General features: G+C 36.9%; 3 long non-coding RNA genes across 9 annotated transcripts; 1 reads left to right on the top strand and 2 right to left on the bottom strand.

Moving 5' to 3' along the window:
- Positions 1-22,212: 22,212 nt before the first annotated feature.
- LOC110798540 (uncharacterized) lies at positions 22,213-29,696 on the top strand. 7 transcript variants are annotated; one of them, XR_008923209.1, is made up of 7 exons: positions 22,213-22,745; positions 23,606-23,649; positions 25,186-25,264; positions 25,373-25,408; positions 26,382-26,571; positions 27,160-27,242; positions 29,469-29,696. It is a non-coding gene; the product is annotated as an uncharacterized lncRNA (long non-coding RNA). The 7 variants fall into 7 exon arrangements; XR_008923208.1 differs by lacking the exon at positions 23,606-23,649 and having other exon boundaries at positions 22,213-22,526; positions 22,659-22,745; XR_008923206.1 differs by lacking the exon at positions 23,606-23,649 and having other exon boundaries at positions 22,217-22,745.
- Positions 29,697-51,653: 21,957 nt separating this feature from the next.
- On the bottom strand, positions 51,654-52,432 carry LOC130464067 (uncharacterized). Its single transcript, XR_008924361.1, has 3 exons — positions 52,019-52,432; positions 51,878-51,926; positions 51,654-51,788 (listed from the first exon to the last, which is right to left on the bottom strand). It is a non-coding gene; the product is annotated as an uncharacterized lncRNA (long non-coding RNA).
- A 6,077-nt stretch (positions 52,433-58,509) lies between these two features.
- On the bottom strand, positions 58,510-59,856 carry LOC130463715 (uncharacterized). The gene is made up of 4 exons (XR_008923857.1): positions 59,385-59,856; positions 59,244-59,292; positions 59,040-59,154; positions 58,510-58,522 (listed from the first exon to the last, which is right to left on the bottom strand). It is a non-coding gene; the product is annotated as an uncharacterized lncRNA (long non-coding RNA).
- Between the last annotated feature and the right edge of the window lie 12,233 nt (positions 59,857-72,089).

Here is a 72,089-nt window from a genome sequence, read left to right on the forward strand (position 1 = left end):
GTACGCAGTTTTTCGGCAGTTTCTTCGTTACTCATCCAAATCGAGTGATTTTTGTGTCAATTCCGCATGTAAAAGGCATTCTAAAATTTTGACAAAAATAGTACTTTTCTGCCGAACCCAGAATTCTCAAATTCGAAGCCTAACTATGACTTTTCGAAGGTTTTAGTTTTTCGAATGCAAAATTTCGTAAATTTAAGATGTTAAATTAAATATTTGCGATTTTTGTTGATAAATCTTGAATTTTTGATTGACCTACTGCATATGTTTAACAAGTTTGAATGCCTAGTCTTGTTAATTATGCAATCTAATTTGTAATTATGATTAATTTGTTTAAAATTAGAATAATTTAGAATTAATTTGATTTTCATAATTAATTGTAATTTAATTAGAAACCTATGATTAAAAACCACCATAAAAATTGTAAATTTATGATAAATTTTAAATTTTTATGACCTAGACTTGAATCCATAACAATCGGAAATCAATTGGATAATAAATTTTCGATTTTTCGCCCTAAAATTATGAAATTAATAATATTTATTAATTTGTCATTAATTTTATAAATTTTAAATTTTTTATGCGATTCGTTCATATAACTTGCACGCACAAAGCAATGGACGCTTCGTGTTACCCTTAAGGGGTGTTGTATAATGCGGGCATGCGACGACGAGCAAGGGAGCTCGTCGCCCGTGCGGCACGAATGCAATGAGCAAGGGCGTAGTGCACGAGCACAAGGCAGCAGCCCTGCCTTGTGTCGTGCGCCACGAGCAATGGAAGAATGGGCATGGGCGAAGGGCGAGCCAAGGCAGTCGCGTGTGGGCAGCAAGCGAGCTGCGCCACAACGCGCACTGCCTCGCGCATGAGCGCGCAGCCTCGCGCGCAGCGAGCGCAAGCTCGCGTGCCACGAGCGCTGCGCCCAGCGTTGCTCGCGCGCACAGCGAGCGAAGGCTCGCGCGCACAGCGAGCGATGGCTCGCGCGCATAGCGAGCAATGTCGCGCGCCCAGCGAGCGATGTCGCGCGCCCAGCGAGCGATGGCTCGCGCGCACTGCGAGCGATGGCTCGCGTGCGACGAGCGCTGGCGCGCGCGCAGCATGCACCACAGCGTGCGATGGCTTGCGATGGAGTAGCAGCAGCTATGCGACGAGCGCATGGGCTGCGCGCACATGGCCAGCGATGGCTGTGTGCGTGCGGCCCATGGGCGTGCAATGCGTAGGGTGTTTGCGTTACGATTAGATCGTTTTGAATGTTTAATTTGAAAATTTCAGTTCACGTAATTTTAATTAATTTTAAAATTAATAATTTAAATTATTTTCTTGGATTTTAATTTTGAATATTGTAATTATAATAAATGTTATTTATATATATAATTATTTTACTAAAATAAAAATCATGAATTAATTTAAATAACGACTGAAATTAAATTAAACTTTTTGGATTCAATTATAAATTTATATGAGCTTTAAATTTTAATTAAATTTGTATGTTTCCGGTTAGACTAGAAATACATTTTTATGTTTAAAATTAGTAAAGCATATGAATTTATTGGTTTAAGTGGGAGCGTATTTTAGTCATAAACTCTTGATTAGGTCTACAAATCCTTAAGGTTAAAACAACTTGATTAGAATTAATAAGGACTGAATAATTGGTAGATTATTGGTGCCCTTGATTAATTGCTGCAAATATTTACGTGATGCATAATGTGTTTTACTAACCAGCTAAGTGGGCCATTCATGATAATGAATGGGTGAATGGTATATATTGTATATGTACTGTTTTGCAGGTTATGAAGTGACTAGTATGGCCCAAATAGGATAGAAAATATGGTCTGCGTACCATTAATTTGAATGTAATTGGTCTAAAGTACCAAAGTTATTTTTCAATTCAAATATGGTCTGCGTACCATCAAATAGTTGTAATTAGTTATAGCTTATCCTATTTGAAGAAAATGGTGCCTCCCGCGGAGATTTTCAAGACGGACTTTGAAGTTAAAGCTTCAAGATGAAGTCGGGCCATACTAGATCACAAATATCTTATGCATGTTTTAAGTTATTTATTGCTTTTAAATATGTCTTAAAATGCATGAGATCAAAAGCTTGATTATGTTGCATGATTAAGGATTTTAGTTCACTTAAAATCTAACCAACATAGTAAGAGCCTTAAGTTCCAAACTTAAAAATTGAGTTAAAAGGTGCCATGCCAAAATATACACTTGCTTGGATATCCTTTACATCAATCTAGTAATAGTTTTCGCTCAGCGAGGTGTTACTTATTGGTCCTAAAGGGGCAAGGTACACAAATAATTGTGAGTACATGTTAGTTTTGGTGAAACTCAACGATATAAGTAAGGAGTCCTTTTATGTCGTGGAAAATTCGATAGGTTTACCTAATAAGTTCTTAGACGTACCTATCAACCAAGAATAGTTTCTAGACTATTAGCAAAAGGCTTTTTCTTACCTAAGATGTTCTAGGATTAAGTCGACAAACTGTGCTTAGTTTTTCAATGATTTTAGGATCTTGGAATCATTTTATTCACACCTGCCGGAACACATAATTTGAATAAAATGCTTAATAAACATTGAATTATGCATGTATGCTAGAATTTAAGTTTATTAAGAGAAACTGTGAATGGTTATTTATTTGTTTATTCTTTTCAATTGTAGTTTTTAATATGGCAAACAACAATCAAAACATCATCATGGGTTCTGAGCTTATGGTCAAGCTGAACCTGACAAATTTTCTTGAATGGGAAGCTAAGCTAGTTGAAATAGTTAAACTCAATGGACTTGAGTATGTACTGTCACATCCCATGCCAAGCTACTATGCCAGAGACATGACCCCTGAGAGATTTTACGCCTGGGATGCGGATCTCAAAAAGGTTATGAGTCTCATGCTGAACAATATCCCTGATGATTGGGCTAAAAGGTTTGTAGCCAATGAACCTTTTACGCTCATCAAGAATCTGAGGGATATCTGTCGTGGAAGTACGGAGGACAGGGACCTGAACGTCCATGAGTTGATTGAATCAATGTCTGGTCTAAAGGTTAGTTCTCCCAACAGGTGTTATAGGATGGAGGTCCAAGAAACACATGTTCAGCTCCTTCGCACTAAACAGAGGGTAGGTGTCCCACTGAGGTTCCATGTGGATCTTATGTGTTCATACTTTGATCGCCTAAGTCTACTAGGAACACCAATAAGCGAAAGAATGGCAGTCTCTGTCTTGCTCAATTCACTACACAGTGGGTTTGGTCGCTTCAAGCAACTATACCTAAGTGAACCAAGAGAAGAAACAGTTGCAGAATTTGTTCACCTTGTCAGAAAGGCTGAAATAATACTGGACTGTGAAGCCAAAGATTTACTCAAGGCTAGAAAGAGACCGTTCAAGAAAGGTGGAAAGTCCAAGGGCAATGCTAAATCAAAGCAGGACAAGTCCACATCAAGCTGTCTTTATTGTGATGGAATAGGCCATTACAAAAGAGAATGTCCAAAGCTAAAGGAAGATCAGAAGAACGGAACAGTCGTTCCATCTTCAGGTATTTTCGTTATAGACTGTATACTTGCTAATTCAACTTCTTGGGTATTAGATACAGGTTGTGGCTCACACTTATGTTCCAATCCACAGGGACTAAGAAGAAGTAGAAAGTTAAGCAAGGGTGAAGTCGACCTACGAGTGGGAAATGGAGCACGGATTGCTGCATTAGCTGTAGGAACTTACTATTTGTCGTTGCCCTCCGGGCTAGTTTTGGAACTGGAAGAATGTTTCCATGTTCCAAGTCTTACTAAAAACATCATTTCAGTTTCTTGCTTAGATGCTAAGGGATTTTCCTTTTTAATAAAAGACAATAGTTGTTCGTTTTATTTTAAAGAGATGTTTTATGGATCTGCTAGATTAGTCAATGGACTTTATTTATTAGATCACGACAAACAAGTATATAACATAAATACCAAAAAGGCCAAAAAGAATGATTCAGATCTCACCTATCTATGGCATTGTCGATTAGGCCATATAAACTTGAAACGCTTAGAAAGACTTCAAAAGGAAGGAATTCTAGAACCATTTGACTTAGAGGATTATGGTAAATGCGAATCATGTTTACTTGGCAAAATGACAAAGCAACCTTTCTCTAAAGTTGGAGAAAGAGCAAATGAACTATTGGGTTTAATCCATACAGATGTATGTGGACCAATGAGTACAAATGCTAGAGGTGGTTTCAGCTACTTTATCACTTTCACTGATGACTTCAGTAGGTATGGTTATGTCTACCTAATGAAGCATAAGTCTGAATCCTTTGACAAATTCAAGGAATTTCAGAGTGAAGTAGAGAATCAATTAGGCAAGAAGATTAAGGCACTGCGGTCTGATAGAGGCGGTGAATATCTGAGCTATGAATTTGATGACCATCTGAAAGAATGTGGAATTCTATCAGAGTTGACTCCTCCTGGAACACCACAATGGAACGGTGTGTCGGAACGGAGGAACAGAACCTTGCTAGACATGGTCAGGTCAATGATGGGTCAGGTCGAACTTCCATTAGAATTTTGGGGACATGCACTAAATACAGCTGCACTCACTATAAATAGAGCTCCGTCTAAAGCTGTCGAAAAGACTCCATACGAATTATGGTTTGGAAAGCCTCCAAATGTGTCTTTTCTTAAGATTTGGGGATGTGAAGTATACGTCAAACGATTAATTTCAGACAAACTTCATCCAAAATCTGACAAATGTATCCTTGTGGGCTATCCAAAGGAAACAAAGGGGTATTACTTCTACAATACATCTGAGAACAAGGTGTTTGTTGCTCGAGATGGTGTCTTTTTGGAGAAGGATCACATTTCCAAAATGACAAGTGGGAGAAAAGTAGACCTCGAAGAAATTCGAGTCGGACAACAAACTCTAGAGAATGCTCAAGATGACATTCAAGATGAAACTCATAGATCTCTAGAAGAATCTGGTGAGAATCATGGTCAATCTAGAAATGTTACCCCGCGTAGATCGCAAAGATATAGATCTCAACCGGAAAGGTACTTAGGTATTTTGACGAACGAGAGCTATGACGTTCTATTACTTGAAAGTGATGAACCTGCGACTTACAAACAAGCTATGACGAGCCCTAGCTCCAAGCAATGGCAAGAAGCCATGCAATCTGAATTAGACTCCATGTCTGAAAACCAAGTATGGGATTTGGTCGATTTGCCAGATGGCTATCAAGCCATTGGAAGCAAATGGGTTTTCAAACTGAAAAAGGACAAGGATGGGAAACTTGAAGTTTTCAAAGCTAGATTGGTTGCAAAAGGTTACAGGCAAGTCCACGGTGTGGATTACGATGAAACCTTTTCACCAGTTGCAATGCTAAAGTCTATTCGGATAATGTTAGCAATCGCTGCATATTACGATTACGAAATATGGCAGATGGATGTCAAAACTGCTTTCTTAAACGGCGTTTTAACAGAAACTGTGTTTATGACACAGCCTGAAGGTTTTGAGGATCCAAAGAATGCTAAAAAGGTATGCAAGCTAAAGAAGTCAATCTATGGATTGAAGCAGGCATCCAGGAGCTGGAATATACGTTTTGATGAAGCAGTCAGTGACTTTGGTTTCATCAAGAACGCAGACGAATCTTGTGTATACAAGAAGGTCAGTGGGAGCAAAATTGCTTTCCTAGTATTATATGTCGACGACATATTGCTTATCGGAAATGACATTCCTATGTTGAACTCTGTCAAGATTTGGCTTGGGAAATGTTTTTCGATGAACGATCTAGGAGAAGCACAGTACATATTGGGCATCAAGATTTACAGAGATAGATCTAAAAGGATGATTGGACTTAGTCAAAGCACTTATATCAATAAGGTGCTTGATAGGTTCAAGATGGCGGACTCCAAGCGAGGCTACCTACCCATGTCTCATGGAATGACTCTAAGCAAGACTCAGTGCCCAAAAACACTTGATGAGCGTAGACGAATGAATGGGATTCCATATGCATCATTAATTGGTTCAATAATGTATGCTATGATATGTACACGCCCGGATGTTGCGTACGCACTCAGTGCTACGAGCAGATACCAGTCAGACCCAGGAGAGGCGCATTGGACTGCTGCCAAGAACATTCTGAAGTACCTGAAAAGGCACAAAGATGACTTCCTGGTCTATGGTGGAGATGATGAATTAATTGTTAAAGGCTATACGGACGCAAGTTTCCAAACCGACAAAGATGATTTCAGATCACAGTCTGGGTTTGTCTTCTGCCTCAACGGAGGAGCAGTAAGCTGGAAAAGTGCTAAGCAAAACACCATTGCGGATTCTACAACTGAAGCGGAGTACATTGCTGCACATGAAGCAGCAAAGGAAGCTATATGGCTAAGGAAGTTCATAGGTGAACTTGGTGTAGTCCCCTCCATTAAAGGACCAATAGCCCTGTATTGTGACAATAACGGAGCTATTGCACAGGCAAAAGAGCCTAGACACCACCAGAGAGTCAAGCATGTACTTCGTAGATTTCACCTTCTACGAGAGTTCGTTGAAAGAAAAGAAGTCGAGATAAGCAAAATTGGAACTGATGACAACATATCAGATCCATTAACTAAACCTCTGCCGCAGGCGAAGCACAACTCGCACACTGCAGCTATGGGAATCAAGCATATTGGAGAATGGCTTTGATGTCTCTGTTTAATGTTTTAAAGTTTTAGAGTTTAAATCTTTGTAAAACATTATTGGTTAATCATTCACAATAAATGAAAAGAATTCATTTTTCCATTTAATTTGTGGTTTATTAAATGATGAGTCCCTTCAATTTGACGATATATTCAAGATAGACTGTCAGGACCAGTCCTGTGACTAAGAAATGTCTATCAAGTGAACTTGAATGTCAAAGGTTGAAAATGGTCCCTAGTCGGAGTTTTCTATAAAATTGGACGCATAGAAAACGTTAGACGATTAGAATGCAAGATGACTAGTAGTTCTGTTTCTTGAACTATCTGGACATGGCAATGTTATAATCATTTGCATAGATACTTACTTTGGGAAGACTAGTATCGGACAAGACCTATGAAACTTTACTGTAAGAGATGAAAGTCTGTCATAAGTAAATTTCATTAAATTATTAGACACTAAATCCTCAATACCTGAGTGATTTGAGATTACTTGTTTGAGAACTGGTTGCTTTGACGTTGACCAACCGTCGCACCGTAAAAGGAGGCTATAAAAGCAACGCTCAGGTAATCACCTATGAAACGAAGTCTAATCTCAAGATCGCAAGATTGGGATTGTCCTCCCATAAATCGGGATGAGATGCTTAAAAGTTGTACAAGGCCACTCGGAGAGCTAGAAACTGTGAAATGCATGGCCGTGCTCGGATGAATCATAGGCTATGATTATCTGTTTATTTGATCAGTTGAACTCTGAAACCGAGGAACACCTCTGGACATAATAAGGATGACAACTCTTACCTTATGTTCAAGAGCAAGCATCGAGCGACAAAGGAATTAGGAAATGCACACTTGTCCCTAAGGACAAGTGGGAGACTGAAGGAAATAATGCCCTTGGTCCAAGTATGCATTCTATGATAAGTCTAATAAATGCGGTTCAGTATTAATTAACAAGTTAATAATTCAGTGAGATCAAGTGAGCTGAATGCCTAGCTAGAGGCCGCTTCAGTTCAAGTGGAATTAATGATATTAATCCACAGCTTACTCTTGACTGAACCCGTAGGGTCACACAAATAGTACGTAAACGGATCAAGTATTTAATGGCATTAAATACTCTATCTATGGATATTCGGAATCGACGGATCTTGGTTTCAGTGGGAGCTGAGATCGTCACAGGCAAGAAATGAATACTCCGGAAACGATGATATTGCCGGAAACGGAAATATGGATCGTATCGGAAATATAAATATTATCCAAGTCGTAGATGTTGCCGGAAACGGAAACATGGTACGTATCGGAAAATATTATCGGAAATGGAAATATTACCAGAATCGGAAATATTGCCGGAAACGGAAATATTGTCAGAATCGGAAATATTACCGGAATCGGAAAATAATTCCGGAAACGGAAATATTAAATATTTGTTCGAAACGGAAATTAATTCCGGAATCGGAAATGTTAAATATTGTTCGTATCGGAAATGAATTCCGGAATCGGAAATTTAATCGGAAGCGTATCGTACGAATAAGCATCGGACGAGGCCTGCCGGACGAGGGCCCAGCACGAAGCCAGGCCATCGCCCAGCAAGCCAAGCGCGCCACACAAACAGCCACGCCAGGCCCAGCGCAAGGCCAGGCCCAGCAGGCCGTGGCAGCGCGCACAGCGCGCGCAGCGCGCGCGGGTGCTTGCGTGGGCTTGTGGCTCGCGCAGGCCTCGCTGCGTGGGCTGCTGCTCGCACGCATGCATGGGCGGCCCATCGAGGCTGCCGTGTGTGTGTGCGTAAGTGTTTGTGTTCGTGCACGTTTCCTAAAACGTGCAGAGTTCGGTTAATGATTAAATTCCTAATTCTATTTGATAAATTAATTAAATTAGAGTTCTTGTAGGATTCTAGGTTTAATTAATTTGTATCTGAATAGGATTCCAATTCCCTTTCCATAACCCTATAAATATGTGGCCTGGGTTCACAATTTATAACGAGTTTCAAAGTATTCAAAGTGAGTTTTTGAGAGAAAAATTCAGCCACACATCTTGCTCAAAAGTGCCGAAAATTCTAGTACCTTAAGGGCGATTCTAGTTGGTCAATCTTAAGGCGGATCCGGACGTGCTGTGGACTATCTACGGAGGGACGACACTTGGAGTCCTAAAGACTTGTTCTTGCTCGGTTCGGGCGCAGCTAGGGAGGGCACGCAACAAAGAGTATGCATCTAAATTATGCTATATGATTATGTGTAAATAATATGTATTCCTGGGTTAATGGTTGTTTCCGCATGATTTATGTAATATCATATGTATCATAACCTAACAGGTTTGATTGAATTGTTGTGTGGTTTGATAATTTTTTCCTTTATCAACCGTTGAACAGCGCAAATAGAGCATTGCAAGACAAATGCTACGGCTCTGATGTTTTGTTTTTTGTGGCATGGGGTTCTTTTAAGCTTTTCAAGATCAGGGATCAACTTTTGCCTTCCACACTTATCTCTGTTGGACTTCACATTCAAGCTCTTTCCCTGTTTCTTACTCTCCTTGGCCACTTTCCAGACCCTTTGAATGGTATTTCTGGTGCAGCAATACTTGATGGCTAACTCTTTGACGGCTCCTGTACGCGTGTTACCATTTGGCTTCCGTTGGGTAAGTAAGTACTCTGAAATCTGTCTTTTCTCTTCTTCACTCAGATTTTGTTTCGTAAATGGACACATTATGCATGCCCAACTAAAAGCAACCAAAACAGAAGATTGAAGAGGCAACTTGTGCTTCTCTTTTCTGTTTTGATAGAGGCTAAGTTGTTGGTGAGCTAATCGGTCCAAAACCTCTGTGATGAAACTGTTCTGAGAGGTTTACTTTACACTAATCCTACCCGTCCCCCCCCCCATCCCGTTTATGTGTTCTTCCTTTTCTCTCTCTTGTGTTTGTGTTTTGGTTTTCTTTTTTCCAGGTGAGAGTAAGCTAATGAGGGGCAGCATTCAATTGAGGGATGCATTCACTTGAAGGCTTTTATATCAGAATTTTAAGATTGTATATTTTCAGAATTTTAGCAAGTTTTGAATATTGGTGAAAATTTTGGAGGGAGTTTTTTGGATTTGCTGTAATTTATGGAGGGAAACAAAATGTTTTGCTGAATTTTGTGGTTTGTAGTGGACCAGTTGTACTTTTAATTAGAAATAATAGCAGTTGTACTTGTATTTTGGACTGATGTGATAATTTGGAGGGAAACAAAAATAAAATGGGACGCCACATTCTAAGTTTCATTTTGGCAGGAAACAAACCCCCCCCCCCACCCCCACCCCCACTTGTTCAAAAGGACATGGTCCCAACAGTAATTACTCATTAAAATATCTACCCCAACCCCACTTCTTTTTATTTTTCTTAAGACCCGTGTCCACCCAAGTGTATCTCTTAAAAAAATACGGAGGGAGTATTATTTTAAAAAAAATATCATTGTTCCATTTTTTTTGTACTAATATTTCATTTTTTCGTATCCATAAAGGAAACATAAAAATACGGAGTACTATTTTTTAAAAAATAGTCGACATTTTTTGTCTTTTCCTATTTTATCTTTTTACTGTGATATGAATTTGCAAGCAAATACGCCGTATCAGATACACGAAGAGACTTCCTCTAATACTCCGTATTAGGGTGTGTTTATCCCTATTCTTAAGATGAGTCTCAAGATGAGTCTTAAGCTTAAGTCTTGGGATAATGTGGTAAAAGACTACCCCGAGTCTTGAAGTGAGTTTGAAAATCCAAAACTCACTCAAGACTCCACTTTTTTCTCCCTCCAATCAAATCATGTCACATCATCAAACTTAATTTATTTTATTTCACCCAAAAAAAAAGTTAATTATATTTTTAATTCATTTTTCTGCAACTTTAAACGGTTATGCAAACCGGGAACAATACTTTGCAAATCATATCCGAATTCGTAATCGTACTCAATGTCATCAACTTCAACATGACTTGATGGAACACGTTTGGTCACGTTTTGGAGGAGCGGCTAACTAAATTATTGATAATTTATGTATTATTTTGTTTCATTTGCCTTTAAATTTATATTCTAGATCTTTTTAATTTAATATGTTGTATTATTGTTTCTAATTAGTACGGAATATATGTCAATTTCGAAATTAACATTTTCTATTTTATTTTTTCATTTTTTTCTCGAATTATAAATTACTTTGTTTGTATATAAGAAAACATAATTTCAATATTATTTGGAAAATGTACCCAAAAAATATACATAAAATATTGTTTTAGGAGTTAGGTGAGTCTGAGGTGAGTCTGGGGATAATGTGTAAAAATAGGGTGAGTTTTGTGTAAGTCTAGATAATAAAAAAATTAGTGAAAAGCTGATGTGACAGGGTCTGAAGATTGAAGGTCTGGAAATAAACTCACCCTTAGTTTTCGGATACTCCGTATCATTATTGAGTTGGTTAGGAGTTTCAGTGACAACAAGAAGGAAACGTAGATGAATGGACATGATTGTAAGGGTAGTGGGACCATATAAGAGTAGAGACAGTAGTACAAGCAGGCAGGCATGTAAAAAAGTTGTGATGGATCTACCAAAAAAGCGTGATGGCCTTGTGAAAAGAGTGTGACCAGTGAGTACTGCAGTTATACAGCAAATATTTTCGAAGCCAATGGGCTCCAGGCATTAGCCAACGTTCTGTGAATGTCGGAAGACGGAAGTCTTTCACGTACTCTCTCCGTCTCTTAAAGTTCACCGATTCTTAAATGAACTCGGTCTATACTAAATTTATTATGGGCTATGTCTAAAAGAAGGTTAATACTTTCTTCTTAATTTATTTTAGCATGTTTATTATGATTATTATGAAAAATAAATATCAAATTCGTGTCGTTGTTAAATGTTGTGCTTGAATAATATGATTTTAAGTCACAATTAAATTTTAAAAACATAGGTTACTATTATACAAAAAATAGTTACTATATCTAAGAAATTTGGTGTTTAATTAATTAAAGTAACTATATGAATAATAAAGGTCACTATATATGTAAAAAGGGTGTTAGAAAAATTTATTGGTTATGAGTCCATACTAATATTATTGTGGATCAGGTCCACGCAAAAATAATCTCTTAAAGTTATCATATTTTATCTTAATTTTTCACTTTATTAATAATCCTATTGTATTAAATGGACATTGGACAGTTGGATAATCTTTTATGGACGACTTATGAAAATACAAAAACTTTTATGAAGTGGTGTTGTATATAAAACCAATCTCTTTGGAAAATAGTTACTCCGTGTAATATACTATTTTCGTTCTTGAAAGTTATTTACCTTGAAATATATATCCAATGTATGAAAATTTTGATCGTAAATTTTCAGTATTATATATACATTAAAGCGTAGTACGGAGTATCATGTAACATCTTGTTAGATTGGTCTCGTTATGTAATTTAAAAATACCAACTTTTTATAATTTTTTCATATACGGATTTGGATATTTTAGTGATTAAATGTTTATTTACGCATGTAAATAGAACTTTAAGGAACGGAGATACTCATAAATACTCATAAATTGTGATTTCATACCAATTGTCTGTTGGTTCAGTGGTGATTGGAGCTGAACTTGGTAGGGAGGACCCGTGTTCGATCCCCCGCAACAACAATTGGGAGGGGACTGGAACCTATCCGAATTAGCCCTAAGGGTGAACCGGGTGCTAACACCAAAAAAATAAATTGTGATTTCATTAAATAATTACATTCAACTAGTTATACTCTACGATCAAATAGTTATAGTTTCTAACCAAATTGTTATATTTTCTAATCAAATAATTACAATTTTTTTTTATTTTTTTTGTTACATAAGAGGGAGAAACCAAAAGAAAGCAAAAAGTTACAATATAGAAAAGCTAGCTACTGGAAATCAAAACTAATCTTAAGGAGAAATGAAGTTGAGAACCCCCTAATGTCCCCCAAATTTTTGGCTGCATAGGTATGCATACAATTATGCATGCATATGAGCCTCAACTGCTTCGTTTTAGAAATTTAGCCTTTCTTTTTTAGTGCATTATCCCGTTTCCTCTTTTTTTAATTTTATTTTAAAACTTTTATCACGCTTGTTTTCCAAAAAAAAAAATCTCGTTATTTGAGTTAGTTGCAAGCACACATAAGAAACAAACAAATGAACATTTAAAGTAATTTAATGAACATTCATGTTCAAAAAATGAACATGTCATTTATTTTCTATATGCTTCCTCTATTTTAGTTGTTGCCGCCTATTTTCTCTTTCTATATGCTTCTAATTTTTCTGCTTACTTTCTTTCTGCTTCAACTTTTTTCGCTACACCGTCTTTCTATTTGCTTCCTTATTTGCAGATTCTTTTCTTGTTGTTTATGCCTTCAATTCTTGTAACCTCTCTTAATACCACATCTTCCATTTTTAAATTGTTTTTTTCTTTTGTTGGCGCATTCATATTAACATTTTCATTCCTGCAGGAAAATCATAATGTTGTTAGTTGAACATTATTATGTATAAGTTGAACATAAGATTTGAGAAACTGAACATCACACAAAAATATTCTTATTTATGAACATATCATAGTTTAAGTTGAATCTAGTTGAACATGAGACTTGAGAAACTGAACATCACACAAAAGTGTTCTTATTTGTGAACAACATCTTTTTATAAATTGAACATCATCTTTTATAAGTTGAACATGATGAATTATAAACTAAACATGACACTATTTAGACAGCGCCACTTTTGATCTTTTAGTAAAGAATAATGAACATCTTCTTATTACTGTTGTTACCTTTTAGTTGAACACGATACGGTGCATAAATCTTTATAAGTTGAACACGAGACTAGAGAAACTGAACATCACACAAAGTATTGAAGATACCATAGTTTTATAGGTTAAATTTAGTTGTACATAATTCTTTATAAATTGAACATGAGACTTGAGAAACTGAACATCACACAAAAGTATTGAACATATATTAGTTTTATAAGTTGAATTTAGTTGAACATGATTTTGTATAAGTTGAACATAAGACTTGAAAAACTGAACATCACTCAAAAGTGTTCTTATTTGTGAACAACATCTTTTATAAATTGAACATCATCTTTTATAAGTTGAACATGATGAGTTATATAAACAGAACATGACAATATTTAGACAGTCCTAATTTTGATATTTTAGTAAAGAATAATGAACACCTGCTTATAAAATCTGACCATGATCTTTTAGTGAAGAATAATGAACATCTGTTTTATAAAATATGTTTGACTCGTTGTTTGGTGGTATACTGCTTTCTTATTAATGTTGATGCTTGCCTTTTAGTTGAACATGATTATGTATAAGTTGAACATAAGACTTGAGAAACTATACATCACACAAAGTCTTGAAGATATCATAGTTTTATAGGTTAAATTTAGTTGTACATAATTCTTTATAAGTTAAACATGAGACTTGAGAAACTGAACATCACACAAAAGTATTGAATACATTAGTTTTATAAGTTGAATTTCGTTGAACATGATTTTATATAAATTGAACATAAGACTTGAGAAATTGAACATCACACCAAAGTGTTGAACATATCACAATTTTATAAGCTTAATTTAGTTGAACATGATTCTTTATAAGTTGAACACGAGATCGAGTTGAAAAACTAAACGTCACACAAAAATGTTATTATTGTGAACATCATCTTTTATTAGTCGAACATGATAAATTATACACTGAACATAACAAATTCAGAATTAATATTCATGAATAACTACCACAACCACCAAGAACAACAATCCCAACCACAATACCAACAAGAACAACAATATCAAGTTACCAAATGTAGTTCATTCTACAATTCTGAACATCGAACTTTATAAATTAGACATGCGCGGTGATAGATCTAAAATTGCAGCATAAAATCGTTGTTCAAAAAAAATGAACATCTACATATATTAATTTGAAGATCTCCAATCACGAAATCAATTAACGACAATATGTAAATTAAAATCACAATAAAATTTGGTGACGAAACTAGAAAATTATTAAACACGAATTCGCAGCAAATGAACATCGAATAACTGCGAATTAAAGATCGATTTACAAAGGAAACTCACGAATTTCATACAAAGAAACATGGATTGATGTAAAGAGATGAGAGATATTCGACGGATCCGATCAAAAATTTGCCGGAATCGATCATAAATTCGACGGATCTAACAAGAAATTCAATAGATCAGACTTGAAAATTGACAGATCAGACCAGAAATTTGACAGATATGACCAGAAACTCGACGGATCCGACCAGAAATTTGCCGGAATCGCATGAGTAACCGTCGCCGTGGAATCCATCGGAGTGATGAAGGTTTAAAGAGAGAGAAATATGTAATTTAATGAGAGAAAACAGTAGTTTAATGAGCGAGAATGGGGAGTTTTGATGAGAGAGAAAATGGTCAGAGAAAATGATGAGAGGTTAGAGGAGAGAGAAAATTGGGTATGTTATATGTAATGTAGTGTATTTTAGCTCCTATGCATCTAGAGATAGATGCATACCTATACAGCCATTAATTATTACCTAATGTCCTCATCTAGCAAATTATTAAGAGTCAAGGGAATATCCTTCAAGATCACGATCTCGAAGGATTGAGCCACCAATAGTCGGCGAGCCAGTCCGCAACACGATTGTCTTCTTGATAGATATGGATGATTTTCACTTCCCAATCATCCTTGCTTAGCACAGCTCGACAGTGGTTGTCACTGTATAGAATTTTTTTAATGATAACATCAACAGTCTTATGTGCATGGCGGTATTTTAGGAGAATTATCCTAGGGGAAAAATGAGTCAATCTTTAAGAGACAGAACAAGGGCATGGGATCGAGTATAGATTAGACGCGACATGACGCGACACGACTATACACAAACAGCTGCTGAATTATGATGCATATATTGCATGCATTCTCATGCTTTCTTTGATAGGCATCAACACTATTTCTTTGTGATTAAAAGTTTTGTGACCCATAAGGCCATAATAATAAAAACAATAAGAATTGAAGCGTGAGTATCATTTTGCCTACTTTGGCTTTTTCCTGTGTGAAAAAAGCATGTATACGTTTTGATTATGCCATGTCTCCTCTTGTTCATGATTTTCTTGGTTTTACTCTACACCCCCAAAACAGGAAGAATAAAAGAAAAAAGTAATTGTTGTTTTGTGTTAGCAGTAACGTAGTTAATTATCTTGTTTACATAATTACACCCGATTATGACATGCATTTCTAGCTATGGTATGATTTCTTTCTCACTAGAGTAAAATTTACGAAATCTTGTTGAGAAATACTAATGTACCTTCCTCACCCAACCCCACGCGTTAGAAACATAGAATCATCTTCATTTCTTTACATTTATAATGCAGTAATGCTTGCTATCTTAAGATGATAACACCCTCTCACTACGAAGTATATCATATGACTGTACATGACTACATTAACATGTCTACACTAGCAAACTTAAGTCATGCTTGTAATTTAGTGAAAGTTTCGGTACACCAAATATATATTTTGTACAGCTTATTTTTTCAGGGGAAATAAATCATATATATTGTTTTAAAACTTAATTTCCCTACATCATCTAATCTTATTTTAAGGCTTCTTTTTTCACTCATTTGAACTTATTTTAACATTTTTTTTACTCATTTACTTATTTTATATGATATAACTTAAATAAGAACGTGTTCTTTTCAACTTATTAGACCTGAAATTATCTGAAATTAGCTAAACTTACAAGATCTTATTTAACTCAATAAATCAAATTGAACATGACCTAGTTTCTGATAGAAATATCTAAGTCAAAGATATTCACAATCTTTCTGTTATTTGCTTTCTGTTAATAGTCATTACTTAGTCATAGTCAGTTTCCTATTCTTTTGTAACTTCTCCTATTATTACTCCTAGTTTGTTATTAAACCCTAGATAGGCTACTGTAATCTTGTGTATATATATACACGTACTTAATGATAAGAATAATATACTTTTCACAATCTCTGTACTCTCTTATATGGTATCAAGCCTAGATCTTTTTTTTTCCTCCCTCCTGTGTATCTCTGTTGGCTGTATCTCCATGGATTCTCATCACAGCATCCCCAACATTTGTGACCCAAACAACCCTCTCATTGTTGTGAATGTTCACTCCGTTCAAAAACTCACCCCCTCCACTTATCTTACTTGGAAATCCCAAGTTGAAGCTCTCCTCATAGGATATGACCTCTACTCCTTTGTTGATGGTTCAAAACCCGCACCCTCGACCACCATCACCAAGGACTCCAAGCAAGAACCAAACCCGGCCTATATATCTTGGGTTCGCCAAGATAAACTTCTGTTTGGTGCGCTTGCTGGCACCCTCAGTCCTAACCTTGGCCCTCTCATCACACGAGCCGCCACCACCAAGGAAGCCTGGGATATTCTCGCTAGTACATATGCCAATCCCTCTCGTGGCCACGTCAAGCAATTAAAGGCGCAACTCCGAAACATTTCCAAAGGTCCCTTATCTGTCGAAGAGTTCATGCACAAGATCAAACGTGCCGTGAATGAACTAGCACTGTTAGGTGTTCAACTCTCCCAAGAAGATGTCACTGATCGTGTTCTTGAAGGGCTAGATGAGGACTACCAATCTGTCATTGATTCTGTCCACGCTCGTGACTCTCCAATATCCTTTGAAGAGCTTAATGAGAAGCTTATCAACAAGGAACTCATGATTGCTACCCGCAAGAAATCAATGGCTTTTCCGGCAACGGCAAACTACACCAACACTCGCTGGAACAACAACCGTCGCACCACATCTCCACCAAACGCCCCTGCTCCCTCTACCCAGCCTCCCAAACACTTTAAACCCTTTGAAGGTAAATGTCAGTGGTGCAATGTGAGAGGTCATGTGCTTGCCTATTGTCCTAATTTCAAGGAACTCCACCCTGCTGTCCAACTGCCACCTCGTGGCAGCCGCAACACCAACCAACCACAAGCTCATGTGGCCACTTCCCATGCCGCATCCTCGTCTCAAGCACCTCCAAACTGGCTGCTAGACAGTGGGGCCAGTCACCATGTCACAACCGACTTAGCAAACCTCTCTCTTCACTCCCCTTATGATGGTACTGATGAGATAGTAATTGGTGATGGTTCTGGCCTTCCGATTTCACATACTGGTTCAACTCTTCTCCCTTCCTCTTCTCATTCTTTTAAATTGTCTAATGTGCTTTGTGTCCCTTCTATGCATAGAAACATTATTTCAATTCGTCAATTTTGTCATGATAATAATGTCAATATTGAATTCACATCTTCTTTCTTCTATGTCAAGGATCCTAGCACAGGGGAGACCCTCTTTCAAGGACCAACTAAAGATGGAGTTTATGAGTGGCCCAAGTCTTTTTCTATTCGTCCTCGAGTCTATCACACTACCAAGAATGTTGATTGGCACCATCGTCTTGGTCACCCTTCCACACCAATTTTAAAGAAACAACTCTCTGGTTTAGCAGTAACTCATATTAATGATGATTCACATTGTAATTCTTGTTTCATTAATAAAAGTCACAAACTCCCATTTGGTTTATCAACTCTCTCCACTTCTTTTCCTCTTGAAATTATTTTCAGTGATGTTTGGTGCTCCCCTATACATTCTTTTGATAATTTTAAATATTATGTGGTGTTTGTTGATCATTACACCAAGTATGTGTGGCTATACCCTATCAAGAATAAATCTGATACTGCAATTATTTTTCCCAAATTTAAAGCATTAGTGGAAAATTTCTTTGACACAAAAATTAAAACTCTGTATTCCGACAATGGTGGTGAGTATGAAAAACTAGCTTCCTATCTTGCTATACATGGAATCACTCATCTCACATCCCCGCCCCACACACCCGAACACAATGGGTATGCGGAGCGCCGTCATAGACACATTGTAGAAACAAGTCTAGCACTCCTCACACATGCATCCATGCCATTAAAGTATTGGTCTCATGCTATTCTTACCTCTGTCTATCTCATAAATCGTATGCCCACTCCCACTCTTAATAATATTTCTCCTTATCAGAAACTTTTTAGGACACCTCCTAAGTACACTCATCTACATAATTTTGGATGTTTATGTTATCCATGGTTAAGGCCGTACACTCCTCATAAACTTGCCCCTAAATCCATTGCTTGTGTTTTTCTCGGCTACTCACCTACCCAACACTCTTACTTATGCCTTAACCCTGCTACTCATCGTATTTACTCCTCTCGACATGTCCGATTTGTGGAAAACACTTATCCTTTTGCTACACTTCATGCTTCCGCCTCTCTTACTGATGATATTCTAGATGAGTGGTGCTCCTTTAATATTGCTACTCCCTTAGCCCCAACCCATCAACCCTTTACCCACCTTGACCCCACCCCACCCACCCCCCCAACTCCTTTAGAACCAACTACACCACAACATCTTATTGCTACTGATGCAGCAACCAACCCTCCTACGGAATCACCACAAATCCCCACATCCACATCCACCCCGCCTCCCCCACCCCCTCCTTCGCCTCCCCGCACTGTCACTACAAGAGCCATGAACAACATCTTTAAACCCGTAACTAAACTGAACCTCACTGCCCAACTACATCCAACTGAGCCCAAAACCGTCAAGCAAGCCTTATGTGATCCCGCCTGGCAGGCTGCCATGGAGGATCAATATAAATCTCTTATTGATAATGGCACGTGGGAACTTGTCCCACCCTCTTCGGCTCAAAATCTGGTTGGTTGCAAATGGGTTTTCCGTGTCAAATATACTAAAGAAAGAAAGGTTGAACGACTAAAGGCTCGTTTGGTTGCGAAGGGCTTTCATCAACGTCCAGGCCTTGATTACTCAGAGACGTTTAGCCCGGTGATTAAACCCTCAACTGTCCGTCTTATTCTTACTCTTGCAACCACAAATGGATGGCAATTACGTCAACTTGATATCAACGACGCCTTCCTCCAAGGTACCCTCACTGATGATGTTTACATGGCCCAACCACAAGGCTTTGTTGATACGAATAAACCTCACCATGTATGTCATCTTCGCAAGGCTATCTACGGTCTCAAACAAGCACCTCGTGCTTGGTACACCGAACTCCGCACTTATCTCCTTGCAGTTGGCTTTACTAACTCAATCATGGATACATCTTTGTTCTTTATTACTGGAACTAACCCCCCTATTTATGTACTTGTTTATGTTGACGACATAATTGTTACAGGACCATGTTCATCAACCGTATCCAAGTTCATTACTGCTCTTGCACAAAGGTTCTCACTCAAAGACCTTGGTGATCTTGATTATTTCTTGGGTGTAGAAGTCCAACAGTGCTCTCATGGTTTATTCCTATCCCAAAGAAAGTATATTGCAGACTTGCTTGATCGTGCCACTATGTCTGATTGCAAGCCAGTCAGCTCCCCACTTGATCTCAATATTAAGTTGACTTTAGGAGCTGGCACTACACTTGATAATCCCACTGCATATCGTACTTTGGTTGGTGGTCTCCAATATTTGTCTCTTACTCGTATAGATGTAGCTTTTGCAGTGAATAAACTCTCACAATTCATGCATAAACCTACAACTGTGCATTACCAAGCATTGAAGCGTCTCCTTCGCTATCTCCACGGTACAATTGATCTTGGTCTTAATATATACTCAGACTCCCCTATTCACCTTCATGCGTTCTCCGATGCCGATTGGGCGGGTGATCGCGATGATTTTATTTCTACTGGTGGCTATATTGTTTACTTAGGTAAAAATCCCATCTCATGGAGTTCCAAGAAGCAAAAATCTGTAGCACGATCATCCACAGAGGCTGAATACAGAAGTGTCGCACAAACCGCAGCCGAACTTGCTTGGGTGAGTCATCTCATGCGTGAACTTAAGCTACCATGTTCAAATATGCCAGTCATATATTGTGATAATATTGGTGCTACAAAACTAAGTGCAAACCCAGTTTTTCAATCACGAATGAAACATCTGGGTGTGGATTACCATTTTATTAGAGAACGTGTGCAAGCCGGAATCTTAAGAGTCACAAGTGTTGCTAACGATGATCAGTTAGCTGATGCCTTGACAAAGCCGCTACCTCGCTGTCGATTAAAGATGCTATTATCCAAGATCGGACTTTCTCTTCGACCGTCCGTCTTGAGGGGTCATGATAGAAATATCTAAGTCAAAGATATTCACAATCTTTCTGTTATTTGCTTTCTGTTAATAGTCATTACTTAGTCATAGTCAGTTTCCTATTCTTTTGTAACTTCTCCTATTATTACTCCTAGTTTGTTATTAAACCCTAGATAGGCTACTGTAATCTTGTGTATATATATACACGTACTTAATGATAAGAATAATATACTTTTCACAATCTCTGTACTCTCTTATAGTTTCTCCATTTTGTGGGAGTTAGAAAGTCTAGGAACTTTCTATGTATTCCCTCTATTTTTCAAAGTGTTATATTTGCCTAAATTGACATGTTTTTAAGTATTACACTTTTTTTTATGGAAATCTTCTAACACTATTCTTTCTTTCACTTTTCATAGCCCATACTCCTAAATATATTAATCGATCTTTCACTTTCTCTCACACAGTCTCCATACATACAATATAATATAGGAAAATTTGGTAATATTAATCAAATCTTTGGCCGGTTTTCTTTTATTAATCCCACATACGACATATTTTTTTAATAATCTCACCTTTACTACCTAACGACTTTTATTGGGCTCAAGTGACCGATAACCGGTCAAAAACTCAACGAGATGGTGATAAATTAATGATGATGACTGTATATATTGAGGGAGAAAAAAGAGAGTACTGCCACGTAGGGACATACTACCGCCTACAACAGGTTTATGATCTGTTGACACTAGAGGAAAAATCGTCATGTGCTTCTCTTCAAGTGCGGGTCATTTAATAAATTGGCAGCACTTGAGAGCACAAAAAAAAAAAATAGAAAAACATTTTCGCAAGTTCGGGCACATTTTAGAAAATTGGCAGCACTTGAGTTCAAGTGCGGGCTTTAAACTTAAGTGCGGGCTCATTTACAAAAGACCCGCACAAAATAATTCCTAACTAGTTTGTGGCCCGGGCGTTGCTCCAGGTTTTACTTTTAGTGGGATTACTTATTTTACATATGTGCGTATGTGGTGCTATTATCTGATTTCCATGCAAAATCAGTGGCCGATCAACAAACTTCCTTCCCATATCCGAAAATCAAAACAAAGTCGAGTTCTCTTGTTCATGATTAGTTGATTATTATACTCTTGCCAATGTTTCCCTCTTCCACACTCATAATTACACTCCATTACCCTAAGTTTTTTTATTTTTCAAGTTTAAGTTGAGAAGAGAAGAATTGTACATTTATAAGTTAAGTTATTAATTTCCTTTTGTTTTTTTCCCTTTAATTCATTCTTATTCATTTTAAAAGGTTGTATTTATTATTTAAATAGAAAAAATTAACATCATTGTGGCTAGCTAAGATGGTAAGAAATGTAACTTTTAATTCAAGAGGTCTAGTGTTCAATCCGATTTTTTTTGGTTTCCCGCTTCTCTGTCCTTGGCCTCTTCTCCGCTTCACCAATTTTTATCTCTCTTCCCCTCTCTGGTTCTTCTCTTCCTTTCTTGTTCTCTTGGCAAGACTGTGAAACCACAACACTCTCTGCACACACCTCACTGCCCCCCCCCCCCCCCCCCCCCCCCCACCCCCACGCGTCGCTGGTGATGTTCCCTCACACGTAGAAAGGGGCCTCAACTTTTTTTCATTTTCCCGCTCTTCATCTCCTTCCCTCACATTCTGTCTTTGCGGCGCCGCGAAATGAAGAAACACACTCCTCTATTTCTGTCCTGCTGTTGCCGTCGTTACTGCCTCCTCACGACCTGGTAATCTCCTTAAGCCACTTCGTTAATGAAATTAAAATCCCCAATTGGGCAAACCCTAACAATTTCAATTGATTTTCTCCCTCCTCTTGTTGTGGTGCGATGACCACTCCACCGCCGACATCGTTTTTGAAGTGGTGGTGCCCTCCTCTCCTCGTACTTATATCTTTGCTCCCCTGAGCCACGGAATCCCTGCCGCACTATCCTCGGCCACCGTCGCAGGTCTGATCCTCTGTCGTTGTTTTTGCTGCTGTTGTTATTAACTGTTGCTTCCCTTGTTTTATCTCCAAAAATTATAGTCTCTTTATTTCCAGTTTATTCATTCAATTTTAATAACTACAGAACTTTGATTTGTCATTTTGATAATGAAAGATTAATTTCAGTTAATAAATTAAGTAAATTCTACCAGGTTGGTATAATGAATATTTTGAATAAAGTAGATCCTCCTTATTGAGTTCTGGTTCAAGTACGAATATTTTATATAAGTGATCTGATATTTTGTTGTGAACAAGTTTTGGTTGCAAATATATCAGAGGCCTTGATAGGTGATACAATTACATGAAAGATCAAGTTATATTTGGGCTGACAAGTAAAAATAGGTATTTCTCTGTTGATTTGTAGTTGTCGACTTTGGAAATTGTAGAAGCTACAATAGTGGTTTCTTTGTTGGAGTTTTTGGGTGATGTTCATGAAATTAATTGCAGACTCAAGTCTAGTATTTGATTTAGGTTATACTCCTTTAACATGGAGCCTAGAACTTCAATGTCCCATTTACATCTGGTTTTGTTTGCTTTAATTCTGAATAAAGTCATATGTTTCTGGGGTAATTCTAAGTGGGTTTTCCTTTGTTGATTTACATTTTGGACTTATGGATGTTTTTTATTTTGCGCGTGGGTGTTTTTTTCTTGTTTTGCGTGTGGGTGTTTTGCGTGTGGCGCTTAACTTTTTTAGATTTATGGTGTTCTCTTCCTTCCACTTCCATTTGCTGTTGTGAAGTCATCTCTTGATTCATGATTAGGTGGTTAGTCATCAATTAACTAATAAATTATTATCAAACTGGGACTCGTTGGGGTTTATTTCAGGCTTGTTGCTTACTTTCTTAAAAATCGATCATCACTGCATAAAGGTAATTTCTATTTATTCATTATACCGGCCTGTGACTTATCTGCAGCCTGCACACAATTAATTTCTTGTGAGCGGCACATGATTTTTACTGTAGGTTAATAATAGTTGTTCCTCTAAATTGAAGGCAATCTGGTTAACATATATGTGTAAAATGAGCAATTCCCTTGGATGGTGTCGTTTAAAAATGAAAAATACCGACGTTGATGATAGGCGAACAATTCAAAGTTTTGATTTTTGGGTTTTGTTTTAATTTTCTCGTTTTGATTTCTGTTAATTAGTCAAATATAACTTTTGAGTCTACACTAAAACATACCTTAACTCTATCAGCATTTGATGTTAGTGAAAATGCTTGAATGTAGATGGAAAGCATGACAGATGAAATAACAGAGCTTGATTGATTTTGTTGTGGTAGAATTTTCTTCATGTTTCTTGTGAATTTTAAAGTCGGGGTTTGAATATGGGATACAGTTTTCTCTCGTGTTTAGCTTTTGTCTATCTGTAGGTAGATCTTGTTAGTTCTTTTTGAATACAATTGTGAAATTTCTAGTATTCCTGTGTGGTGAGACAAGAGAACCCAACTACAAAATTCCTGTAAAGAGAGAGTGTCTAGAAGACAACAAAACTTTAGGTGTTGTTCGGTATCAATGTGGTTTCTTTGATTTCCATTTTTTGTCCCAAAACAAATTTTGCCCAGTTTTACGGAAACCACAACGGAAATATAGAAACCACTAAAAGTGGTTTGGGAAATTTTGTTTTAAAAATAGTTCAGTTTCTAGTCTTCCTTACTGTGACTTTTTCTCTCCTTTTTCAACCCTCTATCTATCTGCATCTTTCCTTCTTCTATAAACAGAGCTTGTGATCCATTCATGAAGCATACCTTTGTTATGTAATTCATTTCTCCTGGATTTTTTCGCCATAGATCTTGACCTTGTGGCCCTAGAAATTTCAATCTCTTAATCAAGAGAGAGGGCATGCTTGATGTTCTTAGCCGTTATCCGTTTAATCGGAACAACACACCATTAGTAAGCAACCAAAAGTTGATCTTTTTAATAATCGATAGTGGTATCAATTAATTCTTTAATTTAAATATGTCCAGATACTAATTTAGGGGATGATGAAAAGGATCATGATAGATTGAAAGGCAAAGTTTTGGAGTTTAGAGATATGGAATTTAGAGATATGGCGGTGTTGATTTATGAGGTAGAAAATGGAAGATAGATGAAGACGTTTTTTGGGTGAGTTGGAGAGAAAGGTTTGTTAACTATGGCGGTGTTTTTTTTAACTCGTTCTGTTTCATACTTCCTCGAAAATATGAAGTAAAAGAAGTGTGTTATATAATACTCCCTAGGTTTTGGAAAAATATTAAATAAAATCGGAAATCAGTTTTCCGTTTTTTAAAAACTTAAAACTCAAAATTGGAAATGATACCGAACAGGCCATTAGACTTCTGTTATTATTTAAATTACATGGTGAAAGGTTTGCATGGTTTTGGCCCAAAATGAAGCATTGAGGGGGCATATCTATGTTGAATTGTCAGGATCCTACGAGTACATAGTGCGAAATGGAGAGTTCGAGTAACATAGCTCATAACTCTTCAAAGGACTTGGTTTAAGATGGTAAGGTTAATAATGGCTTTTCTTTCTATAACCTTGAGCATTACGCTCAAATATCATCAAGTAATCTTTGAATAATGTGACATAATTTCTTTTGTTTTTATGTGCTAGATTTAACGTATTTAGTGGCCTTCCTCCTCTTGTCAGGTATTATCATAGAAAACAGTATTACTCTGCACATGATAAACTTTGTTAGAAGGATTATGTTTATTTCTGTATCATGTCCTATTCAATGCTTCGTGCTCAGCAAAAAGAGTGTCATTATCTCAATATCTCTACCCTAATGGCCTTGGAATCCATGGAGACATGAACCTTAGCCTAGTTAGGTTCACGGTTATTACTATTTAATAGAAGTTGCGTAAATGTTGTCATACATTATAAAGGACAACCTGTTCTGGGAGCCATTTTAAATGAATCAGAGTGTGATTTGGTTTTAGTTGTCAAAATCTTTTCTTGAAATAGTATACTTGTCTTTTCTAATAGAAGACGATCAAAATTAAAAAGTGTTAGTGTTCATTAATGTTTGGCTGCTCACTTCAACTAATTCTGTGTTAGAAGTATTTTTATCATTGATAGCTTGCACAATTTCATGCATAATCGATTAATTGTGCTACATAGAGTTATAGACTGATGTTTTGTTTATGTTGCTTCGGCCTTACTAATACAACTTTGATAAATTTATAAAACAAAGGTCAACGAAGTATTTGATTGCTTTGGTAAATAGAAAGGTTCAATATTTTTGTTTCGACATTATCTTTTTCAATTTCACTGGGGACACCAAAAATTCAAAGATCTCAAGTAGTCAAGTATTCCCTTCTAAAATAGAGATTTAACTAAATCCCCGAATAATTTTCCGTAGTTAGCACCTAATGTTGTCCTGTTGATGAAATATTAAAATGGTAGACGCCCAGGCTATTTTATGACGGTGAATGATCATGAATTAGTGGATGATAATACTCTTAAGATTTGATAATTGGAACTGGAGTATCTATCTTAGCTTGTTACTTGTTAATGGGAATTGACTATTATTACTTTACGGATGTAGTTTCGCGTCTTGGTTAGCGTTTGCTGGTTTATTTGGTAAACTGTTCTTTAATACGACTTACATTGTGCCTTTTAGGGGTACGGTATGACAGAAACATGCGGAGTCATCTCTATAGAACCCCCAAGACTGGGTGGTCGACATTCTGGCTCAACTGGAATGTTGGTTGCTGGTATTGAAACTTAGATAATTAAAGTAGATACATCAAAGCCTCTCCCTCCTAAGCAACTGGGTGAAATATGGGTCCGTGGACCTAATATGACGAAAGGTGATGATTACTTTTACTTTTTTTCTAATTGAAAAAGGACTTTATATACATTTTACTTTATCATATTCCTTTGTGTAGACTGAAGATAATCAGTAAGCTTTTTACTCTGAGCTACTTTGATCCTAGGAAAGTTACTATCATGTTTATGATCTGAAACCGTAAATGGTACGAAGCTATAAATAAAACTATGTTTCTGAAGCTGGGAAGTTTCCTAAAAATAATATGTTTACTGTCTAGCTCTTGTTCTTGGAAAGCTGTACATGCATCAAATATTTGGTTATACAGTAGTGTATACACTTAAGGTAAAAAAATGAAGCTTTCAGATGGATAGAACCAACTTTTACACAGAAGAAAAAGTGAAGTTGTGGACAAATAATAGTTTTACAAGTTTAATCGCATTTATTTGCAAATGAATGAATATAAACAGCCTTAGATTTTTGTTGCGATGAGATAAGGTGAAGCACAATGTTGTTCTGTTTTGGTTATAAAAATGAAACTTAGTATTCATTATTGTGTCATGGACATGTTACTTTAATAATCCACAAGCCACCAAGTCGACTATTGATAATCAAGGCTGGGTACATACAGGAGATCTTGGGTACTTCGATGATGAAGGGCAACTTTATGTGGTTGACAGGCTGAAAGAGCTCATCAAATACAAGGGTTTTCAGGTGTTTATTCTTGCTTGATCATATCTTGAATAATAGCATAATTGTCATCATGTTTTTATTTCTGATTTCTGTGGTTGGGTTCCTAGAACATGAAATGGTAAATAGAATGCTATGTATTACCAGAATTGTACTATTGTCATGGTCGCTACTTTTCATCGCATATGTGTTATGTCTTTTTCCTGGACTGGCCAAAATGGTTTAACAACCTACTTGGGTGAAAATAATTACCTACTACAAAATTTTGTCTAGGATTTCAAGTTTTGGAAAGCTGGTTAACGATCATTGCCCAACAATAAACAGGCAAGTCTTAAGCTGCATAATTTGAAAGCCAGTATTTAGTTAGTGAGAAGAAAGTATATGAACCAATGCTTTTGAACACTTGTAGGTATTTTCAAGAACACCGCCTTATTCACCGGAGGAAATTACTAAGGTTAAAGATATTTGGGCTGATTACTTTATGAGCAAAGTCCATATTTAGCTTTGTACTTAATTTGAACTCGATCTCTAGCTAGCTAGTTTATTGTAATATTTAACTTAACTTTTATGTTTAAAGTGTAGTTAGGTTATCGAGGCCCGAACTCGGCCGATAATGAACTAACGAGGCTTAAATGTGCATAACTTCACCAAAATGGGTGAGAATGGGTCTTTGAAACATAAAACTAAGTGTATTAAACATGGAAAGACTTTAAAATACTCATTTAAGTTCATTAGTTGAAAGTTAGGACCGAAATTAGCCATTTTAGTCAAAACATGACCGATAATGAACTAACGAAGCTTAAATGTGCATAACTTCACCAAAATTGTGAGAATGAGTCTTTGAAATATAAAACTAAGTGTATTAAACATTTAAATACTTTAAAATACTCATTTAAGTTCAATAGTTGAAAGTTAGGACCGAAATTAGCCATTTTAGTCAAAACGTGACCGATAATGAACTAACGAAGCTTAAATGTGCATAATTTCACCAAAATGGTGAGAATGAGTCTTTGAAACATAAAACTAAGTGTATTAAACATATAAAGACTTTAAAATACTCATTTAAGATCATTAGTTGAAAGTTGGGACGGAAATTAGCCATTTTAGTCAAAACGTGACCGATAATGAACTAACGAGGCTTAAATGTGCATAACTTCACCAAATGGGTGAGAATGAGTATTTGAAACACAAAACTAAGTGTATTAAACATGGAAAGACTTTAAAATACTCATTTAAGTTCATTAGATGAAAGTTGGGACCGAAATTAGCCATTTAAGTCAAAATGTGACCGATAATGAACTTACGAGGCTTAAATGTGTATAACTTCACCAAAATGGGGGAGAATGAGTATTTGAAACATAAAACTAAGTGTATCAAACATGGAAAAACTTTAAAATACTCATATAAGTTCATTAGATGAAAGTTGGGACCGAAATTAGCCATTTTAGTCAAAATGTGACCGATAATGAACTAACGAGGCTTAAATGTGCATAACTTCACCAAATGGGCGAGAATGAGTATTTGAAACATAAAACTAAGTGTATTAAACATAGAAAGACTTTAAAATACTCTTTTAAGTTCATTAGTTGAAAGTTGGGACGGAAATTAGCCATTTTAGTCAAAACGTGACCGATAATGAACTAACGAGGCTTAAATGTGCATAAGTTCACCAAATGGGTGGGAATGAGTATTAGAAACACAAAACTAAGTGTATTAAACATGGAAAGACTTTAAAATACTCATTTAAGTTCATTAGATGAAAGTTGGGACCGAAATTAGCCATTTTAGTCAAAATGTGACCGATAATGAACTTACGAGGCTTAAATGTGCATAACTTCACCAAATGGGTGAGAATGAGTATTTGAAACATAAAACTAAGTGTGTTAAACATAGAAAGACTTTAAAATACTCATTTAAGTTCATTAGTTGAAAGTTAGGATCGAAATTAGCCATTTTAGTCAAAACGTGATCGATAATGAACTAACGAAGCTTAAATGTGCATAACTTCCACCAAAATGGTGAGAATGAGTCTTTGAAACATAAAACTAAGTGTATTAAACATGGAAAGACTTTAAAATACTCATTTCAGTTCATTAGTTGAAAGTTGTGACCGAAATTAACCAATTTTATTATTATACGGTTCATTATTTCTTTGTTATGAACAAATTTAGTCTTAATTTATTGTACGATTCAATATTTATAATATAACTAAAGTGTGTATTTTTTTTTTTTGATGGTTATCTTTTTAAGGTATTCAATAATCCGAGGGAGCGGCCTTTCACCTTTGAGGAGATAGATGAAGTTCGAGAAATGTTGGCAAATTTCATTACCAGTGATTGTCTTTGATATTTTATTGTATAGAATCTTAAATTATGGATGCTAGCTAGTTTTTCATATGATTGTAATGTAATCGACTTTTATATTTACAATTATATACTATTTAATTTAATTATCTATATAATTGGATACTTTTTAATATGATGTATGGAGGTTAATCAGTGGCGTAGTCTAATTGTAATATGTAGCAGGGAAATCGGTTATACAACAAATCTAGATCAAGTGCGGCTCATTTATAGGCAAAGTGCGGCTCATTTTTATGTTTGTGCTGCCCATTTCTATGACAAGTGCGGGCTCATTTTCAAATTTGGCAGCACCAAATATGTCAAGTGCGGGCTCATTTTCAATATTGGCAGCACCAAATATGTCAAGTGCGGGCTCATTTTAAAAATTGGCAGCACCAAATATATCAAGTGCGGGCTCATATTCTAAAATTGGCAGCACAAAATATGTCAATTGCGGGCTCATTTTCCAAATTGGCAGCACTTGAAACATCAAGTGCTGCCAATATTTTGGCAGCACTTGAGAAACATCAAGTGCGGGCAGGCCATGTGCTGCACATGTAAAAGCCCGCACTAAACCCCTTAAAATGAGCCCGCACTTGAGGTTTTTTGTTTTAAAACTTAATTTCCCTACATCATCTAATCTTATTTTAAGGCTTCTTTTTTCACTCATTTGAACTTATTTTAACATTTTTTTACTCATTTACTTATTTTATATGATATAAGTTAAATAAGGGCGTGTTCTTTTCAACTTATTAGACCTGAAATTATCTGAAATTAGCTAAACTTACAAGATCTTATTTAACTCAATAAATCAAATTGAACATGACCTAGTTTCTCCATTTTGTGGGAGTTAGAAAGTCTAGGAACTTTCTATGTATTCCCTCTATTTTTCAAAGTGTTATATTTGCCTAAATTGACATGTTTTTAAGTATTACACTTTTTTTTTATGGAAATCTTCTAACACTATTCTTTCTTTCACTTTTCATAGCCCATACTCCTAAATATATTAATCGATCTTTCACTTTCTCTCACACAGTCTCCATACATACAATATAATATAGGAAAATTTGGTAATATTAATCAAATTTTTGGCCGGTTTTCTTTTATTAATCCCACATACGATATTTTTTTTTAATAATCTCACCTTTACTACCCAACGACTTTTATTGGGCTCAAGTGACCGATAACCGGTCAAAAACTCAACGAGATGGTGATAAATTAATGATGATGACTGTATATACTGAGGGAGAAAAGAGAGAGTACTGCCACGTAGGGACATACTACCGCCTACAACAGGTTTATGACATGTTGAGCCCATTAAAACTCAATTAACATCTAATTAATCCACTCATCAACCCATATTTTTTTCTTCAGATATTTCATGAAATACCCCCGAGTTTTGACGTAATTCACCAAACGCCCATCAAGTTTCGATAATACATAAAATACCCATATTCCAAAACTTAATACAAGAAATACCCCCATTTCAGTACTAAATACACCAAATATTTTAATGACGTCATCAACCCCATAAAAAACCAATTAAAGTCTAATTAACCCACCTAATCCCTAATTAACATCTCTAATCAACCCACCAATTAAAAACCTAATTAACTCATTAATTAACCCACTAACTGAAGGAAATAATGCCTTTGGTCCAATTATGCATTTAATGATAAGTCTAATATATGCGGTTCACTATATATTAATTAACAAGTTAATAAATTCAGTGAGATCAAGTGAACTGAATGCCTAGCTAAAGGCCGCTTCAGTTCAAGTGAAATTAATCATATTAATCCACAACTTACTCTTGACTGAACCCTGTTAGGTTATGACAAATATAAAACATATATTTCATGCGGAAAAACTATAAAGCCAGGAATCCAAATTAGTTGCCACATAACAAATTAACATAATTTAGGATACATACATGTGTAGCGTGCCTTCCCTAGCTGCTCCCGAGCCGAACAAGAACAAGTTTAGGACTCCAAGTGCAATCCCTCCGTAGATAGTCCACAGCACGTTCGAATCCGCCTTAGATTTAATTAACTAGAATTTAGACTAAAGTTTTATGTTTTTCGTACTTAATTATTTGGCAAATTATTAAGCTTAGTTTTTAACTTAAAACTATATGAATACTTTAGATTGATGTGTATAAATTGTGATTTCCATCACCTATTTATAAGGTAGGATTATCGAAACTAGAAACCTACTAGGATTCAATTTATCTAATTCAATTAGAATTAGACTTTAATTAAATCTATTGTTTTTAGTGTTTAGCTTAACAACTAACTCTAGTAGTTTTAGGAAAATAGTCTAATCGGACACATCCTAAATTCCTAAGGATTCGAAACATGCACGAACACAACGACACACACGAACAACTCACAAGGGGCGCTGCCCGCGCGCGTGGGTTGGCTCGGCCCAGCAGCGCTGGTACGCAGCCCACGAAGGGCGCGCCAGCCTGCTGGCCTTGCCATGCTTGCTGGGCCAGGCCTTGCTCCGTGCTTGGCTGGGCCTGCTTACTTGGCGGGCTGCTGCTGCTCGCCTGCTATGCTTGCGCGGGCTTCGCTAGGCGCGGGCCTAGCTTCGTGCTGGGCCTTGCGTCTAGCAAGATCGTCCGATGTTTATTTCGTACGTCGCGCTTCCGATTAATTTTCCGATTTCGGAATTCATTTCCGATTCGAACAATATTTAATATTTTCGATTCCGAAATTAATTTCCGTTTCGAACAAATATTTAATATTTCCGATTTCGGAATTTATTTCCGATTCCGATAATATTTCCGATTCCGACAATATTTCCGTTTCCGGCAATATTTCCGATTCCGGCAATATTTCCATTTCCGATAATATTTTCCGATACGTACCATGTTTCCGTTTCCGGCAACATCTACGACTTGGATAATATTTATATTTCCGATACGATCCATATTTACGTTTCCGGCAATATCATCGTTTCCGGAGTATTCATAATTTGCCTTTTGACGATTTCAGCTCCCACTGGAACCGAGATCCGTCGATTATGAATATCCATAAATGGAGTATTTAATTCACTTAAATACTTGATCCGTTCACGTACTATTTGTGTGACCCTACCAGGGACCATTTTCAACTTTTGACATTCAAGTTCACTTGATAGACATTTCTTAGTCACAAGACTGGTTCTAACAGTCTATCTTGAATATATCGTCAAATTGAAGGGACTCATCATTTAATAAACCACAAATTAAATGGAAAAATGAATTCTATTCATTAATATGAATGGTTAAACAATAACGTTTTACAAAGTATTAAACTCTAAAACTTTAAAACATTAAATAAGGATATCAAAGCCATTCTCCAACATGCTTGATTCCCATAGCTGCAGTGTGCGAATTGTGCTTCGCTTGTGGCAGAGGTTTAGTTAATGGATCTGAGATGTTGTCGTCAGTTCCAATCTTGCTTATCTCGACTTCTTTTCTTTCAACGAACTCTCGTAGAAGGTGAAATCTACGAAGTACATGCTTGACTCTCTGGTGGTGTCTAGGCTCCTTTGCCTGTGCAATAGCTCCGTTATTATCACAATATAGAGCTATTGGTCCTTTAATGGAGGGGACTACACCAAGCTGACCTATGAACTTCCTTAGCCAAATAGCTTCCTTTGCTGGTTCATGTGCAACAATGTACTTCGCTTCAGTTGTAGAATCCTCAATAGTGCTTTGCTTAGCACTTTTCCAGCTTACTGCACCTCCGTTGAGGCAGAAGACAAACCCAGAATGTGATCTGAAATCATCCTTGTCGGTTTGAAAACTTGCGTCCGTATAGCCTTTAACAATTAATTCATCATCTCCACCATAGACCAGGAAATCATCTTTGTGCCTTTTCAGGTACTTCAGAATATTCTTGGTAGCAGTCCAATGTGCCTCTCCTGGGTTTGACTGGTATCTGCTCGTAGCACTGAGTGCATACGCAACATTCGGGCGTGTACATATCATAGCATACATTATTGAACCAATCAATGATGCATATGGAATCCCACTCATTCTTCTACGCTCATCCAATGTTTTTGGGCACTGAGTCTTGCTTAGAGTCATTCCATGAAACTTGGGTAGGTAGCCTCGCTTGGAGTCTTCCATATTGATCCTTTCAAGCACCTTATTGATATATGTGCTTTGCCTAAGTCCAATCATCTTTTTAGATATATCTTTGTAAATCTTGATGCCCAATATGTACTGTGCTTCTCCTAGATCCTTCATCGAAAAACATTTCCCAAGCCAAATCTTGACAGAGTTCAACATAGGAATGTGATTTCCGATAAGTAATATATAATACTAGAAAAGCAATTTTGCTCCCACTGACCTTCTTGTATACACAAGATTCTCCTGCGTTCTTGACAAAGCCAAAGTCACTGACTGCTTCATCAAAACGTATATTCCAGCTCCTAGATGCTTGCTTTAATCCGTAAATGGATTTCTTAAGCTTACATACCTTTTTTGCATTCTTTGGATCCTCAAAACCCTCAGGCTGTGTCATAAACACAGTTTCTGTTAAATTGCCGTTTAAGAAAGCGGTTTTGACATCCATCTGCCATATTTCGTAATCGTAATATGCAGCGATTGCTAACATTATCCGAATAGACTTTAGCATTGCAACTGGTGAAAAGGTTTCATCGTAATCCACACCATGGACTTGCCTGTAACCTTTTGCAACTAATCTAGCTTGGAAAACTTCTAGTTTCCCATCCTTGTCCTTTTCAGTTTGAAAACCCATTTTCTTCCTATGGCTTGGTAGCCATCTCGCAAATCGACCAAATTCCAAACTTGGTTTTCAGACATGGAGTCTAATTCAGATTGCATGGCTTCTTGCCATTGTTTGGAGCTAGGGCTCGTCATAGCTTGTTTGTAAGTCGCAGGTTCATCACTTTCAAGTAATAGAACTTCATGGCTCTCGTTCGTCAAAATACCTAAGTACCTTTCCGGTTGAGACCTATATCTCTGCGATCTACGCGGGGTTACATTTCTAGATGGTTCCTGATTCTCACCAGATACTTCTAAAGATCTATGAGTTTCAACTTGAATGTCATCTTGAGCATTCTCTAGAGTTTGTTGTTCGACTCGAATTTCTTAGAGGTCTACTTTTCTCCCACTTGTCATTTTGGAAATTTGATCTCTTTCCAAAAAGATACCATCTCGAGCAACAAACACCTTGTTCTCAGATGTATTGTAGAAGTAATACCCCTTTGTTTCCTTTGGATAGCCCACAAGGATACATTTATCAGATTTTGGTTGAAGTTTGTCTGAAATTAATCGTTTAACGTATACTTCACAACCCCAAATCTTAAGAAAAGACACATTTGGAGGCTTTCCAAACCATAACTCATATGGAGAACAACTTTAGACGGAGCTCTATTTATAGTGAGTGCAGCTGTATTTAGTGCATGTCCCCAAAATTCTATTGGAAGTTCGGCCTGACCCATCATTGATCTAACCATGTCTAGCAAGATTCTATTCCTCCGTTCTGACACACCGTTCCATTGAGGTGTTCCAGGAGGAGTCAATTCTGATAGAATTCTACATTCTTTCAGATAGTCATCAAATTCATAGCTCAGATATTCACCGCCTCTATCAGACCGCAGTGCCTTAATCTTCTTGCCTAATTGATTCTCTACTTCACTCTGAAATTCCTTGAATTTGTCAAAGGATTCAGACTTATGCTTCATTAGGTAGACATAACCATATCTACTGAAGTCATCAGTGAAAGTGATAAAGTAGCTGAAACCACCTCTAGCATTTGTACTCATTGGTCCACATACATCTGTATGGATTAAACCCAATAGTTCAGTTGCTCTTTCTCCAACTTTAGAGAAAGGTTGTTTTGTCATTTTGCCAAGTAAACATGATTCGCACTTACCATAATCCTCTAAGTCAAATGGTTCTAGAATGCCTTCCTTTTGAAGTCTTTCTATGCGCTTTATGTTAACATGGCCTAATCGACAATGCCACAGATAGGTGAGATCTGAATCATTCTTTTTGGCCTTTTGATATTTATGTTATAAACTTGTTTGTCGTGATCTAATAAATAAAGTCCATTGACTAATCTAGCAGATCCATAAAACATCTCTTTAAAATAAAACGAACAACTATTGTCTTTTATTAAAAAGGAAAACCCCTTAGCATCTAAGCAAGAAACATAAATGATGTTTTTAGTAAGACTTGGAACATGGAAACACTCTTCCAGTTCCAAAACTAGCCCAGAACCATTCACAGTTTCTCTTAATAAACTTAAATTCTATCATGCATGCATAATTCAATGTTTATTAAGCATTTTATTCAAGTTATGTGTTCCGGCAGGTGTGAATAAAATGATTCCAAGACCCTTAAATCATTGAAGAATTAAGCACATTATGTATTTAGACTCAATTCTAAAATATTTTAGGTAAGCAAAGCCTTTGCTAATAGTCTAGAAACTACTCTTGGTTGATAGGTACGTCTAAGATCTTATTAGGTAAATCTATCTCATTTGCCACGACATAAAAAGACTCCTTACTTATATCGTTGAGTTTCACCAAAACTAACATGTACTCACAATTATTTGTGTACCTTACCCCTTTAGGATCAATAAGTAACACCTCGCTATGGCGGAAAACTATTACTAAGATTGATGTAAAGGTTATCCAAGTAAGTGTTATTTTGGCATGACACCTTTTAACTCAATTTTTAAAGTTCGGAACTTAAGGCTCTTACTATGTTGGTTAGATTTTAAGTGAACTAAAATCCTTAATCATGCAACATAATCAAGCCACAATCTCATGCATAATTAAGACATATTTAAAGAAATAAATAACTTAAAGCATGCATAAGATATAAACGTGATCTAGTATGGCCCGACTTCATCTTGAAGCTTCAACTTCAAACTCCGTCTTGAAAATGGATTGCAAACTCCGTCTTGAATTTCACCATGGGAGGCGCCATTTTCTTCAAATAGGATAAGCTATAATTGAAACTAATTACAACTATTTGATGGTACGCATATCATATTTAAAGCAATAAAACTTTGGTACTTTAGACCAATTTTACATTCAAATTAATGGTACGCAGACCATATTTAATTACTATCCTATTTGGGCCATACTAGTCACTTTCCGTAACCTGCAAAATAGTACATTTACAATATACCATTCACCCATTCATTTATCAATGAATAGCCCACATAGCTGGTTAGTAGAACATATTATGCATCACATAAATATTTGCAGCAATTAATCAAGGTTTCCAATAATCTACAAATTATTCAATCCTTATTAATTCGAATCGAGTTGTTTTAACCTTAAAGGAATGTAGACATAATCAAGAGTTTATGACTAAAACGCTCTCACTTAAACCAAGAAATTTACATGCTTTACTAATTTTAAACATAAAATTGTATTTCCTAGTCCAACCGGAAACTTACAAATTTAATTAAAATTTAAAGCTCATATAAATTATTATTTAAATCCTTTAATTTATTTTTAGTTGAATTAAATTAATTAAGTTAAATTTAATCAAGGTTTTAATTTTAGTAAAATAATTAGTATAAATAAAATTTATAATAATTAAATTATTCAAAATTAAATTCTGAGAAAAAATTAAATTACGAATTTAAATCTAATTAAAATCGTTTTTCAACCGAAAATCAAAATTAAAATTAAAACGAACCAATTGGGCCAAGACAAGGCCATGGGCTCGCGCCCATGCCTCGTCGAGCTCAACTAGCAGCAGCGCCCAATGGGCTGGCACTCGACTGATCGTACCGCAAAGCCCAAGCGACCACGCGCAAACGCAGCAAGCCGAGCAAGCCACGATTGCGCGCATCCCGCTCGCTCGATGTGGCGAGGCATCCCTCGCTTGGTTGGGCAGCGCTCGCTGGTCGAGCCAGCTCTAGCTGCCCGCGCGCGCGGCTGTGTTAATCGAGCTGCCTTGCTTCTCGCCCCACTTGCTCACTGCTCGCAGCACATAGCGCTAGGCAGGGTTGCTGCCTTGCGCGCATGTGCCACGCCCTTGCTCGCTGCATTCGTACCGCATGGGCGACGAGCTCCTTTGCTCGTCGTCGCATGCCCGCACTATACAACACCCCTTAAGGGTAACACTTAGCGTCCATTGCTATGTGCGTGCAAGATTCGTGAACGGATTTTATAAAAATCAAAACTTTTATTTTTTAAATTTATAGACGAATTAATGAATCATATTAATTTCATAAATTTTGGGCAAAAAATCGAAAATTTATTATTCAAATTAATTTCCGATTATATTTATTTTCATGGATTCAAATCTAGGTCATAAAATTTTAAAACTTTTTAGTTTTAACAAATTTTATGGTGGTTTTTAATCATAGATTCCTAATTAAATTGCTAATTAATTATGAAAATCAAATCCAATTCTAAATTATTCGAATTTGAACAAATTAATTACAATTACAAATTAGGTTGTATAACTAACAAGCTTAGGCATTAAAATTGTTAAACATATATAGTAGGTCAATCATAGATTCAAGATTTACAAACAATAATCGCAAATATTTAATTTAATATCCAAAAAATTATAAATTTTGCGTTCGAAAAAACTAAAACCTCCGAAAAGTCATAGTTAGGCTTCGAATTTGGGGATTCAAGGTTCGGCATCAAATCTTTGATTTTGGTCAAAATTTTAAAACGCCGTTTACATGCAAAATTCACTATAAAATTATAGGATTTCGACCATTATTGACTAAACTGCCGAAAATCCTGCGAACATATAATTAAATAATCGCACGAATTTGCAATTAATTACAAAAATCGAAATTAATCACCCCTTTAATTCATTGCAAATTTATAAAATTTAACCATGTTAACTATAATTGATTATGGAATTAATTAGAGGCTCGTAATACCACTGTTAGGTTATGACAAATATAAAACATATATTTCATGCGGAAAAACCATAAAGGCGAGAATCCAAATTAGTTGCCACATAACCAATTAGCATAATTTAGGATACATACATGTGTAGCGTGCCTTCCCTAGCTGCTCCGGAACCGAACAAGAACAAGTTTAGGACTCCAAGTGTAGTCCCTCCATAGATAGTCCACAGCACGCTCGGATCCGCCTTAGATTCAATTAACTAGAATTTAGCCTAAGGTATTATGTTATTCGTACTTAATTATTTGGCAAATTATTAAGCTTAGTTTTTAACTTAAAACTATATGAATACTTTAGGTTGATGTATATAAATTGTGATTTCCATCACGTATTTATAGGGTAGGATTATCGGAACTAGAAACCTACTAGGATTCAATTTATCTAATTCAATTAGAATTAGACTTAAATTAAATCTATTGTTTTTAGTGTTTAGCTTAACAACTAATTTTAGGAAAATAATCTAATCGGACATATCCTAAATGCCTAAGGATTCGAAACACGCACGAACACAATGACACGCAAGAACAGCCCACAAGGGGCACTGCCCTCGCGCGTGGGTTGGCTCGGCCCAGCAGCGCTGGTACGCAGCCCACGAAGGGCGCGCCAGCCTGCTGGCCTTGCCTTGCTTGCTGGGCCTGGCCTTGCTCCGTGCTTGGCTGGGCCTGCTTGCTTGGCGGGCTGCTGCTGCTCGCCTGCTGTGCTTGCGCGGGCTTCGCTAGGCGCGGGCCTAGCTTCGTGTTGGGCCTTGCGTCTAGCAAGCTCGTCCGATGATTATTTCGTACGACGCGCTTCCGATTAATTTTCCGATTCCGGAATTCATTTCCGATTCGAACAATATTTAATATTTCCGACTCCTGAATTAATTTCCGTTCGAACAAATATTTAATATTTCCGATTTCGGAATTTATTTCCGATTCCGATAATAATTCCGATTCCGGCAATATTTCCGTTTCTGGCAATATTTCCGATTCCGGCAATATTTCCATTTCCGATAATATTTTCCGATACGTACCATGTTTCCGTTTCCGGCAAAATCTACGACTTGGATAATATTTATATTTCCGATACGATCCATATTTCCGTTTCCGGCAATATCATCGTTTCCGGAGTATTCATAATTTGTCTTTTGACGATTTCAGCTCCCACTGGAACCGAGATCCGTCGATTCCGAATATCCATAAATGGAGTATTTAATTCACTTAAATACTTGATCCGTTCACGTACTATTTGTGTGACCCTACGGGTTCAGTCAAGAGTAAGCTGTGGATTAATATTATTAATTCCACTTGAACTGAAGCGGCCTCTAGCTAGGCATACAGTTCACTTGATCTCACTGAATTATTAACTTGTATAATTAATTAATACTGAACCGCATTTATTAGACTTAGCCATGAATGCATACTTGGACCAAGGGAATTATTTCCTACAAACCCGTAGGGTCACACAAATAGTACGTGAACGGATCAAGTATTTAAGTGAATTAAATACTCCATTTATGGATATTCGGAATCGACGGATCTCGGTTCTAGTGGAGCTGAAATGATCAACGAGTCTTAAATGTGAATAATTTGACCAAAGTAGATTAGAATGAGTCTTATCAACCTAATACTAAGTATATTATACATGTAAAGGTTTTAGAATACCTATTTAGATTCATTAGTTGAGAGTTGGGAGCGAAAACAACCATTATAGTCAAAATATGTCATTTAACGGTCAAACGAGCCTTAAATGTGCATAACTTGACCAAAGTAGATGATAATGAGTCTTAGAAACTTAGTACCAAGTATATTAAACATGAAAATGATTTAGAATATCTATTTAGCTTCACTAGTTGAGAGTTGGGAAAGAAAACAACTATTATAATCAAAATATGTCCTATAACGATCAAACGAGCCTTAAATGTGCATAACTTGACCAAAGTAGATTAGAATGAATATTGGTAACCTAATACTAAGTATATTAAATGTGCAAAGGGTTTATAATACCTATTTTGGTTCGTTAGTTGAGACTTGGGAGTGAAAACGACTATTTTAGTCAAAATATGTCCTAGAACTCATTTATTGTTTTAAAATATTGTTTATATTATATTTTACAATATTTATGTCTCCAACTAGGGTATTATGTGTTTTTTTGTTGAGTTTGATTATATGTATTCATGAACAAACCAAGGGAGCGTTCCTTCACGATTGATGAAATAAAAAGTGTTTGAGACAAGTTGGCACCATTTATTACTAATGAATGTCTTTGATTGATCGCGTTTTTAGTATTGTAATGAATATTTTAATACAGAAGTAATCTACCTTTTTCCATTAATCAATTTATATAAAATTTGTTTTAAATCGTTGTTTGATATTTATTTTGAATTTTTTTTATACTTGTGTTATTGAATGGTGTATGGATGAGCAAGGGACATGCCTATTGGTGTATAGTACATACGTTGTGGTGGAATAAGGTTCCTTGGTGTAGGTACAGGCTAACAGCTACATGGTATTGTCCTATAGTGGTAAGGTGCTAGTAGATTTTATTTAAAAAACAATTGTTAATATCAAGTGCTTGGGGTTTTCCAAAACCCCAAGCACTTCACAAATCAAGTGCTTGGTCAACTCCGAGCACTTGAAATATTATCAAGTGCTTCACTTCCAAGTGATGGGGGCATAATCACCAGAACTTGAGGGAATTTTCCCCAAAACACTTGACCTTTTTTCTACTAGTGCTCCCTTCTGTCCCATAATAAATATAATACTTGTTTTTCATTTAGGGTATCCCAAAATGTTGTGCCTATTTTAACACTTTTGTGTTTAATCATTTAATTTTTTTTCCCATCATATCCTTATCAAACAATTTAAATACCCAAATTGTTCTAATATTAATAACAAAATATGTGTCATGATTGATGTTTCTACTATTGAATATTGTGTTATTGATTTTTTACTCTACAATCCCCCCTCCTCCATACCTTTATTGTTTTTTTTTTTGGTTTTTTTTTGGTATACTTTTGTAGTAAAGTACAACAATATTAATCCTCCTAAAAAAGTACAACAATATTAATTGTTAAATTCCCAAGAAAAAAGTCAAACATATACTATATTATGGGACAAAAGAATTAGTTCTTTATTATCAAGTACCTCACTTGTTTCATTATTATATATGAAGTAACATTCAACTAAGCTTTTTTAATACTTGTGCAGGTCAACTTGTAATCCCTTAAAAAAATACGGAGGAGTAATAGAAAAAGTTAAATAAAACGTGTTCAAAGTTACCAAAACTATTGATAACTCAGACGTATAATAAAATTTATTGTACATCAGATGCGTGCAAGACCAATTGAAAATGTAATACCCCGAATTTTTAAAATTCGATTAATTATGCTTAATTATTTTTATTTAGCTTAAAATTGTTTTAAATCCTAAATTCGAATTTTATTTTAATTAACGAAGTTTTATTTCGCTTGAATTTTTAATATTGCTACACGATTATTTTTCAGTTTATAATTTAATTTCATATTTACGAGCTTAACACCATTTTTTTTAAAATTTTTAATTATTTTCGGATTTCTAATAATTTTGAAACGTTCTTATTTTATTCGGAAACTAAATTTATTTTTCGTTAACGATATTTTTATAAAGAATTATTTAAAAACTTAGTTCTAATTAAACACTTTTATTTTTATCAATTCCTAAATTAGAAACCAATTTTCAGAAATTATGCCTAACTTAGTGAAATTACGAAAATACCCTTGAAGAGCGAAATTCCATTTCCCATCTCTTCCTCCTCTCCACGTATGTTTTCACTCCCCTTCCCACAAATCAGTCTAGGTGCATTGCTTGATCCCCAAGGGTTGAGTCTTCTTCTTCACTCTTCTTAGTGTTATAGTCAGACACAAATTGCCATTTTATTTCCCAACCAAAATCAATGGATTAAACTAAAATCATCCCCCTTGTTCCTCCTTTCAATCTATATATATATATATATATAGATTGAAATTTCGTTTAACAATAATTTCAATAAATTCATGAAAATGATATTATATATTTATTAAATTCATTATTTCAAAATTCACTATCTATGGATTCATTATGTATAAAATATTGGTTTTAAAGTATTTATCATTTTAATATTAATTTAATAATTTAATACTTTAAAAGAAATCAGACTCGGAGCTCAGGAAGAACGGACCAACGAAAAGACTTAGCAAATCGTGGAATTAAGGTAACGGTTATTGCTAGTACCCACAATCCCTTCGAAATGTATTTATATACGAATGATGTTATGAACGATTGATGTTTTATAATGATGCTTTATGATTTGCGGGATTACAAGTATGATTTGATTCAATTGTTTTACGATAATGCAACTTTATGCAAAGTATTGATTTAATGAATTATTATTCCTGAAAGAAATGATTTTATGAAATAAACGAGATTTAATGGTTTTATTGAACCACCCTGAATGAATGAGATTTTCCTGATTAATGTTCTATTAAAATAAATATAAACATGATAAATGAAATTGTAAGAACTGGTCAAGTTCCCCTGATATGGAGCCCATGCTCCCCCTGATAAGAAGCACTGGCTTCCCCTGATATGGAACCAAGGTTCCCCCTGATAAGAAGCACTGGCTTCCCCTGATATGGAACCAAGGTTCCCCCTGATAAGAAGCATTGGCTTCCCCTGATATGCAACCAAGGTTCCCCCTGATAAGAAGCACTGGCTTCCCCTGTTATGGAGCACTGACTCCCCCTGTTATGAAGCACTGGCTTCCCCTGTTCGTAGGAGACGTCCTACCATGTTTCCTGTAAAGTCCTGACGACCTGAATAATACTGTTAAAAGGAAAAAGATTACTGAAATGATGTTCCTGAAATAATGTTACTGAAATGATGTTCCTGAAATAATGTTCCTGAAATGATGTTCCTGAAATGATGTTTCTGAAATGACGTTTCTAAACTTATGTTTCTGAAATGATGATGCTTCTGAAATGATGATTTATTAAATATTTTACTATATTCTATTCTCCATGTTTGTTAAATAAAATGAATTGAAATGATGTTACGATGCTAGGGTAACTCGTTACTGAGTCTTCGGCTCACCGTTTTGTTTTCCGTTTTAGGTACTGCTGGGGACCACGGAAACGAGTAGTGGCGAGGATTTCACTATTACAAAGTTCACCTAAGTTAAAGTTAAGTTGTAACAAGTTTAAATAAAGATTCTTGATTAAGTTACGTACTTTTATTAAGGAATTAAAAAGGATTATTATGTTAATTTTGGAGTTTAATAGCTTATGATTGATAGTTGCCTTGTAATTCCCAAGAGGGAGTTACGGCAGGTAATGTCCCGACCAAGTTAGGTTAATTCCGCTGCTAATTATGCTTTAATACTTGAATTAGAGGTCAGGGTGTTACAGTTTGGTATTCAGAGCAAAGGTTCTGGACCCTAAGTGCTAAACCTTACGGGTTTTGCGCGTAGTATAATTCAATAGGCTTTAAGCAAAGAGTTTTAAGGAATAAGTTAAAAAGAAAATGTTAAAATCATGTTAAAATGAAATGAGTGTGAGTGTAGGAACGGGCTAAAAAAGTATTATTTTCCTGTTGTTTATGTTTCCTAATCAAGTATATTATGCAGAATGTCGACTATCGAGGCTGCTAACGATATTAACGGTGGAGCGCACCACGAGCACAACGTCCATGTCAACGATGACACTATCTACGAGGATGTTGCCCATGATGATCCCAATGATGATCAACCTATCGAAGATCACAAAGAAAGGATGGAACGATTAGAAACCGTTAGCACAATGTTAGTTGAATTAATTAAAGATTCTCATAAACAGAAATCAACGAATGCGAACGAAAATGCATCAATGTTCAAAAAGTTTTCATCCCTGAACCCACCATCTTACGATGGCAAGCCCGACCCTGTAGAATTCGAGGATTGGATTAATCGCATAGATCAGTTGTTTGAAACCTTGCAATGTCCTAAGGAATGGAGAGTCGATTTCGCCGTGTTTTACTTAACGGGTCAAGCAAGTTTATGGTGGAAAGTTAATTAGGAAAGGAAGAATGAGCCTAGATTTGGTTGGACCGAACTGCAAAAGTTACTAAGAGATAAGTTTTATCCACCATCCCTGAGGAAACAAAAGGAAGACGAGTTTTTACACTTGCAACAAGGAACAATGAGTGTTATGGAATATGCAAACAAGTTCATGGAATTGTCAAGATTTGCACCGGAGCTGGTATCGACAAAGCAATCCAGGATGAACCGTTTTGAGCGAGGTCTTCATTTGAAGTACCAAGATAGGTTGGCAACTCAAAGGTTTACTTCCTATCAAGATATGGTTGATATCGCAGTTAATGTTGAACGAGTTGTATTACTTCGAGAAGCACAAAATGTTGGTGAGAAAAGGAAAAATGATAATCAAAACCATGGAGGAGTTAAAAGGCTAAACCAAAGAAACCATAATTATAGAAAAGACCAAGGTTATAATGATAGATCAGCTCGTAATGTATGGTGTGCTAAGTGTGGGAAGAGAAACCATACCGAAAGTGAATGTCGTGCAGGAACGAAGACGTGTTATCGATGTGGAGGAAAAGACCATTTTGTCAGGGACTGCCCTAAACCACCTCCCGCGGATATTGGAAGAGCAACCACGACCAATCATGAACGAAACAACAATGCTAGGGTTAATCATGATCCACCACGACCATCAACATATGGAAAGGCTTACATGATGAGAGCTGACAAGGAAGAAGAAGATGACGCCAACGCTGATACCATTTCAATTTAGTTCTCATGTACGTTTGAACCTAAGTTTCCTGTTTTATATTTGAATCATGTTATAAATCTTTTGTCAAGGACATGTTATGAAATGTTTAAGGATCATTAATGTCCTGGAGGAAGTTTATGAAAGAAGTAATAAAAGCAGGATTTTGTGGATATGAATTGTTTTAAGGAACTTTTATGTTTATAAATTATTTAAGGTTGATTGTTAGAGTACCGAAAGAGCATGAGTTTGTATTTAAGGATGAATGATAGAGTACAAGAAGAGTGTGAGCTTGTATTTCATAAAAGGTGAATCATCACTTAAATCAAGGTTATTCAGGGTTCAAAGCGTTTAAGGTTGATTTATGGGTTACTTTCCCGCACCCTTCATAATGATTGTTTTGTGGTTATAAGCACCTAAGGGTATTTTCAGATATGTTAAGGAAGCTAAGCTAGAATCTTAAAAAGTTATGCAAAAATATTATGTGATCGAGACCAAACATGGTTTATGGTGAAAATATGAAATTGAGGCTACACATGGAGTTCTGAGGATTATACCAAAGGAAGTTATCAGGAATTAGTCTGTCAGTAAGGTTGACGGTGTTTTTAGTATACCTTTCCGCATCATTTATAGGGATTGCTTTTGAAAGAATGCCTGATCATCTACATAAAGAAAGCTAAGCAAGGGAATGTAAGATTTTGCAAAATGTTGTGAGGAAAAGTGTGATTTATATTGGGGACATGAAATTGAGCTTGCATATAAAGCATTGAAATAAGTTATCGATAATTTTGTCTATCAGGTTGATGATATTAATGAATGTTATGAAATTCGAAAAGAGTTATGAATGATTTAGGAATGAAATGGAGTTGAGAATAGAAATTGACAAAATGACATGTTTGTAAAACCAGGTAGTATGAACTAAGTTTTCTAGAAGCTAGATTGTTTATGATAAAGGCATATTTGATGGCTTAGCATTCTCCGCAAAATACGAGATTTTTCGACCTAAGGATAAGTAACCAAGTCGTATGTCTAATGATATATTTCTAGTCACGTGATTGAATTCGAACCCCTGCAACGAACGCAGTTAACGAAGTCACTCAACATAGACGAAAGACCGGAGATCGAAATAAAAAAGAATCGAATAATGAAAGTCAACGACAAAGATTTCTGCAGCAAAGGAGCCAATAGCAAATGAAAGTGAAGTGTCTCTAATTATTCGCCCATGAACGATATGCTGTATGAATGACTATGTTTTCTATGAATGATTATGTTATCAACCATGCTCGTGTGTTAGATCAAATGATTATGAATGTTATGCTTATGTTGAATTTGAAATTTTCAATTTACGAATTATGTCTCTATGATATGGATTATGTTTATGCTGACATGATTGTACTGGTAATCTAATGGTTATACGCGGATGCCGTCTTCGATGGAAGTTCTCCTGAGCTCAGAGTACGAGATTATTATTATAATAAATAACTTTTACAACTATTTGAGTATTGCAATTGATAGATAAATATTTATTTTCATTATATATATACATATATTTTCAGAATTATAATTTTGCATTACAAACTACTATTTTTGGTGGAAAATATTTTCAAACAGGATCTCGCAAAGTAAAATAGGAGCCTAGTCTATGCTAACAAGTTTGCCCCTTTTATGTTCTTTGCTCCTCGATCCTATTATATGAAATCAAGTGGAGATACGAAAGACGATGGCGAAATGTAATTGACCTTAATGACGATTAAGGATCAATATATAATTTTGCCCCTTTTGTATTCTTTACTCTTCGGTTCTAGGTCTCGAGTTGAAGCGGAGTCCTAAAAGATGATGGCAGAATGAAGGCTAGACATTGTCGGGATTGAAATGAAATTGTGAGATCTTGGTTTTAAAATAAAACATCATACTTTTATTCGAGCGTTTTCAATTTTCAACAAACATTTTATAAATCCAATTTTCAAGTTTCGAGGACGAAACTTTTTCTAAGGGGTAAGAATGTAATACCCCGAATTTTTAAAATTCGATTAATTATGCTTAATGATTTTTATTTAGCTTAAAATTGTTTTAAATCCTAAATTCGAACTTTATTTTAATTAACGAAGTTTTATTTCGCTTGAATTTTTAATATTGCTACACGATTATTTTTCAGTTTATAATTTAATTTCATATTTACGAGCTTAACGCCATTTTTTTAAATTTTTTTTTAATTATTTTCGGATTTCTAATAATTTTGAAACGTTCTTATTTTATTCGGAAACTAAATTTATTTTTCGTTAGCGATATTTTTATAAAGAATTATTTAAAAACTTAGTTCTAATTAAACACTTTTATTTTTTATCAATTCCTAAATTAGAAACCAATTTTCAGAAATTATGCCTAACTTTAGTGAAATTACGAAAATGCCCTTGAAGAGCAAAATTCCATTTCCCTTCTCTTCCTCCTCTCCACGTATGTTTTCACTCCCCTTCCCACAAATCAGTCTTGGTGCATTGCTTGATCCCCAAGGGTTGAATCTTCTTCTTCACTCTTCTTAGTGTTATAGTCAGACACAAATTGCCATTTTATTTCCCAACCAAAACCAATGGATTAAACTGAAATCATCCCCCTTGTTCCTCCTTTGTTCGAACCAACAAAACACCACCACTGCAACCACTGTGATCACCGACTACCACCACTACCACCTCCGTCCAACCAGCCATAATCGACCACCTAACACTACCCTAACCACCGTCGGCCACCACCACACTCCCTCACCCTCTTCCTCCTCCACACGCATTCACATGCCCTCCCCTATTTCTTTTCCCTTTCCCTGGTCGCAACACCACCCACGCCACACACCACCTCCTCCAGCCACCCTAATCATCTCGCCGAACAACCCCGACCACGATTTCCGGCAAGCCGCCGCCCAGACCCAACCAAGAAGCACCCTATTCCCCTGTTTTTCTTTAGCACAACCGAGCCCATTTTCCCCCTTCTCTCACCTGTATCACCGCCGCGAACCACCCACCGCCGCTGTTGCCTTCACCGGCGCAATTCGGCGGCACCGAGCCACTCAGCCGCCTCCTTCCTTCTCTCTTCTCTCCCCTTCGTGCTCCCTCGTGCCCCTCCCCTGCTTCCCCTGTTATTTTTCGAAAATCTCAGGAAACCAAAAACCCCATTTAGTGTTTGCTGCTTTTAAAATCCTAAACCATTTTCCAAATTAAGCCCAACTCTTTGTTGTTTGGCCCAATATCCCAAAAGTAAGCTCTATTCTTTTATCTAAACACCCATGTTAATATTCTATGAAACCAATTCATTTATTTTAATCATATAAATTTAAATAATAATTTAGACTTATATTGTTTACTAAAAATTTAATTTAAACAATATTTTCGTTAATTTATGAAATTAAATAATATTGCATGTAAAATGATTTTTATATATATATATATATATATATATATATATATATATATATATATATATATATATATATATATATATATATATATATATATATATATATATATATATATATATATATATATAGATTGAAATTTCGTTTAACAATAATTTCAATAAATTCATGAAAATGATATTATATATTTATTAAATTCATTATTTCAAAATTCACTATCTATGGATTCATTATTTATAAAATATTGGTTTTAAAGTATTTATCGTTTTAATACTAATTTAATAATTTAATACTTTGAAAGAAATCAGACTCGGAGCTCAGGAAGAACGGACCAACGAAAAGGCTTAGCAAATCGTGGAATTGAGGTAACGGTTATTGCTAGTACCCGCAATCCCTTCGAAATGTATTTATATACGAATGATGTTATGAACGATTGATGTTTTATAATGATGTTTTATGATTTGCGGGATTACAAGTATGATTTGATTGAATTGTTTTACGATAATGCAGCTTTATGCAAAGTATTGATTTAATGAATTATTATTCCTGAATAAAATGATTTTATGAAATAAACGAGATTTAATGGTTTTATTGAACCACCCTGAATGAATGAGATTTTCCTGATTAATGTTCTATTAAAAGAAATGTAAACATGATAAATGAAAGTGTAAGAACTGGTAGCCCAGGCTCCCCCTGATAAGAAGCACTGGCTTCCCCTGATATGGAACCAAGGTTCCCCCTGATAAGAAGCACTGGATTCCCCTGTTATGGAGCACTGACTCCCCCTGTTATGAAGCACTGGCTTCCCTTGTTCGTAGGAGACGTCCTACCATGTTTCCTGTAAAGTCCTTACGACCTGAATAATACTGTTAAAAGGAAAAAGATTACTGAAATGATGTTCCTGAAATAATGTTACTGAAATGATGTTCCTGAAATAATATTCCTGAAATAATGTTCCTGAAATGATGTTTCTGAAATGACGTTTCTAAAATTATGTTTCTGAAATGATGATGCTTCTTAAATGATGATTTATTAAATGTTTTACTATATTCTATTCTCCCTGTTTATTAAATAAAATGAATTGAAATGATGTTATGTAACACCCCAACAATTCCCATTTTCTAAAATAACCTCTTTTTAAATATAACTGTAGGGAATTATCAAAGTATTATCGCCCGTGTGAAAACGTTACGGCTTATTCAGAATTTTGCAGCGGAAAACATAAAACTAACTTTTAGGTTCATAAATAATCTATTACATATTAGGTCCAAACCAATTAACTGAATTAAGGAAACACGAATAGTATGACAAATTTCAAAACCAAGTTAACAAATTAAATCACTTAATTAAACGAATAGAACTACAAGCTCTCTAATCCCGATCCCAATGATGCATCATCTTCAAACCTGTAGATGGGCAACGCTTATTGATCCTTAGAGACTGCTCACCAAAGATGGGTCATCAGAGGATCAATAAGGCATAGCCATGATCAACACACACAAACAAAGCACGTAATCAGCAAAGCTGAGTACTACATACTAAAACAACAACAATCCTAGCATGATACTATCAAACCAACAACCCTATCATGATACTAATAAATATAAGTAAGGACAGACAAAACATAATAATTTGACGACTATACTTGACTAGACTAAGCTAGGCTTAATAACCATAATATTATTTTAGTTGAAATAGACAATGGACCGAGTTGACCATCCAGAAGTCTTCACTAAGGAAGACGAGGTACGGGCGCGACTCCGTAACCTCAGTGACCTGCGATATCGAGGAACGTTTAAATAAAAATAGGACACGGTGATCAATCCGGTCCCAGAAAAGGCCATGGGCTACCACCATGAACCCCAACTCCTGTTTGTCCGTCACTTCAGACGTGCACAGTCTAAAGCTATTGCTATTCAGTTTCACTTTACATGATTTACAAATTGAGACTCCGTTATGACTCAACCATTACATAAGACAGACAATTCACATTTGTTCACAACTGTTTTTATCTTGGAATCAAGTAAGTGATCATAAAAGCATCAATCAAGACTCATTCCAACTTAACCAACCTTTCCTTTAACCATGAGCAACCCTGTATATGGGCATAAAGTTTCAACTTACTAAACAAGGTCCTCCGCCCTTATAAAGTAGTGAAAAGATAGAAAGGGAACAACAACCAATTGATCCAACCCAATCATATAGAATAATCTAGTGTTCCCAACCAACATGTTTGTATCAAACATCCATACTAACATGTTACAGTTCTTATAGTGCAAAATAAGTTCAATAAGTTTGTCCAACAGTATTAAACATGCACATTCAATATAACCCAGTTCGTCCATAATATCAACATCACCAAGTTCAACAATAATATCAACATAACCAAGTTCAACAACAAGATTCAACATGGTTTCATCAATTAGCACACATTCCAAGCACACAGGTATGTACGTACCTTGTGTAAACAAACTGATACGTCACCTTAACACTTTCAAAAGTTGCCTAAAGAGAATTCTCCACCTAACAACAACCAATATAGACTCATATCAATTCATATTGAATTTTCAGCAACATTAGGGAGCTTCAAACCCTTCCTAAACATAATTAGAACATTTTCCAATATCGAAACTTGAATATTTGATTTCCTAGCATCATAATTATTATATTAATTATTGAAATTCGTTGAAAACTCTTCAAAGCATCATACTTTAAATTTCCAGCAATCTAACTAATTTCAAACTACTCCAAAACATAATTAACATGTTTGAAATCATAAAAAAAAACAATAACTTTAATAACTTGTAATCGTCCTACCATGGTTTAAAACTATAAAAACCTTAAAATCCATGCTTTAATAATTAAAACCCCTATTTTTAATCAAAATATATAATCTGAAAATTAGTAATTCAATTATGCAATATTAAAATCTGAAATTCATAAATAAATCACAAAAATCATAAATTTAATTCAATCAAAACATAAATTAAATTAATAGTATAACTAAAACATTTAAATAACTTAGGGTTTAAGAAATAACCACAAGGAGAGAATGAGGAGGAGGCTGGCCGGCGGTAGACTTTGCGGCGCGGCAGCGACGGTCGATTGAGCTGACGAAGGTGGTGTTGTGCGGGTGGCGAAGAGACTCGCGGAGGCTGGGCGAAACAGAAAACCGAGTGAGGGGAGCAAGCACGACCAAAAGAGAGGAAGGGACAAAAGAGAGAAGGGGGAGGAAGAAGCATACCGGCGGCGAAGGCGGTGGCTCAGCGGCGCGGCTAGGCGCAAAGGTGGTGCTGTGAAACCAATAACACCGTTAAGGAGGGGAAAAACGACGAGGAGGAGCAGGGCAAGACAACCGAAAGAAGGGAGAGGAAGAAGGAGTTACCACGAGGGTCGACGGTGGTCGTCGGTGCAGGTGGTGGTCCGGCAGTGGGCGACGGCGTGGAGGGGAGGAAGGAGAGATGGCTGAGTTGTGCGTGAATTGAAGGAGGGTTTCTCTTTTTTTTTTTTTTTTTTTTTCTTCTTTTGGTTTCACGTAAGAGTAGAGAAGAGGAGGGAGTATTTAGTTGGGTTTATTGGTTTGGGCTTTGCCCAATTGGGCTAGGAGTAGGATTTAGGTTGATGAATCCACAATGTTTAGTATTGCTTTCTAATTTCAATAGAACGTGGTTTCGTAATTCGAAATCGTTTTAACGTAAAATTCAAGTATACATTTTGATTTCGTAAATCATTAAAAGTATTCAAAATGAAATAAAATAATTATATTTTAATTACATATTCATTTCTGAAATCCGTAAATTATATTTAAATATATTAATATACGTTAAAATATATAAACAAAATATATAAAATTATGGGGGATTACAATCTACCCCTCTTAAAAGAAGTTTCGTCCCGAAACTTGACACGAAAATTCACATATCTTTCCAAACTTTCCAACTTATTCTTATTGTAGAAGTACTTTGTGCCACTCTTGTGCACTCTTTTGCCAACTAAGAGTTACTTGTAATATTCAAGAACACATTTTCTTATGCGGAGAATCTATTTCCTTTACATCAACATGTATAAGTTGCTAAAAATGAGCATAAAATGCATAAAATACCATAAAAATAGGTAAAAAGCGCGAATTTCTATCGCATTCTACGCCCCTTAAAGAAAACGAGTTACGCCCTCGTAACTCATCTCAGGGAATAACTTTGGATATCTTTTCTTCAACGAATTCTGCTCCCAATACTATATTTTCACTAAAATCATCTCAACAAGTGAAACCTCTACACTTCTTTCCCATACAATGCCTCAACATGTGACATCTTACTGCTCGCATGGTATCTATTTTTCAAGAAATTCAATCGAATCTAGGTGGTTCCCCAGTTGCTCTTAAAGTCAATAACACAGGCTCTCAACATATATTCCGTAGTTTGGTTAGTCCCCTCAGGCTGACCATCAATTGCAGGGTGGAAAGCAGTACATTTTTCGATGTTGTCCCCAAGATTCAACTGGACCTTATTGCCAAAGTTTCAGACTTTTGTGCTCGGTAAGGATCTTACATGTTGCCCTATAAAGGTAATGTCTCCAAATATTCGCAGGTAACACAATAGCAGCTAACTCTAGGTCATGGGTTTGGTAATTAGGCTTATAAGGTTTCAATTGACGCGACAACAGTTGCGGAGGTCAAACATTCCCTTAAAATCTGGAAAGCTTCTTCACAATTCTCACTCCACTTGAATTTCGATTCCTTTTCAACAAGTTGGTCACTGGTTTTGCTTTCTTCGAAAAGTTTTCCACAACCTCCTATAATAGCCATCTAGGCTTAGAAAACTTCAAATATCGGACACGTCCTTTGGAGTAGGTCACTCACTTAAGCTTGAATCTTAGCATGATCTACAGAAACTCCTTCTGTTCAACTTTCCTTGTTACCGAACCTCATTACACTTTTCATGGGTGTATAACTTTTGGCTTAACTCTTAGCTCTTGCACCAATTCATGTATTTCTTTTCATCTTTTCCAGACAACAATGATTTCTAACGATCCTGGACCACTCAAATCTTCTCTTAAATTTATTCCCTTACGTAACATAGTTCTCAATCAATTTAACCCTTCACTTTTCTGTCGGTGTCACTTATACCCATATGACTTCAAGATTTGTATACTTCATTTAATAAAATTAGATTCTTCCTAAGCGTCTCCAAGTAATCCTCAAGTGTTTGTCATGCTCTTTCTCATTCCTTGCATAAATAGGGGTATCATCAATAACATCATAACGAACTTAATTCGGAATTTTTAGAAAATCTCATTCATCAAATCCATAATTAATGCAGGTGCATTGGTTAACCCAAAAGACATTACTCTAAACCCATAATGACAATAACGAATCCTAATGAGGTCTTAGGCCCTTATCAGCTATTCTCAATTGGTGGTACTTTAAACCCAAATCAGTCTTCGAGAACACACTCGCCCAATTCAATTGGTCCAATATGTCATCTATCCTACGCAAAGAATACTTGTTCTTGATGGTGTTTAGTTCCCTAAAATCGATGCATAATTCCATACTCTTATCTTTCTCCTTAACAAACAACACAGGAGCTCCTCACGGTTATGCACTAGGCCTAATATACCCCTTAACGAAATAACTCTTGTAATTGTGTCTTAATTAGCTCATTTCAGGAGGTGTCATTCTATATGGTGCTTTTAGATATAGGTGTCGTTCCAAGAATTAAGTGTATAGTGATCTCAAAGGCTCCAACAGGTAACATACTTGCAATTTCACTCAGAAACACATCAATGAATCCACTCACAATGGCAACATACTTGATTTTCACTCCAACTTCTTTACCCACTTCTAACACACTGCAGAAAAATAGTTCACACTCCTTATTCATCAAGTCCTCACTTGCATTACAGAAAAAACTAAAGGTTTTTGGACTTCTCAAAACATCTATACGAGGTCAATCTTCCAATATTGTTCCTTAAATTTACTTTCTGAATTTCACAGTACGTCTATCTTAGCCTTGTACAAATTTAGCCAATCCCATCACGAGGTTTATCAATTATTGTGCCTTTTGCTTTCTCATTAAAGGAGTTTCCTTAGGGCAGTAACAACGAAGCCCAATTGAATCTCTCAACAGCGCTAAGTCTAACCCCATTTTCTCTCCACCACAAATCAGCCTCATCTTCCAAGTACAGTACAACTTGACCCACTCTCCTGTTCTCAAGACAGTTCACATCCCCAAACAGTTTCTCAAACTCTCTAACCCAGTTCTCTAAAAAGGTAGGATCAGCTTGCTTCTTAAAGTATGGTGGCTTAACTTTGGTTAGTCTCTCAAACATGTCCCCAGTAGAATCAGGACGCTCAGTTCTCTCTTCAGCCAGTCTTCCCGCCAAAAGGCGAATAGTAGCAACTAACTCACTATTGCTTGACATTCTAGTGTGCGACCTAAAATTAATTACTCTACGATACATAACTCATATGTCCCCTCTACGAAAGAAATTTAGATTTGATCATAGAAATCGCATCAACAAACACTTATTCAAGAATGTACACCAATAATAGAGCAATCATCGTCACTCATTCAAGAAAATATCCCCATCAAGGACATACAATTTGAAAACCAATGAATGGAAGTTCAATCACAACAAATAAGTAATAATATTCCCATTTGGGTCCCCAAAATAAACTCATGATCATTTGGATTATCAATAATCTAACTCTATTCCTCAAAAGAATGTTAATAACAATTTCTAAACCATAATAACGCACTTGTCCTAAAATTAACATAAAGGTTCTATGACACAAACATAAACTATTGTTGGCGAATAATGGAATTCTCAAAATGGAAATGAATACTTTAACTTCTATTGCTAACTCTATAAAGGTTTATTTATCCTTGAAAATAATAAAGAACATTTCAAACTTCAATAAACTTTAACCTTAAACTGTTGTAGCTTTGCTACTTATTCTTTAAAACATAAAAGAGCTAATTAACTATTAATGACTTCAAAATATTTGTGGCCTCTTGCCTATCCATTGCTCCTGAAACTTGCGGAGTGAAATTTAGATCTCAAAATCATCAAACTCTTCTTCAGGGTCTTCATCGGGGTCTTCCTCAGGGTTTGCATCTTCACCCATGTCTTCATCTTGATTAGGCTCACTTGCCATCTCCTGTTCACTTTCGAGCTCTGCATCCGAATCACTAGAGATCTCAATGGTTGGCTCATGAGCCGCTGGGTTAGGATACTCTGCCTCAACACCTACATTCTCATTCTCCACAGCTACATCATTTTCCTCTAGGTCATTATTTACACTAATTCCCATAGGTTCTTCTGTAACTGAATCCCCAACATGACTCCCTACGATTTTACCGTCTCTAAACCCACTTTCTGCCGCTTCAATAACGGTGGTCAGAATTTCTGAATCATATTTCCATCTACCATCCCAAGTTCCATACTTAGCCAAGTTTGGAGTTCCATTATCAGAATGCATGTCTTTAAACTTTTCCTTGAGTTCTAGGTATGGAAATTTGTTAGGTAAGCAATTAATGATAGTGGCTGCTATGATATCCTTTCTCATTAAGATAGGTTGCCCTTGAACCTTAGCATAATATTCACATCCAAACACAATTTTCTTCACATAAATATCTGGGGTTTCTATATCAAGTTTCTCGAAGGATCCTATATTGGTATACTTGGAAAGAAACATTTTATCCCTGAAATACACAATTCAAGGTCTCACTAACGATTTTCCAGCCAAAACATAAACAAGGTTCAGTAATCGTTAAGTTTGGTGGAATCAAACAATTCTTTATGCACTTGTAAATGTAACACTTAAACAATTAGCACATGCACATACATAACAATCAATTTCTTATCATTGACTAGCTACTAATGCACATATAATTCTATCTTATATGCCCTTCTTATACTACCCATCTCTCATAAACTAAAGCATTAGAATCATTTATATAACGAAATAAAAGGACGAAAATATAATAAAATTATAACGTAGAGTAATAACATAAATAAAAATATAACATAAGTAAAATGAAATAAGTTAAGAAAATGCGTAGCGAATAAATTCGAGAATAAAGTTATTAATTCGAAAAGATTTATATTTCCTAATTAACGAATTTTAACTCTTGAAACAACTTAAAAAAAAATGAACTCCTTTTTAAAAAAAAAATGTATTCATATGATTTTTATTTATTTGTTTGAATAATAAATAATAAAAAAAATAAATGTCCAAAGTATCACTTTAACTTGGAAAAATAATTTGATTTCGAACGTAAATAAGGAATATCGTATACTTTCAAACAAGGTAAAATGAAATCGGCCCCCCAAAAAAAAGTACCAATTTTTGAACACTATAATACGTAGAATCTCGATTTTTAAGAAATTTATTTTAAATAACTAGATAGTTAGGCGCCTAAAAATTGTTAAGTAAAACCTTAGCTTCTAGATACCACTTTGTAACACCCCAACAATTCCCATTTTCTAAAATAACCTCTTTTTAAATATAACTGTAGGGAATTATCAAAGTATTATCGCCCGTGTGAAAACGTTACGGCTTATTCAGAATTTTGCAGCGGAAAACATAAAACTAACTTTTAGGTTCATAAATAATCTATTACATATTAGGTCCAAACCAATTAACTGAATTAAGGAAACACGAATAGTATGACAAATTTCAAAACCAAGTTAACAAATTAAATCACTTAATTAAACGAATAGAACTACAAGCTCTCTAATCCCGATCCCAATGATGCATCATCTTCAAACCTGTAGATGGGCAACACTTATTGATCCTTAGAGACTGCTCACCAAAGATGGGTCATCACAGGATCAATAAGGCATAGCCATGATCAACACACACAAACAAAGCACGTAATCAGCAAAGCTGAGTACTACATACTAAAACAACAACAATCCTAGCATGATACTATCAAACCAACAACCCTATCATGATACTAATAAATATAAGTAAGGACAGACAAAACATAATAATTTGACGACTATACTTGACTAGACTAAGCTAGGCTTAATAACCATAATATTATTTTAGTTGAAATAGACAATGGACCGAGTTGACCATCCAGAAGTCTTCACTAAGGAAGACGAGGTACGGGCGCGACTCCGTAACCTCAGTGACCTGCGATATCGAGGAACGTTTAAATAAAAATAGGACACGGTGATCAATCCGGTCCCAGAAAAGGCCATGGGCTACCACCATGAACCCCAACTCCTGTTTGTCCGTCACTTCAGACGTGCACAGTCTAAAGCTATTGCTATTCAGTTTCACTTTACATGATTTACAAATTGAGACTCCGTTATGACTCAACCATTACATAAGACAGACAATTCACATTTGTTCACAACTGTTTTTATCTTGGAATCAAGTAAGTGATCATAAAAGCATCAATCAAGACTCATTCCAACTTAACCAACCTTTCCTTTAACCATGAGCAACCCTGTATATGGGCATAAAGTTTCAACTTACTAAACAAGGTCCTCCGCCCTTATAAAGTAGTGAAAAGATAGAAAGGGAACAACAACCAATTGATCCAACCCAATCATATAGAATAATCTAGTGTTCCCAACCAACATGTTTGTATCAAACATCCATACTAACATGTTACAGTTCTTATAGTGCAAAATAAGTTCAATAAGTTTGTCCAACAGTATTAAACATGCACATTCAATATAACCCAGTTCGTCCATAATATCAACATCACCAAGTTCAACAATAATATCAACATAACCAAGTTCAACAACAAGATTCAACATGGTTTCATCAATTAGCACACATTCCAAGCACACAGGTATGTACGTACCTTGTGTAAACAAACTGATACGTCACCTTAACACTTTCAAAAGTTGCCTAAAGAGAATTCTCCACCTAACAACAACCAATATAGACTCATATCAATTCATATTGAATTTTCAGCAACATTAGGGAGCTTCAAACCCTTCCTAAACATAATTAGAACATTTTCCAATATCGAAACTTGAATATTTGATTTCCTAGCATCATAATTATTATATTAATTATTGAAATTCGTTGAAAACTCTTCAAAGCATCATACTTTAAATTTCCAGCAATCTAACTAATTTCAAACTACTCCAAAACATAATTAACATGTTTGAAATCATAAAAAAAAACAATAACTTTAATAACTTGTAATCGTCCTACCATGGTTTAAAACTATAAAAACCTTAAAATCCATGCTTTAATAATTAAAACCCCTATTTTTAATCAAAATATATAATCTGAAAATTAGTAATTCAATTATGCAATATTAAAATCTGAAATTCATAAATAAATCACAAAAATCATAAATTTAATTCAATCAAAACATAAATTAAATTAATAGTATAACTAAAACATTTAAATAACTTAGGGTTTAAGAAATAACCACAAGGAGAGAATGAGGAGGAGGCTGGCCGGCGGTAGACTTTGCGGCGCGGCAGCGACGGTCGATTGAGCTGACGAAGGTGGTGTTGTGCGGGTGGCGAAGAGACTCGCGGAGGCTGGGCGAAACAGAAAACCGAGTGAGGGGAGCAAGCACGACCAAAAGAGAGGAAGGGACAAAAGAGAGAAGGGGGAGGAAGAAGCATACCGGCGGCGAAGGCGGTGGCTCAGCGGCGCGGCTAGGCGCAAAGGTGGTGCTGTGAAACCAATAACACCGTTAAGGAGGGGAAAAACGACGAGGAGGAGCAGGGCAAGACAACCGAAAGAAGGGAGAGGAAGAAGGAGTTACCACGAGGGTCGACGGTGGTCGTCGGTGCAGGTGGTGGTCCGGCAGTGGGCGACGGCGTGGAGGGGAGGAAGGAGAGATGGCTGAGTTGTGCGTGAATTGAAGGAGGGTTTCTCTTTTCTTTTTTTTTTTTCTTCTTTTGGTTTCACGTAAGAGTAGAGAAGAGGAGGGAGTATTTAGTTGGGTTTATTGGTTTGGGCTTTGCCCAATTGGGCTAGGAGTAGGATTTAGGTTGATGAATCCACAATGTTTAGTATTGCTTTCTAATTTCAATAGAACGTGGTTTCGTAATTCGAAATCGTTTTAACGTAAAATTCAAATATACATTTTGATTTCGTAAATCATTAAAAGTATTCAAAATGAAATAAAATAATTATATTTTAATTACATATTCATTTCTGAAATCCGTAAATTATATTTAAATATATTAATATACGTTAAAATATATAAACAAAATATATAAAATTATGGGGGATTACATGTTACGATGTTAGGGTAACTCGTTACTGAGTTTTCGGCTCACCGTTTTGTTTTCCGTTTTAGGTACTGCTGGGGACCACGGAAACGAGTAGTGGCGAGGATTTCACTATTACAAAGTTCACCTATGTTAAAGTTAAGTTGTAACAAGTTTAAGTAAAGATTCTTGATTAAGTTACGTACTTTTATTAAGGAATTAAAAAGGATTATTATGTTAATTTTGGAGTTTAATAGCTTATGATTGATAGTTGCCTTGTAATTCCCAAGAGGGAGTTACGGCAGGTAATGTCCCGACCAAGTTAGGTTAATTCCCCTGCTAATTATGCTTTAATACTTGAAGTCTTGAATTAGAGGTCGGGGTGTTACAGAAAAACTAATAAGTTAGCGGTTAACTCGAGTATATATATTAATTAGGATCCCCTCTACACGAGATAATCCTAAGTAATCAATGTCAAGAATGGAATGTAAATGCACACTATTACAAGATTTTATTACTAACTAGATTACCCACATTTGCAATCAAGTCTGCTTCTCTATTTGCTTCTCTGTAAATATGTTTGATATCCTATTATTCAAAATTTTAGAGGAGATATTTGATTTTCTTGATGATATTGTGGATTTTTCATGTAGTACACAAAATATGTTTTGTAGCGTTGATGATTAATAGGTTACCGCCTTCTGTGAGAAGTTTCTTTATTTCTCGAATTTTTTTCTTCCTGGAGCCCTTTATGTAGAGCACATGGTTAGGGCTGAGCACGGATCGGATATCCGATCCAACATCACACGTCGGATCGGATATCCGTATCCAAAATTTATAAAAACTGATATCCGTATCTGATCCGAAAAACTTCGGATATCCGATATCCAAAAAATTTCGGATCGGATACCCCAAATATCCGATATCCAAACTCTTTTTTTGGTTTGTTTTGGTGATACAGAGGGCATAGCTCAAAGCTAAAAATGTCCTTACAAACTAGAAATTGAGAAAAAATACGACTTGTTCCGGGGTTGAAACGATGGAAGGAGCGTCCTTGATGTCTTGAGTTCCGATCACGTACGGTGCCTGCAAGATGAACTCCAGGCCAAGGGGGGGTCCCCGAGGCGGAGCCTCCGACGCTCAAGTCAGTACAATTGATGTATAAAATGAGGTGTTTAGGGGAGAGAGAGAGTAGGGTGGCTTCTCTAGGGTTAGAGAATCCCCTTTTACCTTGCCCTTTGAGGGGTATATATAGTGCCTTTGTTGGGCCTTTGAGGCCTTGTAAGGGATATTGGGCTTGAGTGGATTTTATTGGCTTTTGGGTTAAAATGGTGGGCCCATTTTAACACCCCAACAAATGCCCCCCAGACCCAATTCTATTTGAAAAATGGGTTGGGTTTTGATTTTGATCACTTCCAAGTGAAAGTCAATTTCAGCTCAGAATTTTAACCTCGGCTCGGATTGTAACATCGGTTCGAGTTGTAATCTCGGCTCGGATTTTACCTTCGGTTTTTTACCTTCGGATTTTTACCTTCGGCTCGGTTTTATCCTTCGGATTTTTACCTTCGGCTCGGTTTTATCCTTCGGATTTTTACCTTCGGATTTTTACCTTCGGCTCGGTTTTATCCTTCGGATTTTTACCTTCGGCTCGGTTTTATCCTTCGGATTTTTATCCTTCGGATTTTTCCTTCGGCTCGGTTTTATCCTTCGGATTTTTACCTTCGGCTCGGTTTTATCCTTCGGATTTTTACCTTCAGATTTTACCTTCGGCTCGGACTGTAACATCGATTCGAGTTGTAATCTTTGAGCGATTTTTAACCTCGTTCTTCAAATCCGGAGATCTGTTTGAACGTGCTTCTAAAATCGGCTCGGATTGTAACATCGGTTCGAGTTGTAATCTCGGAGCGGCTTTTTACCTTCGGCTCGGATTGTAACATCGATTCGAGTTGTAATCTTTGAGCGATTTTTAACCTCGTTCTTCAAATCCGGAGATCTGTTTAAGAGCGTGCTTCTAAAATCGGCTCGGATTGTAACATCGGTTCGAGTTGTAATCTCGGAGCGGCTTTTTACCTTCGGCTCGGATTGTAACATCGATTCGAGTTGTAATCTTTGAGCGATTTTTAACCTCGTTCTTCAAATCCGGAGATCTGTTTAAGAACGTGCTTCTAAAATCGGCTCGGATTGTAACATCGGTTCGAGTTGTAATCTCGGAGCGGCTTTTTACCTTCGGCTCGGATTGTAACATCGATTCGAGTTGTAATCTTTGAGCAATTTTTAACCTCGTTCTTCAAATCCGGAGATCTGTTTAAGAACGTGCTTCTAAAATCGGCTCGGATTGTAACATCGGTTCGAGTTGTAATCTCGGAGCGGCTTTTTACCTTCGGCTCGGATTGTAACATCGATTCGAGTTGTAATCTTTGAGCGATTTTTAACCTCGTTCTTCAAATCCGGAGATCTGTTTAAGAGCGTGCTTCTAAAATCGGCTCGGATTGTAACATCGGTTCGAGTTGTAATCTCGGAGCGGCTTTTTACCTTCGGCTCGGATTGTAACATCGATTCGAGTTGTAATCTTTGAGCGATTTTTAACCTCGTTCTTCAAATCCGGAGATCTGTTTAAGAACGTGCTTCTAAAATCGGCTCGGATTGTAACATCGGTTCGAGTTGTAATCTCGGAGCGGCTTTTTACCTTCGGCTCGGATTGTAACATCGATTCGAGTTGTAATCTTTGAGCGATTTTTAACCTCGTTCTTCAAATCCGGAGATCTGTTTAAGAACGTGCTTCTAAAATCGGCTCGGATTGTAACATCGGTTCGAGTTGTAATCTCGGAGCGGCTTTTTACCTTCGGCTCGGATTGTAACATCGATTCGAGTTGTAATCTTTGAGCGATTTTTAACCTCGTTCTTCAAATCTGGAGATCTGTTTAAGAACGTGCTTCTAAAATCGGCTCGGATTGTAACATCGGCTCGAGTTGTAATCTCGGAGCGGCTTTTTAGTCTTCTTTCAAATCCGTAGAATTGTTCGGAGACTTGCTACACAATTTTGATCTTCAATATTTGATGTATTTATGTTTGTCAAACATGAATTTATAATTCTTTTTGAACATGATGAACAATTTGAGGTGTATGCTCTTGCATTTTTCAAATTAATCAAGTCAAGTAAATTATGTATGTTGACAAAATATGAAGTACAAAATTTGAATAAACGGAGTACTTAGCTTTGGGCTGCAGAATGGGGCATGGAGCTCGGCTCAGTGGGTCAACCTCGGGAGGCTATGGGTCAACCTCAGAGGTGATAACCCAATGAGTTTAAGCTTGGCAACTTGACACCAAATTTTGCCCTTTACTCGGTGCAAGTGTCTTCGGCTTTCGATGTTTAGAGGTATAAATCACTCTGTTTATCAGTAGCTCACTTTTCTTTGTTGATGCTGGGTTTGTATTATCATCATTATCAACCAAGACTAGGCTGCTGTGCTCGGTGTCAGGGCACTAGATTCGGCTTGGGAGCTTCGGAACTGAGCTCGGAATGCCCGGGAGACGAGCTTCGGCGCTGACCTTGACATTGAGTATCAACACTAAGCTTTAGCAAGAATATTCGAAACTAAGCATCAGCGCCTGCTCTTGTTCGGACATCGGGTCTTCGGCTATGAGCTTCATCAATGAGCTACGGCTATGAGCTTCATCAATGAGCTTCGGGAGCTCTGCCTTGGCTTGCTTATGCTATGTTTGAGCTATACCTCGGCATTGAGCTTCGGCCCTTGGCTCGGGAGCTGTACTGCTATGCTCTACTTGGGGAGATCGATCACGACCTCTCACTGAAGAATAGTTGTATGAAAATGTGAATCTGACTTCATTGAAGCATTTTATCAAACATCTAGTATGCGGTTTTCAAGTGACTTTGGTTTGTAATGTGGCTTGAGGAAGCTCCTTTACAAGGTCCAGAAAGTCAGTCAAACAGTTGATAAGCAAGATTCAGCAATTTTCTACCAAGCTATCAGATCAAATTAGCTACGAATAAGATGAAGCAAAGCATCAAATATAAAGGAGGGGACTTAGCTTTGAAGTCACGACTAAGCAATATGCATTTAATCGGGCTCGTCATTTTTCGCCTCTGTTTTGACCCATTCTGCTGATTTTGGTATAACAAGAGTCCATCTTCGGGGAGCAGTTTACTTAACTATGATGAGGATGTTCCAGCAATTTGGTCTCTTCAGGTCCGAAGCTTCGTACTCCGGGAGCTTTTTAGAGTTTCGGCTACTTTGAAGAGTTTCCATCAAGCTGTATTCTAGCTCCCCCGAAGTTGACGATATATAAGAAGCTTATTTTTGCTTTGCTCTTATATTACTCCCGCATTTGTTTTGCTCTTGTGTTGGAGATTGTCTTTGGCACTGAGCTTGGCGGTCTGACTTCGGTGTGACCTCGGAGGCTTGCCGACGAAGGTGATTCTCGGGCCTAAGGGGGTCAACTTTGGAAGTGATGTAGTGCCATCATGCCAATGTATGCTGTTGTTACCAATCGTGCAAGGTGATTGTGGGCTCAGTTGAGTCTGAGTTGTGGAAACTTGCTTTATTTCCAAATTCATAACTTTCACGCGTGAGCTGTTACTGGCTTCAAAAATCTGTACTCAAGCAAAATGAATCCTCTTTATTCTGAAAATGAGTTTGCAGATCTGGGAGAGTGGGAAAGCATCTTTACTTGGCCTTGAGGCTACTGGGCCACCAAAATGTAGTAACAATCTGTAGCAACAATTTGTAGCCACATTATTTGTCACCACACTACCCATTATAACGTAATTTGTTGACAAACAGTAATTTTTGGTCGGCTATTTCAGATTTCCGGCCATTTTTGCGGTTGAACATAATAGTATGAAAATGTGGATTTTCATGGGTTATTGCTCTCGATCCCCACAGACGGTGCCAAATTGTTCCGGGGTTGAAACGATGGAAGGAGCGTCCTTGATGTCTTGAGTTCCGATCACGTACGGTGCCTGCAAGATGAACTCCGGGCCAAGGGGGGGTCCCCGAGGCGGAGCCTCCGACGCTCAAGTCAGTACAATTGATGTATAAAATGAGGTGTTTAGGGGAGAGAGAGAGTAGGGTGGCTTCTCTAGGGTTAGAGAATCCCCTTCTACCTTGCCCTTTGAGGGGTATATATAGTGCCTTTGTTGGGCCTTTGAGGCCTTGTAAGGGATATTGGGCTTGAGTGGATTTTATTGGCTTTTGGGTTAAAATGGTGGGCCCATTTTAACACCCCAACACGACTAAAACACACTAATAAGCTAAAAAACAGGACACGACAGCTAGCATAACTGCTGTTCTAATTAGGCAATTACTCGATGCTTCATCTGTTATTCCAATAACTTCAATGTCTCATACAGTCCTAACTCTTCTCTTTTTCATATACCAAACTACCAGACAAGTACTCCCATTTACCAATTAAAGCAACACATAAACATTTGTTAAATTCCATATAATTTGGGTAACTTAATTAATTGAAAACCAAAACAAATTTACTCAGAAATGTTCTTTTGAGAAACTTGCCCACAAACTGATGCTGCTACAAAAAAAAACAAAAAAAAGAGAATCAAGAAACTAAGAGAACTGTAGCTCAGATCTAAATGAATAAAATTATATCCATGGATTAATCGACTAACACCCAAACATTATGTAGTAAACAATTTGGAGAGAGAAAACAAGATGAGAAGCAGTGATGGTGACTCTGTGGGAGTGAAAGTTTCCGGTGAGGTGCTGTTGAGGATTTGGTGAGGTGAAAGTTTGTGTCTCTTTGTGAAAGGAGAAAAAAGAAAGGGAGAAACTGAGTTGCGGGATTATATTTGAGATATCATGGGCTTTAGGGTTTGGTTTTAATAAAGTTAAGATTTTAAATTATTAAATATTTTTTTATACTTCTGATTTCGGATCGAATATCTGATATCCGAAATCCGAAATTATTTCAGATATAGGATATCCGAATTTCTGAAAATCAATATCCGTATTGGTATTCGATATCCGATTTTTTGGTTCGGATATCCCATCCGAAATCAATTTCGAATCGGATACCCATAAATTTCGGATCAGATGCGAATCAGATAATCGGATTTTCGGATATACAAATAGTTTTGCTTAGCCCTACACGTGGTTCCGCCATAAAAGCTTGATACGAGCCAAGGTTGTAGGTCCAGGAGGAGATGACTTTTGCACAATTATCTATGATGAAAATGGAGGGGAATACAGTTAAACATAATAACATGTGCGGAACAATCCCCAAAGCCAGGAAACATGTATAAAGCACAGATTAAGCAAACTTACATTCGAAGCGTGTTTTCCACAATAATCTGTCAACGAACACGAACAAAGAACTCCACTTGCATGTCGTTCCTCTACTTGGTTCATCGACACGACCAGATCCGTCTTGATAATCGTAGCTTAGACAATTGATCAAGATACTTTGCTTTTGGGAAGAACTCACTTTGGAGGCACAGAGAGAATTAGGGTTCTCTTTGTCTCTAGGGTTTGAGTGTATGAATTGTGTGTGTGTTGGAAACAAGGTTGTAAGGTTATATCATTAACCTTACTAACCGACCAAGCAAGAAGCAAGGCCGGCTAGCAAGCCGTGCGATCCAAGCAACACGGACACACGCCCGCGCTCAGCGACACACTGCAGGCCGAAGCCCACAGCGCGCGCGCCGAGCAGCTGGGCCGTGGGCCTTGCTCGCTCGTCGTGTTGTGCGCTAATGCTTGCTGTTGCGTGCTCGCGCTCAATGGGCTTGCCTTTGTTGCTCGCGAGCTTGCTGGCTCGTTGGGCCTTGCACGCTTACGTGCTTGGCTCGACGGGCCGGCAACTCCGATGCCCTTCGTATTCGCGATTTAATATATTCCCGATATATTATTTATCGTTTCGTATACGACGAATCACCGTCGTACGATACGATTTATTCGTGTCGCCCAGCTTACGAATATTCGCGATACGATATACGATTCCGACAAAGGTCGTATCGTATAATACGTTTCCAACTAATTCCCGAAAAGCTATTAAATGAATTGTTGATTCATTTAATCCGGTGATCTGTTACGTGTCATTGGTGTGACCTTGTAGGTTCAGTCAAGAGTAAGTTGTGAGTTCAATATCCATTAGAACTCACTGATCGGAAGCATTGCTCCAGCTAGCTGTTCCGATCACTTGATCTCACTGAATTAATTGTTCGCAATTAATCTGAACCTTGGTATTAGACTTAATGCACCTTGGGTGAAGGACATATTTCCTTCAGAAAATCCCAGCTGCTGCTGAAGAAGTCTTGCAAGAGTTGTCAAAATTTAGTTTGAAGGTACCCGAAGGAGGAGGGTACCATCGAACTAACAAAGGTGGTGTATGAGGAGGTGAGGTGAAAGTGTGTGAGGTGACAGGGGTACCTTGAAGTTGGTGAGAGTCAATATACAATTAGAATTGCCATTCATGATAAACTGACATTGTTTTGAGGAAAACTCCACGGGGGTTAAAATGGCATGACTGAAGATGTAGTAATTTCTTTCTTGCTATAGGCCCCAGATAGCGATTTTTTTTTTTTTTTAACGTGGACGGATGTCTTTTAAGATATATGATAGTATCGAAGAAATCGTGGGGGAAAAACCTAGGAAAAATGGGATCGCTTTTTAGTAAGATCAAGATCCTACAATTTTTTGAGATTGGACATTGGAAAAACAAGTGGTTTATATATATATATATATGACGTAAAGGTCATACACCAAAAGGTAAAATATTTCTATATATATATATATATATATATATATATATATTGACGTAAAGGTCATACACCAAAAGGTAAAATATTTCTTTTAAAAATGATATGAATGACGTGAATACTTTTGACAAATTTGTAAGAAGAAGATTAAAAATTTAGGGGGAATATCAAGCTTTCCAAAGGCAATGAAATTCTCATTCAGAATTATTTAATTTGGAGCGATCTTGAGCAATCCAAGTTGTTGATTTAATTGTAAACTTTCCTAAGGAGGTGGCACCTCAAAAATAGGGTTGTCCTCCTGTGAGGGGGTCGAAAAAGCACGAGGCTAATGCGGGACCTCGTCCCTCGTGGGCGTGACGTTTCTTTTTGTCAAATCAAGTGTAATTGGATTTCCTGTGAGTTTACACCCAATTGACTAGTAATATAGGAGTCGCCATTCAGTTTTTAACGACAATGAGAAAAACTGACAAAACCCGGTTATCGTGACATAAAGGGAGTGCAATTATGTTTGACCACGACGGCCATAGGTTCCCTTGTTCCCTGATGTGTGGATCGCTCAACGTACACCCGCAGGGCAGAGATTGAGGGTTCGGGGGACTGTAACTACCGAGAGGAGTACTCGCTCTTCGATAACTCCAGAGGCAGGATATCCTTACTAGCTCAGCATAAATAATTGAAGGGACATGCGTTAACTATTAAACTAATTTGAATTGATTTTAGCAATATGCAACACATAATACTAGATCGATCGTGATTATCTTGTTTAGATTGGTTTAAGGGACCTAGCATGATAGTTCAATTGTCCAAGATATTATCTTTGTTAGGCGTGATAGAACAATCAGATTAACAGTTTAACAGTTTTATAAAAGGGTGAGGAAAGCGATTAAATCATGCGAAGGGACACATTACGACGCACCCTTGAGAGGTGCGTCATGGTTCTCAGAAAACTAACCACTTTGGCTTTGCTATTTCTCCTTTTATTTAACGAATCTCAAGTTTCCGGGCTTAATTCTTCAGCTACAAGGGACAGGATACGTTCTGTTCGATTTTTGGATCGATTGCGACAGAACGCGGGATCAATTCCGCAGCGTGAGGCTTAGGCTTAGGGGTTGGAGTCAATACTCAGAATATGAATTGTGTGTTCGTTTCACGTCGAATTTGGGGCTTTATTTATTGAAAAGAGTTCGTGGAAAGATAGAATTTTAGAGCACTAATCCAAGAAGAATTAGGAGAGAACACGTACCCAGGTAATTTCAGCGCCCAGGGCTGGGCGCCGAAGATTTCGGCGCCCAGAGCCAGGCGTTGAAAATACGGTCTGGGCCGTATTTCCTTGTCAGATTTGGACTCATGGAATACGGAGTCTTTGAGACTTATCCGAGTCTTTTAGTGCGTATTAACTTTATGACGGAATGCGTCTGAGCCCATTACGAACTCTAGGTTCGTTAGGATTTTAATTAATACGTAACTCTTATTTTCGAATTAAAGTAGGAACATGATTCCTCTTGCAAATTCTATCTCTTTTAGGATTTATGTTGGAGTGCAACACCTAATTCTGACAGGTTTCTATCTTTTATGACTTGCCACTTTTAGCAACTACCCGTGACGACAGTTACTATTTTTAACAGGTTTCTATAAATAGCAGGTTTCTATAAATAGCAGGTTCGGGTGAAATGAAAAGGGTGATCGAGATTCGTTATTTTATAGGAGATGCGTTGCCAAGTGGAGATTTATGTTCTCATCATCGAACCTTCCCTTTCGGGAATGGGGACAAAAGTAGGTGTGTACAGTTAACCCCCACTTTAACTGAGTCTCGGGATGAGACGATGGTCAAAGTACTGGACGAAGTGCGTCACACAAGCCATGGTGTATGTGACCTGTTTTGCGAGGGTCTCACGAGCCCCCGAGTGATAACATTTGACTTAAGGGTCATCACTGGAAGTGTCGACATATCCCTCACGTGTCATTGGGATTTGTCAACGGATAGTATAGAAACTCCCTCACTTTGTCATTGGAAGTGTCTAAGATGTGTAGAAACTCCCTCACTTTGTCATTGGAAGAAGCTACAGATGTTTTCAAAATCAAAGCTATAAAGTGTAATTGGGCCTGGCCAAGCCCAATCACGAGGTAAAATGTTTTTTAAAGATTCTCATTTTCAGGGTTAGCTAAACGAGAAAACCCCCTTGTTTTTATGGGACGTAAAACGAAGGAAAATCCAGCACATCGTTCTTTTTTGGAAAAACGGAAAACCAATCCTTTAATTTTTGAAAAAAGGGAAAACCGATCCTTTAATTTTTGGAAAAAGGGAAAACCGGAAAAAGTTATAGCTGTAGCGACTAAGGACCTGCACGGTTAGTGGCGCAGACCCCGCCGGCTGAAGATGGCAAGCCTGTCCGCTTAGGGTGGACACCCCGTCCGTTAGAAGTGGACGAATCTATTTTGAAATTTGTTTGTTTTTGAAAATAAGGACCTACGCGATTTGTGACGTAGACCCCGCCGGCTGAAGATGGCGAGCCTGTCCGCTAAGGGTGGACACCCCGTCCGATAGAAGTGGACGAATCTGTTTTGATGTTTTGAAAATAAGGACCTACGCGGTTTGTGACGTAGACCCCGCCGGCTGAAGATGGCGAGTCTGTTTTTTTATTTTTGAAGATCTCATTTTTTGAAAACTGGGGACCTGCGCGGTTAGTGACGCAGACCCCGCCGGCTGAAGATGGCGAGCCTGTTTTTGTTTTGAAGATATTCTTTTCATTTTCGTAAACTGAGGACCTGCGCTGTTAATGACGCAGACCCCGCCCGCTGAAGGTGGGCGAGCCCTGTCCGCTAAGGGTGGACGCCCCGCCCGCTGAAGGTGAGCAAATCTGAATTTGTCTTTTCGATTTGGGGACTCGCGTGGTTCGTGGCGCGATCTTGCCCGATTGAGGTGGGAAAATCCCTATTTCATTTGTTCTTGTGATTTCTCTTGAGAATTTCTTTTTATTCATTCTTGTAGGAGCGAATTCTTTCGAGGGATGCTCGGATTTAGTTGTAACCTAAATGTGGGTTGACAACGTGCTTAGATGGACCATTGTCTTGTGGTCATCGTCCTTTCATGGTTCTGAGCTAGTCTTCATGGCTCAATTTTTCCACTACCTGGGTCCTTGATTAGGGGACTGTGTATAAGTATCAACGGCGACCTTTGTCTTGAGGTCGTAATCCGATTTTATATTTTGAGCTTATCCAAACACGGGACTTCGTACAACGTAGTCTGGGAATATTGTTTTAACTTTGCATACTCTCTTTTGAAATATATATTTTCTTTCGAGCCCCCAAGCACTCGTGCTTGACGGTCATTTCTTGTCAAAGAGGTTTCCTTGGGGATACGCATTCTGTAATGTCCTTAACCATGTTTGGGATCGTGTTCGTAAGTGCGAGCGATCTTTGTAGTGATATGCTACTTTGAACAAAGCCGTGAGGTGCGACTTTCAGTAAAGAAATCGGCAATTTTCGAGTCGAATGGATACGGCAAGGCCCTATAGCAGCCAGGGCTTCATTTTCGGCGCCCAGACCTCGGCGTCAGAAATAATTCACGCCCAGGTGGGGCGTTGAAAATGTTGTTTGGGCTGGTCTTTGACACAGTTGGCCTCTTGTTCATTTGTTTATTTCACTTGGAAGTTCTACGCATTCTCTTCTCTTTTGTTTTTCTTTATTTTTAGAACGTGATGATTTTCTCGAGAAGCCGTAGCCGATTGGTGGACTACGGTGTTTGTCGCTTTGGGGCGATTATTTAAAGGAATTGTTGCTCTTAAGGCGTACAGTTATTGCAATAGTTGGGCGAGTCTATATGGCCCGAGGAACATACCTTGAGACGTAAGACTTTGATCGCTCTTGTTGTTATTTTGTACGTAAATATTTTTTCTTTTGAACGCGTTCGTGAATGTTCGATACTTAGAATGATGATATGTATGTGCGAACGGGCGTTCATAGGATGGCTGTTGTGTGCGGTCCATTAATCAGTTTGCTTGAATCATTTTTTTTTTTGAGCAATGACTGATGTTGAATAGTTTGCTTAGAAGCTTGATAGGGTTTAGGCCCATTCATGAAGTGGGCTCAAGCATCGTGCCCTTTCGATTGTTTAAACATTTGCTTCGAGATTTTTATTTTGCTATGGTCGTTTCGTAGCTTGGAACCCCCAAGTATGCATGTTGGGATGCTTCTTTTTGGCGTACGATTTTTGTAGGTTCTTTCGAGAAAGATGCCTAGGGGTTCCGCTCGTGTAGGTGCGAGCTATCCTTGCCGTGGTAGGTAATATTTTGCTACATTTAATCCTTAATGTTGAAGTCGTGTGGCTTGCATTTGGGCGGAAAGTAGTCTTTGCCTCTTACTCTTGGTCGTGCCCGCATTAGTGCCATATGCCTTACTCTTTTTTTTTTAGACTTGTACCGTGGGATGGTTGAACTTATGGTGCAACGTAGGCTTGTGTGGCCTAACAACGTGTATTAGAACATTCCTCCAGGCGTTGGGATATCATTATTATTTTTTG

This window comes from Spinacia oleracea, chromosome 6, assembly GCF_020520425.1.
Source record: "Spinacia oleracea cultivar Varoflay chromosome 6, BTI_SOV_V1, whole genome shotgun sequence".
NCBI lineage: Eukaryota > Viridiplantae > Streptophyta > Magnoliopsida > Caryophyllales > Amaranthaceae > Spinacia > Spinacia oleracea.